We start from the raw sequence: 72,089 nt of genomic DNA, 5'->3' as shown, positions 1-72,089 counted from the left end.
AATCACTTTCACCGACGTGTGGGACAACCAGCATCAGGGTCCATCAACCATGCACTAAATTACTCCGTAGTAGAGTGCCCAACTGCATGGTAGACTACCCCGATCGAAGTGCTGCAGTAATTCCCAATGAGCCGTCAAATCACAAAACCCCCTCCTTTCCAGCAGTAAGTTTGACGGACGAGGCAACCATCATTTCACTCTTCTCTCTCAGCTTCCTCTCTTGAAGAAAACCCCCACTCGCTTCTCCCTCATCGTGTTCCTCATTTCTTCAAGAAAACCCTGACCTGCTTCTGCCATTGTTCTTCTCTCCCAAAGAAGGAAAGGTGAGCGCATCAATGGTGTTGATTCTGGCCAAGGCCCGGTCTTGCAACCCCGAGACTGATCCTATAACTCCCTCTCTGTTCTTCTTTTGGGTTTGTGATTATGGTTTCTTTTCTTTTATTTCTATTTGACAATTTCTTGATGGACGCTGGAGCACCGGCCAAAGTGATGTCTATGGCTCTGGCCAAAACCGTCGAGGCTCATGGTACGAAGAAGCGCAAGCACCCCGCCGACACTACCGCAGACAAGCTCAAAGCCATCGCCCTGTCCAAGCCCCCCTCTCCGGGATCCTTCATTAAGCAAGTCCAGGTAATATCTCTTCTTGATGATCTTTTTCTCGATCTTGATCGTGTTTTTTCATCTAACACGCAGTACTAGTACTAGTAGTACAACTTTCTGGGTGATCTTGCATGTGATTTTTGTCTGCCAAATGACAGTTCTAAATTCCTCTTTTGACCAAAACATGCGAGAGGTTGACACTGATTTCTTATAGATTACTTTCAACTACTTTATGAACATCAATGCTACCTTTGAAGCGGGTATATTTGCCTCAGTAACTTGTGTTATGGATATTGTAAGTAATCCCTCTGCTCTCATGCCTTTGAAGACATGTTCTAGTGTCTTTGTTCACTCATTTCTGTGCGTATATGTAGTCATATATGGAGTAAAATATCAAAAATCATCTTATATTTCTGAATGGAGGTAGTAATAAAATATTTGGTTTCTGTTTGAATTAGAACCAGGTCTGCGGTGGAGATGAAGTTCTCAAAGTCATGCCGTGTGAACTGGAAGACATGAGGATGAGTTCTACTGCTAAACTATCCAGCTGATGTGTCCTTGTCGCCACGTGTCCTGAACTAGTGTTTTCCTATAGCATTGTTGTCAGGCGTGTTCTCGAGGTTGTACTTGACCACAACAATTTCCTGGCTATGCCTTCGATTACGAAGGGTGTGGTTCTTGTAAAGCTTCCCAACAAATCTGATGTGGCATGTCTTCATCGTCATGTTTATGAGTGGAAAGACCACTCTATTAGGTCCTCCAAGGTTGACGAGATGGTGATGATGCAAGTAGACATCTCTCACGAAGTCCAAGGCCTAGTCAGTTATGCGGGGTTCATCCCGTAGGTCGGTGGCAAGAAATAGTCTGCAGAGTTTAATTAGTGCAACTTTGCTTGTCTATAGTAAGTACTATTGTTCAATACTTGATTTGTGTTCGTGAACCCTGTATTGTTTAGTACTACCGCTTTTGGTGTGTGGTGAGTCCTGAGAACAGTCTATGTTAATGTTTGTCCACTCCATTCAGTCTGTATATTTTGAAGTATCCAGATCATATTTTTTGTGAGGACGGTTTATCAATTATGGTTACACTCCAATATCTGTATGCATTGCAGGGTTCATCGCACCCACCAGGATTTCCAGTCCCATGGATGTTCGGTCCATATGATTTTTCTTGACCTTTGGATTGTCCTGCTTGTGGGAGTAGGCAGGGGCCCTGCATGCCACGCGTAGTTGGACGATCAATCTTCTGTTTAGTACTTCAACATAGTGATTTCCTGGTAAGGATTCACCGGTGTCACATCAAGTAAATCTTATTGATTTACTGTCTAAATCTTATTGATTTAGTGTCATGTTTTCTTTCTTTTGCTGCAATTTTACGATGCAGGTTTTGCCATGTGACATTCATCACAGAATAAACCATTTGGTTTGCTATACGATGGACATTTTTGCAGGTTTCACTTCTTATGTCGTGTCAGTAACGAAGGCACTGTCCATCACTTATATTACTGGAAAAAATTGGATCAGTCTGTTGTCTGAGTACAAGCTGAATCCCTATGATGAACTGCAGTTTGGTTTAACAAACACACCACAATTAGTCCTTCTCGCGTTTAAAAGAAATGAGGGAAAAGACTGGATCACGGTCACGGAGCCTACTCAAGTTAGAAAGCTGATCATAGCAAACCAGACACGATCGCCGCTGTCTTGCACATTGGTACCACCTTCAGCAACGGATCGAGCATCGGCAGTTGCTCTAGCACTGACAGCGGCAACAGCTCAGTCTGATGCAACTGAGGATTGGGCACCGACCGCATCGGCGGATCAGGCTGATCTACCGGAGGATCAGGCATCGACACCGGCACCAGCTCTACAAGGATCACCATCTCCAGCAGCAGTAGTGGCACTACCAGTCGCACGGGCACCAGCAAAGGCTTCGGCACCTGCACCAACACTTGCACTTGCATCTGCTCCGGCCTGTGCAGCGGCAACAGAACCAGCAGTTGCACCGGCAACAGACTGGGCTACAGTTCGCACTTCATATACCAAAGTCCTTACAAAAACCGACATGTCCACCTTCTTGGTAAGCATTGGCCGCCCAAGTGATTCGTTCTTTTTTCTTTCCATGTTGTTTCACATGATTCATTGTGTTGATCTAACTGTTTGTGTATGTCTTCTTATTTGCAAACAGAGAATTCCTAGAGCAACGAGGGAGTCGTTCAACAATCCGGGCGACCGTGGCCAAGTTTCTCTTACCATGCGCAGCCTTGGTGTGAATGAACCTACTCAATATACCGTAAGTATAAAGGATGGTCGCATGATGATTGATGCTAAAGGATGGTCAAGGTTTAAATCTAAATCATATCTTGTGGTAGGGGATGATGTCAAAATCGAACTTTCTCGGCAAGGAGAGCTGGTCCAAATCAACTTTGAAATTCTTTAGTAGCAGCACGCAACTACCGAACTGATCTATCCTCCGAGAGATTTTGATGTAATAATCTGGCATGGTGAAACAAGTGTCATGTGTGTATAAGTAGTACGATAGTATTATTTATCACATGGTATATCGTTGATAGAATTGCAACTCTGATTGCTGGTTAGGAACTGTTGTTCGATTTCATTCTAACAGATGTCGTGCTTTACTCAATTTTGTGTATTCGCCTTGCGACCGCATCTAAAACCAGCGTCGTACTAATTGCTTGCAATATGAAAAGCGCTGAGGTAGAACACATGGCCCCCCAAACATGCAGGCCCACCGGCCTGTGGCCCAAAGTCCAGAACCGTGAGCCTGCGTGAGTATTATATTCTCAGCTGAACCCCCATAATGCCCGTGCGTTCCACGTAACATCAAGATGCATTTGTATGAGTATTTTATCTTGTGAGAGAAAAGGATGAACAAGGGAAGGCCTTATTTGCAAATGTGGAGAGGTGTGTGGGTACCTTTTTGCAAAATTGCCATAGTTTCCTTCATATCCGTCAGATATAAATCGGGCGGCCTATATTGCAGGATGGCATGCACACCATCATCACCAACTCTTCTATGCTGTGTTCAAAAAACTCTGTTTTTATAATTATATATGTTATATATATATTCCCCTTGATTTTTCTTATGTATAAAGTTGTGATATAAAAGAATTTTGTATTTCTTTATAGAGGGAGTATCTCTGTGTCAAAAATATATTTATGTGTAACTAGTTACTCTTGTCTTTCTACTTCCTTTTGCTGATATGTGGAGCATCCGGCAATGGGGTCCACGTGCCATATGCACCAAATTAGAGTGCACAACTACACGGTAGACACACCCCGGTCGTAGCGCCGCAGTAATGCCCAATGAGCCGTCAAATCACAAAAAAACCCCACCTTTCCAGCTTTAGCAGTAAGCTGGACGCACGAAGCGGCAATATTTCACTGGGCCTGAATCCCCTTCTCCCTCGTCTGCTTGTTCAGAGAAAAACCCCGCTCGGCGATTGCATAGGGTTTTCTCATGGAGAACCTGGTACGAATTCTTCATCCATCCCCAATAAATCCAAGTCCCTTGGTCACGGGTAATCCTAGGATAGTAGCCGCAGTCGTTGATGCATTTTTCTTCCTACTGAATCTAGTGTGTTTCATTTGCAGTGCCCAAAGTGCGAGGACCCTACAGGTTTCTGCGCCTTCGGCAAGACGCCACACTTGTTCATTCTATCCTAACACAGGATTTTAAGACACGCACAGTATGTTCTTAGAATCCTCTTTTCTATCTGGGAGGGTGGGGTTTTTTGAACATATTGTCGACTAATTTGGAAATTTGTATTGCTATATTTGGATAAAAGGTACTAGTACCATGGTCAACACTGACGTGAAGCAGGAATTTATTTCTAGATTTGGATAGGGAATACTTTGTGTTCTTATATTATTTTTCCTGCAGTGCATTCCTTGCTCTGCCAGAACACGTGTACTCAAGATGCTCGGCCTTACTATAACTAAATACACCAGTTTAATGGTCACAGTGAAGACAAGCCATGGATATAAGTTCCGAGTTGGGTTCATGAACCAAGAAGATCGCTGCTTTTTTTATGGCCGAACTTGGATAAACTTTCTCAAGTGTTACGGACTGAAAGTTGGCGCATGAATGTTGATGGAAATAGCAGAACCTGGTCTCATCTTCACTGCGATATTCCACCCCGATGTCGTTCCAATTGTTCATCCATGTTACTTTTGTATCTGGTTTTTGCTTGTTGCCTCGATTACTTCTTAATCCACCTATTTTGTCTAACTAATCACAATTTAACTTTAGAAGTAGGAACGAATCTCTCATGAAAATGCTACTTCGAACTAATATTTTCTTATAATTGGTGGCACGTGTAGGTTTTTCAGAGTTAAGCAGGCTACTCGTTTGTTATTCTGTAAGAACTCGGCTATTACTGATGGCATTGAAGTTGACTGGGACGACATCCACAAGTTCCTACACTTTATTGATTGTCCTGAGGTCCTTGTGGGGCGTTTCAATGGTGGAAGGCCACGTGGGATATGTGTGCAACTGCTGCACTCGTTGAACAGGTCCAACTGTGTCGAGAAACTTATGGTACGAGCTGTTTTCTGTTATATATGTTGTTCATAAACTCTTGCTTATACACAGTTTTACAGCTATGATCTTCTTCAAACAGAAACTGCCCAGTTCTATTGATCCTATGCAGATGCTTGACCATGGTCGGGTCAGACTTGCGCTTGGTCACAACATGATGTTTATGCCGACCTACTCCATTCCCCTTGGAGGTGAAAAGATACTTATTCATGGGTGGTCTCAAATAATGAAGGCCCGTCCATCTTGGAGAATAGGACAGAAGATTATGTTCCTACTTTTTTATGGCTCTAAAGCGAATATACTGTTTATTAACCACATTGCGAGATGAAGCCGCTTTCAGAAGGTTGTGGATGCGCGGGGTGGCGCCTAGGCCTTGTCCTGGGGCTTGGTGGCCTCACCCTTGGTTAACTGTAGGCAAAGTAGCACTGTTCGAGGCGTGTTTTATACTATTGAACCAGTATAAGTATTCATACTGCTTTCAGCTATGGTTGTTAAGTGCCCCTACTGGTTTCAGTTAAGATTGTTAAGTACTCCTGCTGCTTTTACAGGCTGTTGTATTTCTTCAGTCCTGTCTTCCTCCAGCCGCCAAAACCAAATCAGCGCCGACGGGGCCGCCTGCTTCTGCCTCCCACGGCTGGCTGCGCCTCAGTGCACGCATCGCCAACCCACCATCTCCTAAATCGTTAACACGACATCCGAGGCCTCACCGTCGTCCTCCGCACGCTTTGGTGCGCTCACCACGGTGCCGCCCTCTTGCGTTGACAACATGGTCAACAAACAACAGGAATCGGTAGCGTGGAGAGGATGACAGTAGGGGCCCACCATGTCCATGGCCGAACGCAAGGAAGTTTCTCACTTTTTGTTATATATACTCCATTGTCAGCTTATGGAAAAAGAAAATGTTTCCTCCTAGTGGTTTCCTGACATCTGGGACCCATGACATTGTCAGCGTATATAGTCAATAGACAGGAGAACAGCACCACAAGATCGGCTGACAACTGGGATGTAGCTGCTTGAGTAGATTTTTTTTATTGTTGAGACGGAGCAGGGTTTCAACTGGGTTGTGGCCCGTCTAGCCCAGGCTTGTATTTTATGATCACCATATGACCAGCCCAACTATTTTTCTTTATGAAAATGAGCCCAGTTTATTTTTCTGAAGAATACCCAATCCAGGCCTACTTGTTTTTCTACACCCTGATGGGCTGCAACTCTTTCAAGACGCCTGCAAATCTTGAAAGTAATATGAAATGGGTTGTAAATATAAAAACAGATAACAAATTGGCAATTACTTTATAATTTCTGAATTTTTTCACATTTTCAGATTCCTATTTCACCGGGCTTTAACCTAATTTAAATATATCTTCAAAGTACTTTAAATGTGGCTCGACATTCGGTATTAAAAATAGTTTGGAACTCACAAAAATATGCGAAATTTCATTTAAATTTTTAACCCTGGCCATGGCCAATAAAAAAACGGACTGCAATAAATTGCATAAGAAGTTGCAATGAGCTATATATAAATTATTAAAAAAATAGGGAATGGTCTGACTTGTGGACCTATTAAATTGACGCGTATGGAAGATTTTTTTACTTATTATATACGTCAACAAACGATTCTAGCAGATCTTCTTGCTCCAGCCGCCAAATCCAGCGCCGGCAGGACCGCCTGCTCCTGCCTCCCATGGTCGGTTGTGCTGTCGTACAGGCCTCAAATCCCCCTACTACTCCCACCACTGGCTAGGCCATCCCTCTACTCACCCACACCCCTCCACTGTTGTGGCTTTGCCGCCTCCGGGTCATTCCCTTCCTGGGTCTTGCCGTCGTCCATCGCGCTGGTGTTCTCGGCACGGCGTGGCCAACATTGTCAACAAACGACAACATCGGAAGAGGGATGTACATGAAGAGGTTGACAGTTGGGCCCACATGGTCCATGGCCGCACGCAAGCAAGTACTTACCTCCTTATTACGCCAAAAAGAATGAATACTCCCACTGACAGCTCGGACCCACCAGCTATATCTTCGCATGCAAGGAAGTGCCTCCTTATTATGCACAAAAAAATGAATACTCCCCCTGCTAGCTGGGACCCACCATAGTGGGAGCCTGACTTGTGGGCCTACTAAGTTGACGCGTACGGAGGGCTTTGTCAACTTAGTCAACAAACGATTCTATCACCAGTGACCGTTGGATTGTTAACATCCAACGGTCGTCCTGCTTCTTCAACCTCTGATTTTCTTGCTCCAGCCGTCCAAACCACCGCGTGCTCTTGCCTCCCATGGCCGACTATGCTGCCGCGGAGGCCTCACCGCCCCTACTACTCCCATCCCTGGCCAGGCCCTGTGCCGACGGCAGCCTCACACTGAAGTCGAACCAGTGAACCCTCGTACTCCTCTCCGTGTGGGCATCCGCTGCCGCGTCTTCTCTGGCTCTGCATCGTCCCCTTCCTAGGCCTCGCCGTCATCCACCGCCCTAGTGCTCTCGGCACGGCATGGTCAACGTGGTCAAGGAATGACTTCCGTCAAAAGAGTACTGTACATGGAGAGGTTGACAGCTGGGTCCACGCCTGCAGCAAGGAAGTGCCTCCTTATTACGCGGAAAATAATGATTCCTCCACCTGTCAGCAGGGACCCACCAGATGGGCCACCGTATTTCATGAAAAAAATGTTTCCCCTGACTGCTGGGACCCACCAGCTATATCTTCGCACGCAAGGAAGTGTGTCCATATTACGGAAAAAAATAATTCTCCCCCTGACTGCTGGGACCCAACAGCTACATCTTCGCATGCAAGGAAGTGCCTGACATTCGGGACCCACCTGGTCGAAGCGTACGTAGCGTTGTCATTCTGGTCGCGAACGTGTACGTACATACAATTGGTCTATCTGCAGGTTGCAGCGATGAACCGTGACCGTGTAAGGAAGGGCACGTGTCGTAGTAGAGGCGCGCGTGTATCGTAGTAGAGGTGCGCACATAGCATGTACATGTACGTACAACGGCCAGGGTGCAAGAAAGTAAATACGGCCACGTACATACATACGGGCGGGGTCTCGAACACCTACTCGCGTATACGTACGGCCAGGGCTCGTGTACATGGCTGGGTCGGAAGGAGAAACTGCGTCGTCGTCGTGTTCATGGGGAGGCAACGGAATGCGTTGATACGTCTCCAACGTATCTATAATTTTTGATTGCTCCATGCTATATTATCTACTGTTTTGGGCAATATTGGGCTTTATTTTCCACTTTTATATTATTTTTGGGACTAACCTATTAACCGGAGGCCCAGCCCAGATTTGCTGTTTTATGCCTATTTCAGTGTTTCGAAGAAAAGGAATATCAAACGAAGTCGAAAACGGAACGAAATCAACTAGAGAAGTTATTTTTGGAAGGAAAGCAACCCAGGGAACTTGGAGTGCACGTCAGGGGAGACACGGGCTGCCCATGAGGGTGGGGGCGCGCCCACCCCCCTAGGGCGCGCCCCCCTGCCTCGTGGGGCCCCCGTGGCTCCTCCGACGTACTTCCTGCACCCATATATATCATCATACCCTAAAACTTCCAGAATGCACAATAGATCAGGAGTTCCGCCGCCAGAAGCCTCTGTAGCCACCGAAAACCAATCTAGACTCGTTCCGGCACCCTGCCGGAGGGGGCAATCCTTCTCCGGTGGCCATCTTCATCATCCCGGTGCCTTCCATGACGAGGAGGGAGTAGTTCTCCTTCGGGGCTGAGGGTATGTACCAGTAGCTATGTGTTTGATCTCTCTCTCTCGTGTTCTTGAGGTGATACGATCTTGATGTATCGCGAGCTTTGCTATTATGGTTGGACCTTATGTTTCTCCTCCCCCTCTACTCTCTTGTAATGAATTGAGTTTCCCCTTTGGAGTTATCTTATCGGATTGAGTCTTTAAAGATTTGAGAACACTTGATGTATGTCTTGCCGTGCGTATCTGTGGTGACAATGGGATATCACGTGATTCACTTGATGTATGTTTTTGTGGTCAACTTGCGGGTTCCGCCCATGAACCTATGCATAGGGGTTGGCACACGTTTTCGTCATGATTCTCCGGTAGAACTTTGGGGCACTCTTTGAGGTCCTTTGTGTTGGTTGAATAGATGAATCTGAGTTCGTGTGATGCATATCATATAATCATACCCACAGATACTTGAGGTGACATTGGAGTATCTAGGTTACATTAGGGTTTTGGTTGATTTGTGTCTTAAGGTGTTATTATAGTACGAACTCTAGGGTTGTTTGTGACATCTATAGCAATAGCCCAACGAATTGATTGGAAAGAATAACTTTGAGGTGGTTTCGTACCCTACCATAATCTCTTCGTTCGTTCTCCGCTATTAGTGACTTTGGAGTGACTCTTTGTTGCATGTTGAGGGATAGTTATGTGATCCAATTATGTTATTATTGTTGAGGGAATTTACACTAGTGAAAGTATGAACCCTAGGCCTTATTTCTTATCATTGCAATACCGTTTACGCTCACTTTTATCATTAGTTACCTTGCTGTTTTTATAATTTCAGATTACAAATACCTTTATCTATTATCCATATACCACTTGTTTCACCATCTCTTCGCCGAACTAGTGCACCTATACAATTTACCATTGTATTGGGTGTGTTGGGGACACAAGAGACTCTTTGTTATTTGGTTGCAGGGTTGCTTGAGAGAGACCATCTTCATCCTACGCCTCCTACGGATTGATAAACCTTAGGTCATCCACTTGAGGGAAATTTGCTACTGTCCTACAAACCTCTGCACTTGGAGGCCCAACAACGTCTACAAGAAGAAGGTGGTGTAGTAGACATCAAGCTCTTTTCTGGCGCCGTTGCTGGGGAGGTTAGCGCTTGAAGGTATATCTTTAGATCTTGCAATCGAATCTTTTAGTTTTTTGTTTTATCACTAGTTTAGTTTATAAAAGAAAACTACAAAAAAATGGAATTGAGTTTGTCTCATACGCTTCATCTTTTTAATATCTTTCGTGAGTATGATGGAAAGGATAATTGTGCTCAAATGCTAGAAGAAGAGATCTCTAAAAATTTTGGCACTAAATATTTGAATGATGAGCATGATTGCAATGTTGTTAGTACGAATTCTTTGAATATCCATGATGCTAATTATGATTGCACTAGTTATGATGAAAATGCCTCCTATAAACATGTCAATTTTTGTGGAGTAGACTGGGTTTGCAAGTACACACCAAATAGGGAAGATAGATATTGCAAGAGGCATAAGTACTTAGAAACCAAATTGTTGCAAGAAGAGATAGATGAATGTGCTGAAAATTTAAGATATCTTACCCATACTTGCGAACTTTGCAATGAACATGGTCATTTAAATATCAAATGCAAATTGTTCCATGGCCGTATCGTGTCCAAAAATTGTGATGACTTGATTTCCCTTGCACATCATACTGAACTTAGTTTGCTATTGGGTTATGAAGAAATGAAATGTATAACTGAGGGTATTCCAAAATTTAATCTCGATAAACTTCTTGGTTTTGATCTAGAGAAGATTTATATGTATTGTGTGGTGAATTGCATTGAAAATCCTTATATTGCCACTTACATAAAGAAAAGAAGACAAATAGAAGATGAAGAGAATACTAATGAAAGGGAAGAGACTTCCCAATACCCTCCTATTATTTCTTATGATGAATCAGGTAACGAGGAAGAGCCTCCTATTCAACCAATCTCATTAATAAGGAGCTCCAAAAAGAGGATTGAACCCACACATGATGTGGTGAAGAAGAAGAAAAGAAGAAGGAAGAGAGGTAAAAAGATATCTCTTCCAAATAATACTGCTCCTATTACTATTGTGCCTCATGAAAATATAATTGTGGAAGATAATGATACTTCTTATGATCTTGAAAATCTTTTTGGCACTTGCTTGGAAGAATATGATAATTGCTATACTATTGGTGTTATTCATACAATTAATGATGAGAGTGATTATGCTTATGATATGAAAAGGCCCAAGCTTGGGGATGCTATGTTTGATGAAGATGATGTTTTTGAGAATATATTTGCTGCAATTAATGTTTGTCCCAAGCTTGGGGATGCTATGTTTATTAATGATGATATTTTTAGTCTTCCAAATTTTGATATGCAAAGTTGTTATGATAAGAACAAAGTTGCTACTTATGATGATTATTGTGATGAAACTTATGCTATAAAGAGTAGTGATGATTATATTTATAAAACTTGTCATGATTATGAGTACCCTTTCTCTGAACATTACTCTTTTAATGTGGAAACAATTTATAGTATTCAAGTCTCTTATGATACTCCCACTATTTCGACTGAGAAGAAATTTGCTTATGTGGAGAGTAATAAAATTTCTATGCTTGTAGATCATGAAAAGAATGCTTTAGGTGCTGGTTATATTGTTGAATTCATTCATGATGCTACTGAAAATTATTATGAGGGAGGAACTTATGCTTGTAGGAATTGCAATAATATCAAGTTTCCTCTCTATGTGCTTAAAATTTTGAAGTTATGTTTGTTTTACCTTCCTATGCAAGTTGATTCTTGTTTCCATAAGTTGTTTGCTCACAAAATCCCTATGCATAGGAAGTGGGTTAGACTTAAATGTGCTAGTCATATTCTTCATGATGCTCTCTTTATGTTACGATTCTTATCTTTTATATGAGCATCATTGAAATCATCGTGCCTAGCTAGGGGCGTTAAACGATAGCGCTTGTTGGGAGGCAACCCAACTTTACTTTTGTTCCTTGCTTTTTGCTCCTGTTTAGTAATAAATAATTCATCTAGCCTCTGTTTAGATGTGGTTTTTAATTAGTGTTTGTGCCAAGTAGAACATTTGGGAAGACTTGGGGAGAGTCTTGTTGATCATGGTGTAAAAAACAGAAACTTTAGCGCTCACGAGAATTGCTGCCATTTTTATTTGGAGAGTTCTATTTAGTTAATTATTTTTGCATATGATTAATAGATAAATTCCTCAGGTCCAGAAATTTATTTGAGAATTTTATGAGTTCCATAATTATATGTTTGATCCAGATTATTACAGACTATTTTGTTTTTGACAGATTCTGTTTTCTATGTGTTGTTTACTTATTTTGATGAATCTATGGCTAGTAAAATAGTTTATGAACCATATAGAAGTTGGAATACAGTAGGTTTAACACCAATATAAATAAAGAATTAGTTAATTACAGTACATTGAAGTGGTGATTTAATTTCTTATACTAACGGAGCTTACGAGTTTTCTGTTAAGTTTTGTGTTGTGAAGTTTTCAAGTTTTGGGTAAGGATTCGATGGACTATGGAACAAGGAGTGGTAAGAGCCTAAGCTTGGGGATGCCCAAGGCACCCCAAGGTAATATTCAAGGATAGCCAAGAGCCTAAGCTTGGGGGATGTCCCGGAAGGCATCCCCTCTTTCGTCTTCGTTCATCGGTAACTTTACTTGGAGCTATATTTTTATTCGCCACATGATATGTGTTTTGCTTGGAGCGTCAATTTATTTTGCTTTTCTTGCTGTTTGAATAGAATACCAAGATCTGAAATTATTGAATGGGAGAGTCTTCACATAGTTGCACAATTATTCGACTACTCATTGATCTTCACTTATATCTTTCGGAGTAGTTTGTCATTTGCTCTAGTGCTTCACTTATATCTTTTAGAGCATGGTGGTAGTTTTATTTTGAAGAAATAGATGAACTCTCATGCTTCACTTATATTATTTTGAGAGTCTTAAATAGCATGGTAATTTGCTTAAAATCCTAATATGCTAGGTATTCAAGAATAATAAAATTCTCTTATGAGTGTGTTGAATACTATGAGAAGTTTGATACTTGATAATTGTTTTGAGATATGGAGATGGTGATATTAGAGTCATGCTAGTTGAGTAGTTGTGAATTTGAGAGATACTTGTGTTGAAGTTTGTGATTCCCGTAGCATGCACGTATGGTGAACCGTTATGTGATGAAGTCGGAGCATGATTTATTTATTGATTGTCTTCCTTATGAGTGGCGGTCGGGGACGAGCGATGGTCTTTTCCTACCAATCTATCCCCCTAGGAGCATGCACGTAGTACTTTGTTTAGATAACTAATAGATTTTTGCAATAAGTATGTGAGTTCTTTATGACTAATGTTGAGTCCATGGATTATACACACTCTCACCCTTCCACCATTGCTAGCCTCTCTAGTACCACGCAACTTTCGTCGGTACCATACACCCACCATATACCTTCCTCAAAACAGCCACCATACCTACATATTATGGCATTTCCATAGTCACTCCAAGATATATTGCCATGCAACTTTCCACCATTCCGTTCATCATGACACATTCATCATTGTCATATTGCTTAGCATGATCCTGTAGTTGACATAGTATTTGTGGCAAAGCCACTGTTCATGATTCTTTCATACTTGTCACTCTTGATTCATTGCATATCCCGGTACACCGCCGGAGGCATTCACATAGAGTCATACTTTGTTCTAGTATCGAGTTGTATCATTGAGTTGTAAATAAATAGAAGTGTGATGATCATTATTCAATAGAGCATTGTCCCAAAAAAGGAGAAAGGCCATAAAAAAGGCCAAATAAAAATAAAGGCCAAATAAAAAAAGAAAGGCCAAAAAAGGGGGACAATGCTGCTATCCTTTTACCACACTTGTGCTTTAAAGTAGCACCATGATCTTCATGATAGAGAGTCTCCTATGTTGTCACTTTCATATACTAGTGAGAATCTTTCATTATAGAACTTGGCTTGTATATTCCAATGATGGGCTTCCTCAAAATGCCCTAGGTCTTCATGAGCAAGCAACTTGGATGCACACCCACTTAGTTTATTTTTTGAGCTTTCATACACTTATAGCTCTAGTGCATCCATTGCATGGCAATCCCTACTCACTCACATTGATATCTATTGATGGGCATCTCCATAGCCCGTTGATACGCCTAGTCGATGTGAGACTATCTTCTCCCTTTTTGTCTTCTCCACAACCACCACTCTATTCCACCTGTAGTGCTATATCGATGGCTCACGCTCATGTATTGCGTGAAGATTGAAAAACTTTAAGAACATCAAAAGTATGAAACAATTGCTTGGCTTGTCATCGGGGTTGTGCATGATTTAAATATTTTGTGTGGTGAAGATGGAGCATAGCCAGACTATATGATTTTGTAGGGATAACTTTCTTTGGCCATGTTATTTTGAGAAGACATGATTGCTTAGTTAGTATGCTTGAAGTATTATTATTTCTATGTCAATATGAACTTTTGTCTTGAATCTTATGGATCTGAATATTCATATCACAAGTAAGAAGAATTACATTGAAATTATGCCAACTAGCATTCCACATCAAAAATTATCTTTTTATCATTTACCTACTCGAGGACGAGCAGGAATTAAGCTTGGGGATACTTGATACGTCTCCAATGTATCTATAATTTTTGATTGCTCCATGCTATTTATCTACTGTTTTGAGCAATATTGGGCTTTATTTTCCACTTTTATATTATTTTTGGGACTAACCTATTAACCGGAGGCCCAGCCCAGATTTGTTGTTTTATGCCTATTTCAGTGTTTCGAAGAAAAGGAATATCAAACGAAGTCAAAACGGAACGAAATCAACTGGAGAAGTTATTTTTGGAAGGAAAGCAACCCAGGGAACTTGGAGTGCACGTCAGGGGAGACACGGGCTGCCCACGAGGGTGGGGGGCGCGCCCACCCCCCTAGGGTGCGCCCCCCTGCCTCATGGGGCCCCCGTGGCTCCTCCGACGTACTTCCTGCACCCATATATATCGTCGTACCCTAAAACTTCCAGAACGCACAATAGATCGGGAGTTCCGCCGCCAGAAGCCTCCGTAGCCACTGAAACCAATCTAGACCCGTTCTGGCACCCTGCCGGAGGGGGCAATCCTTCTCCGGTGGCCATCTTCATCATCCCAGTGCCTTCCATGACAAGGAGGGAGTAGTTCTCCCTCGGGGATGAGGGTATGTACCAGTAGCTATGTGTTTGATCTCTCTCTCCCTCTCGTGTTCTTGAGGTGATATGATCTTGATGTATCGTGAGCTTTGCTATTATAGTTGGACCTTATGTTTCTCCTCCCCCTCTACTCTCTTGTAATGAATTGAGTTCCCCTTTGGAGTTATCTTATCGGATTGAGTCTTTAAAGATTTGAGAACACTTGATGTATGTCTTGTCGTGCGTATCTGTGGTGACAATGGGATATCACGTGATTCACTTGATGTATGTTTTGGTGATCAACTTGCGGGTTCCGCCCATGAACCTATGCATAGGGGTTGGCACACGTTTTCGCCATGATTCTCCGGTAGAACTTTGGGGCACTCTTTGAGGTCCTTTGTGTTGGTTGAATAGATGAATCTGAGTTTGTGTGATGCATATCGTATAATCATACCCACGGATACTTGAGGTGACATTGGAGTATCTAGGTGACATTAGGGTTTTGGTTGATTTGTGTCTTAAGGTGTTATTCTAGTACGAACTCTAGGGCTGTTTGTGACATCTATAGGAATAGCCCAACAGATTGATTGGAAAGAATAACTTTGAGGTGGTTTCGTACCCTACCATAATCTCTTCGTTCGTTCTCCGCTATTAGTGACTTTGGAGTGACTCTTTGTTGCATGTTGAGGGATAGTTATGTGATCCAATTATGCTATTATTGTTGAGGGAACTTACACTAGCGAAAGTATGAACCCTAGGCCTTATTTCCTATCATTGCAATACCGTTTACGCTCACTTTTATCATTAGTTACCTTGCTGTTTTTATAATTTCAGATTACAAATACCTTTATCTACTATCCATATACCACTTGTTTCACCATCTCTTCGCCGAACTAGTGCACCTATACAATTTACCGTTGTATTGGGTGTGTTGGGGACACAAGAGACTCTTTGTTATTTGGTTGCAGGGTTGCTTGAGAGAGACCATCTTCATCCTACGCCTCCTACGGATTGATAAACCTTAGGTCATCCACTTGAGGGAAATTTGCTGCTGTCCTACAAACCTCTCCACTTGGAGGCCCAACAACGTCTACAAGAAGAAGGTTGTGTAGTAGACATCATGCATCGTGTTCATTGGGAGGCAACGGAATGCGTGCTGTTCATCGGGAGCCAACCAGCTTGGATGAAACAGCCGATGGAAACGAGGCCTGACGTACCGCAGAACGGAGGAAACGGCCTTGTGTTCGACCGGCCACGGTCGAAACGGGATCCTATTCATCGGGAGGGGTCTGGCGTACCGTAAAATGGAGGAAACAGACTTCTCTTGTACCTCCTACGATGGAAACGGGGTCCTGTTGATCGGGAGGGGTGTGGCGTACCGCAAAACGAAGGAAACGGACTTGTGTTGGAGTGCTACGGTCGAAATGGGGATCCTGTTCATCAGAAAGGGTGTGGCGTACCGCAAAACGAGACTCCACAGGATATGTCGGATTTCGGGTTCCGGCAAAACCCTTGAGGTTCAAACTCTGGGGTGCGCACGAAGATCCCCCCCCCTAGCTCACGCTCTCACCACGATCTCAAAGCTCGGCGCGTCGAACTCGCAGAACAAGGGACACAGGGTTTATACTGGTTCGGGCCACCGTTGTGGTGTAATACCCTACTCCAGTGTGGTGTGGTGGATTGCCTCTTGGGATGAGGATGAACAAGTACAAGGGAAGAACAGCCTCCTGAGGAGAGGTATCCTTGAGCTCGGTAAGCTTGTGTGGTCGAGGATGGAATGGGTCCAGTTCCAGATCCGATGCCTCCCTACGGTGGTGGCTAGTCTTATTTGTAGAGGCCCTGGTCCTCTTCCCAAATGTAGGCGGGAAGGGATCCCACAACGGCCAAATTTGAAGGGAGACAACTAGTACAAGTTATCCTGAGAAAAGGTGGTCTTCGCCTGCCAAAGGCTCTGGCGGTGACGCCGTCCTGGGCTCCACGGTGACCTCCGTCCTGCTGGTCTTGGTCTTGTTGCACCGATATGGAAACCTTTGCCTGATGCCTCGGGACTCCTCGCATGCGCTTGCCTTCTTAGCACCAAAGAGGAAACGAGGACACTGTGCGCGCTGGCACCCGCCTGGCCTTGGTCGTCATGGCTTACGTCACAGGGACCTCGCGAGGTGCCCCTCACCTTGATCTCTCTGCCCCTCGTGAGCCAACCTGGTGAGGCCGCCCCCGAGGAGGTCTTGCGTCGTCCGCCTCGTGAGGCTTGGCCCCTCGTGAGGGTCTTGAGTGTTCGCCGATGCAGATGGGCCGTACAGGGCCGCTGGTGGAGCCACGCCGCGGTCCGCAGGCAGGCAAGTCTAGGGACCCCCATTCCCAGGACGCCGACAGTAGCCCCCAGGCCCAAGGCACGCTCGGACTTGGCTTTGAGGGGAAGCGAAGGGGCCAGTGCGGAGTGCCGTGGGCCCCAACAGCCTGCGGCCTCGGTTGACGCGTGGCGATTGTTGGGACATGGGCGTCTCTGCTTCCCCATGCTGCCTCGGCAACTGCCCGACTTGACGAGTCCCTGTTGCATGCAGAAAAAAGGTCATTATTACCTTAGATCATGGAGGCCGGCGGTTGGCCTCCTCCTGGCTATAAATGGGAAGGGGGGCGGAGCCCCCATCACCCATCTTTTCCTTCGCTCCTCCTGCTTCTTCTTCTTCCTCCTCCTTGCTTCGCTGCTGCGCCGCGTCACCTATGGCGCCAATACGGAGGTTCTCAGCCGAAGAAAAGGGAAAAGCCCCCCGCGACGAGCCGGGGCCGCTTCAGCCGAAGAAGAGGCTGGCCCGACGCTGTGATGTAGCCGTGAGGCCAGAGGTGTCAAGGCCTTGGCACGAACGGCCTTCCCCGGGCTATCCGATGTCTTTGTACGCCCAGGAAGAGGGCTCCGAAGGAGGTAGTAGGGACCGATGCCCCCGCACCACGGCCGCGGTGGCCGTGTAGTGGCGGCATGCGCTGCCGCCCCGCGAACCCACGCTGAGGGCTCCTCACGCGAATTCGTGGTGTGGGCGGCGATGCCACCGAGCACGTGGATCCAGTTCTCGCTGTTCTTCACCGAGGTGATGCCATCGAGGGGGTCGCTGGAGCTGTGGTTGCAGCACGCTGGGTGCAACACCCCAGCAACGGGGGCGGAGGTTGAGGTCATCTCCCCTGGCAAGGTCTTCATGACCCATGGATGGGGTGAGGTCGCCCACGTCTGCCGCACGGAGGGCGCCCTCGCCATCCACTTCGAGTACGACGGCGCCTCCACGATGTTCTTCAAGGTCTTCGACGAGGAAGGCCGCCGCTTGGAGTGCTGTCCTAAAGGGGGCGCCAGGACGTTGCGGCGGTAGGCGCTCAGCCCGCCCTCGGACCTGCTGACAGCTCCTCCAGCAATAGTGGTGACTCCTGGTGGTCCAGCGACTCTCCCGAGCATGACAAGACTCCGGAGACAAGCGACGACAACTACGTGCATGCAAGATCCCATCGTGCCCAGAGCGCTACCGCGGCACCCGACCACCGCCGCCGCTGATCTGGATGAGGTTGGTGCCGGCCTCCCATGGCCCACTATTGATGATGGTGTCGGCAGCGTTGGCGCGTGTAGATAGGGCTCCTAGAACTTCCTTCTTTTGTTCCCTGTGAGGCATCAAGATGGACCCCGTGGAGGGCGTGTAAAGGGTCTGTAATGCCTTTTGTTGATATCGTCCTTATTATGAAGATTTAGGAATGCATGTCCTACTTCGGCTCGGTCTCCCCTTTCCAACTTCACGGTAGCTTGGTGCTCTACGCCGACAGGTCCCGGTCCCTAGGCAGGCTGCAGCCGTCGCTGGTATGCCAGGTCGCGATGTCGTGGTCAAGGCCAGGAGGTGAGCGGCCCGAGGTCCAGTTAGAGCTCCTGAGGCGCGATGCTCAAGAGGTCCCCTTTAGCGTGCAAGCAGCTACCTAAAGGTGGGAAAGGGAGGTGACGTCACTGCAGCAAGGCTGCAAGAGGTGGGAATCTTATGCCGTAGCGCTCGGCAGACCCGGGTGCAAAACTTATCTTGGCAGTCCAGAGTTGATTCCTTGTGCAGCACCAGGCTTGCGCGTCGATGGCCATAACGTAGCCAGGTTAGGCCCGTGCGAGTCTCCCCCTCTTTCCCACGCTCTTCCGTGTGCTCTACATCCTTGGGTCCCGGCCCTCGAGCGAGCTCAGGCGCCGCTGGTATGCCAGGTCGCGATGCCGTGGTCAAGGCCAGGGGTGACGGCTGGAGAGCCAGTAAGAGCTCCTGAGTCGCGATGCTCAGGAACCCCCCTTTAATGCACAAGCGAATCGCATGGGAAAAGAGGGAGCCCGCGGTACCGCCTGCTGTCGCCCTCGGGAGGTTCCTGCAGGTTAGCGCGAAGAAGGGTACAAATCGCAACCACGATTTCTGGTCTGCCACTGGTCGTTCCGCAAGAAGATGAAGGCACTGAGGGTCTGGTGAGGTGACGTGTGCGGGCGTGCCGTGAGCCAGAGCTCGACCGCTCCGATTTGTCAACATTGCAGGGGCAGACCCGAGCACAAGCGTCGTGCCAACATGGGTAGCCCCCATTGCAGGATGAGCGAGGGGCCGATGGGCGACGCAGGCGGCCGCGGCGAGTGACAATCAAGCAAGGGATGACTATAAATAAATCATGCATGGTAACCAGCTAGCTTAGATAGATGCGAGAACGATACATGCCACTGGGACGGACCCGAGCGGCCTGGGGATGATGCAGCCCGAGGGGCGCCCCCAGTAGGGTAAGCTAAAGATGCAAGAGGATACATGCCGCAGGGACAGGCCATGCGACCTGGGAATAATGCAGCCTGAGGGGCGCTCCCAGCTTAATAAGCTTTGGAAAGTGTCACCTGGTTTCGTTGCCGAAGGAGTGTTGGGGTAGCTGAAGGCGCACGCTGAAGAAGTCGCTCCTCACGAGCCGCCAAGACCCTGAGCCTCGGGAGGCTCTGGGGGCTCAGGTGGCTCCTTGAGGACCGTCTCCATCTCCGCCAGGACCGCGTGATGCCTGGCCTCCTGGGTTGCCAGGATGCTTTGTAGGTTGTGCTGGAAGGCGGCTGCCATGCTCGGCAGGCCAAACGGCATGCAAACATAGCTGTGAGGTGGACCCTCGCACCGGCCAGCACGCGAAGGCCAGAAGCGCTCCTGAGATGCGGCCCTGTTGAGCCCTGGGATGTCGATGCAGACACGCAGCTCACCACCCTCACCTAGATGGGGAGCTGCACCAGGTGGGCGGCGGTCGTCGCGCATGGCCCTTGCTTCTTGAAGCTCCTGGGTGGCCTTGACGATGAACTCCTGAGCGTCGGGCTCTCCTCGCCTGGTGCCCTCCTGAGGGAAACGTGCCACGAAGAACACCTCCATGTGGTGCCCGAGCGCCTCCCTCGTGATGTTGGCCAGGTCTGAGGCCCTCCAGAAGAGAGCCCCCGAGCCTTGCCCGAGGAGGGCGCCAGGCGCGCCTTCCTATGCGAGGGAGGGAGGTGCCCCAGGTGCGGGCGCTGATCCTAAGGCGGTGCCGCTAGAGACACCGCCCCTCTAAGGCCCTATGTGGAGTAGCTGCTTCTTCTTCTTGGGGACGGCCTCAGGAGGATACTGCGTGCCCTCGCTATTAGGGTCTTCGATTGTTGCGGCTTGGAAGGCGCGCTCGAGGAAGCACACCACATCTCTTTCTTCGTAGGGGACTGTCATGATTCCGCCGCTTCCTGGCATCCTGAGGACGTTGTAGCCATGGTGGGTCACTGCCATGAACTTGGCTAATGTTGGGTACCCGAGGATGGCATTGTACGGCAGACGGATGTGGGCGACGTCGAAGTCGACGAGCTCGGTGTGGTAGTTGTCGCGCTGGCCGAAGGTGACAGGGAGACGAACTTGCCCTATCGGGGTGGTGCAACCATCGGTCACTCCTGAGAAGGGCTTAGTAGGCTGCAGTTGATCATAGGGTACTTGAAGGCTGTCGAACGTCTCGACGGACAGGATATTGAGCCCCGCGCCGCCGTCGATGAGGGTCTTGGTGACTTGGACATTGTTGATGACGGGTGAACAGAGCATCGGAAGGACGCCGGCGGTCGCCGCGCATTTGAGCTGGTCCGCCGAGCTGAAGGTGATGGCGTACTTGGACCACCTGAGCGGACGCGTGGCCTCGAGCCTGGGGAGGGCTGCATTCACCTCGCGAGAGAGCTGCTTGAAGATGCGCTGGGAAGCCAGGGCCTGAGCACTGCCCAAGATGCAAGCAACGACGCGTGGCTCCTAGAAGCCCCCAACCCCCTCGTCCTGATGGTGGTCATCGTTCCTTCTTGGTGGTGGCGGCAGCAGAGGGAGGCCAGGATTGCCCCGAGGACGGTCCTCGCGAGGCTGGTCGCGCCAGGCGCCCTCACGAGGCTGCTCCTGCCAGTGGTCCTCACGAGGTCGGTCGCGCCACTCCTGACGGGGGTCGCGGTCATCCAGCATCCTCCACCTCGTCCTCCTCCTCGGCCATAGCCCTGGTCGTTGCGCTCGGGGCGTCGACCAAAGCGTACATCTCGGATGGCCCTGAGCTCTTGACAATCATTGGTGTTGTGGCTTTCTACATTGTGGAAGGCGCAGAACGGATGACTGCTCTTGGATGACTCGGGGTGGTCCCGGCCGCGCTTCGTGTCCGGCTCCACCGCGAGTACGACTACTCCCTTGCGCTTCACGTCCTTGACCTTGGCTTTCTTCTCTTCTGGGTCAGCAACAGGGAGCTCGAGGAGGGAGAGGCGCCCCTCCTAAGCTCTTGCACACTTGGTTTCTATGTTGAACAACTCCAGAGTCGTGCATAGCTCCTCGTGGATGGCGAGCTCCTCCTTCATCTTTACGTCGCGAACGCCATCGGAAAACGCTGAGATGATGGCCTCGTCTGTCACCTTGGGGATCTTGAGGCGAACGTTGTTGAAGCGCTGGATGTACTTCTGTAGGGTCTCTCCTGGTTGTTGCTTGATACGGCGCAGGTCACCCGCGGTCGGAGGGCGGTCGCGAGTGCCCTGGAAGTTGGCGATGAAGCGGTTGCACATCTCACCCCAGGAGGAGATTGATCCCGCGGGCAGGTTCAGGAGCCACGAGCAGGCGCCATCCTTGAGAGCCATGGGAAACCAGTTCGCCATGACCTTTTCGTCGTCGTTGGCTGCCTCGATGCTCAGTATGTAGAGTTGCAGGAACTCCGCGGGGTCGGGGTGCCATCGTAGCGCGAAGGTAGATCCGGCTTGAACTTGCCTGGCCAAACGACGGTGCGCAGCTCGGGAGTGAAGGCACAGCAGCCTGCTGTGACCACCGGGGCCCTCTGCAGAGGCGGAGCCTGCCCTTGATGTCCGCGCACCGCCGCCGCAGGCGGCACGCGGTCTTGCCGTGGTGGCGTCGAGAGCACTGGAGCGTTTTCTTGCGGCCGAGGGACCTCCTGACAGCTTCCTTCTTCGTGCGTGGGCACACGACATGGCGGATCACACCGCGGGACCGCGTGTCTTGGGGCGAGGACACTGTCTTGACACGGAGGAGGCGGTGGCGCTCCATGAGCCGCGCGTCTCGGCGCAAGGGCGCCATCTTGATGCTGAGGCGCTCCGTGAGCTACGTCACCCGCGGCTGGGGGTGGGCGAGGCAGTGAGAGGGATGGTGCAGGAGAGCCCCCAGCGGCGCTAACGAGCTCGGCGATGCGGTCTAATCAGTCCTCATAGAGGTCATCGACCGGGCGGTAGCGCGGGAGCTCGCGTGCCATGAGCAGCGCGGCCTGCGCGTCCGTGGGCGCGCGACAAGCGTGAGACGATGAGCCGGCCGGAGTCAGCGACGTGGTGGCGGTGCGGCCATCCCGCTGCACGGAGGGGTGCAGTGATGATGCTTACTGCTCGTTTGCTGCCGGGCCGGTAGCGGCGTTGGCAACAGGAGATGGAGAACGATGGGGAGGCTCGCCGACAGGGGCCGTCTGAGCGACACGGGCGGCGAGGGCGGCCCGGCACTCGGCGCGGGCTCGACGCGCGTCTGCCATGGATGCGGTGGAGCGGTGGAATGTGGATCAACGGAAGGAAAGCTTCAGCGCACCCCTACCTTGTGCGTCAAATGTTGGATTTCAGGTTCCGGCAAAACCCTTGAGGTTCGAACTCTGGGGTGCGCACGAAGATCTCTCCCCCTAGCTCACGCTCTCACCACGATCTCAAAGCTCGGCACGTCGAACTCGCAGAACAAGGGACACAGGGTTTATACTAGTTCGGGCCACCGATGTGGTGTAATACCCTACTCCAGTGTGGTGTGGTGGATTGCCTCTTGGGCTGAGGATGAACAAATACAAGGGAAGAATAGCCTCCTGAGGAGAGGTGTCCTCGAGCTCGGTAAGCTTGTGTGGTCGAGGATGGAATGGGTCCAGTTCCAGATCCGATGCCTACCTACGATGGTGGCTAGTCCTATTTATAGAGGCCCTGGTCCTCTTCCCAAATGTAGGCAGGAAGGGATCCCACAACGGCCAAATTTAAAAGGAGACAACTAGTACAAGTTATCCTGACAACAGGTGGTCTTTGTCTGCCAAAGGCTCTGGTGGTGACGCCGTCCTGGGCTCCACGATGACCTCCGTCCTGCTGGTCTTGGTCTTGTTGCATCGATATGGAAACCTTTGTCTGATGCCTCGGGACTCCTCGCCTGCGCTTGCCTCCTTAGCATCAAAGAGGAAACCAGGACACTGCGCGCTGGCACCCGCCTGGCCTTGATTGTCATGGCTTACGTCACAGGGACCTCGCGAGCTACCCCTCGCCTTGATCTCTCCGCCCCTCGTGAGCCATCTTGGTGAGGCCGCCCCTGAGGAGGTCTTGCGTCGTCCGCCTCGCGAGGGTCTTGAGTGTTCGCTGATGCAGATGGGTCATACAGGGCCGCTGGTGGAGCCACGCCGCGAGCCGCAGGTAGGCAAGTCTGGGGACCCCCGTTCCCTGGACGCCAACAAGATACTATTCATGTCCACCATCGACTGCCTCCATGGGCTACTGTTCATCCACCGTCGACCTCCTCCAGCCTCCACCTGTGACTGTTCATCCACGAGCTCCTGTTCATCGAGCCTCCACCGCGTGCTCCTCCACCGGCTATTGTTCAACCAACCCTCTCCACGGGTTCCTGTTCAACCACCCCTCCATGGGCTACTATTGATCCAGCCCTCCACCGGCTACTGTTCAACCAGTCTTCCACGGGGTCCTGTTCATCCAGCCCGCCATGGGGTCATGTTCATCCACCCCCAACCGGCTCGATGGGGGTCCTGTTCATCCAACGGCAACACCATGGGGTCCTGTTCATCCACCCCCATCGGGAACTGTTCATCCAAACCCCCCAACAACGCTCACTGTTCATCAAGAGGCAGCATCGATCGGCTTCAGTTAGCAGCAGTAGCGAAGGAATCACTCGGGTTCAGTTAACAACAAGGGATCGATCGATCGCTCGGGTTCAGTAACGCGTAGCCTGCAGTGCAATCGCTCGGGTTCAGTTAGAGCCCAACGCCTCTCTCAGGTTTAGTTAGAGCGCAATGCCTCTCGCACACGCGTGCACGTACGAGAGAAACGCGCATCGCTCGGCCCCCGACCACCCACCATAACCGGGGACCCCCCCCCCCCCCCCCAAACCGGGGGCCCCCCCCCCCCCCGATATTTTCCTCGCCCTCACTTCTACCACGGTTTTTTCCGTCATGGACGACCCAAAGAATGTCATGCAGCTGCGTCTCCGGCCCGCCCAGGACGAAAAGCCCATTTTGTCACGATTTTTTGCCATAGAAGTAGGACCCCACCACATCTATGATGATACCAGGTTTTGTCACAATTATCATCATAGAAGTATCATAAGCATGACAGAAAAAAATTTCGTTCGGCCCAAAATGTCACGGATGTGTCTTTTTTGTAGTGATGGTAACTACAAACTCTGCAGCCTTCTCTTTTTATTGCCCATAATGAGTTGTTAGACAACTGTGTCTGGATCTTTTTCATTCGCAGTGGTTCCCGAAGCAGTTTACTCAAGATTACCTCGCAAAGTACATGATTGGTGGACACGCAATGAAGGTTAAAATATTTCATCCAGACTACAATGAGCATCGAGAAGTCCTTATGAAGACAGTGAAGGATGGATAGGTAGCCATAACAAGGGGTTGGCCTAGAGTCGTGCGTGCATTATGCATGGAGGAGGGCACAATATGGGCATTCCACTTCACCTTCTCCAGCAACCAGAATGTCTTTCGCCTCTCTCTTTACAATCTTCAGTACAACTGTGGTTCATCATTCTTTACTTGGTGCTTTTGTAGTTCTTCGGTGTATATACTTGTGCCTCGAATTATGCATTCGTGGTTGAACCTATATTTGTAATAAACATGTTTAGATATGAAATAAGTGATTGCCTACTTTCAAATTCAAAATCTGTGATTTTTAAATTATGGATTAAATTAGGGATTATAGTGCACACGATTTGCGAAAGCGAAACGTCTGCGATAGACGTGGAGATCAGACATGTTTCTCGGATCCACTACATGTGCAATCAATCTCTACTGCACACACGATCAGCCAAGAAAAAACATTTGCGATTAACAACAGCATCGCACGCAGTTACTTTTTATTAAATGTTTGCGGAAGTCACCTTATCACACACGCTTGGCAATTATGGACTGTTTATGATGTTGAGCGCTTCGCAAATGTTTGGTCTTAGAAGAATGCGTGCGATAGGTCTTCATCCAACGCGGGTACGACGGATGAATCGTGTGGGATGTATTCAAGCTTGGCATACAATTCTATAGGGACAACTGCATGCGCTCTTACATCGAATCGCATACAGTCGAGGAAAAGTAAATGTGTGTGATTGTCTGCTTATCATACACGTTCTATAATTGTGAACTGTTTGTGATGGGCCGCGCATCGTAAACATAGCACCACACAATACCGACCGCGATGGCAATGCAAGCACAAACGAGTTGCAAGGATGAAGCGTTTGGAATATTCGAGATATCATAAACAGTTTTATAGGGACAACTGTATCCATCAAGGCTCCCTATCCCCGATGGTTTCTGGGTCGTGTGGGAAGGACCCCCCTATCGCACACACTCACTTGGCGACGGTTCAAAATTCCATCGCGAAAAGGGGTTAAAAACCGTTTGTATAGCACCTCATTGTACTAGTGTAGCATGAGAAGTTTTATGATGATATATTGATGTTACGATAATGACTATGATGCTCTCATGTTTGTATTTTGTTTTTATCGACACCTCTATCTCTAAACATGTGGTCATGATTACCGATACCGGATTTTGCTTGAGGACAAGCGAGGTCTAACCTTGGGGGAGTTGATACGTCCATTTTGCATCATGTTTTCTTATCAGTATTTATTGCATTTATGGACTATTATTTCACTTTATGATACCATTCTTATGTCTTTTCTCTCTTATTTTGCAAGATTCACATGAAGAGGGAGATTGCTGACAGCTGGAATTCTAGACTGGTAAGGGCAATATTGGAGACACCTATTGTGCACAACTCCAAATGACCTGAAAATTGACAGAGATTTATTTTGGAATATATATATATATAATACTAGAGAAAGAAATATCAAAAGGGACCAACTAGGCAGCGACAAGCCTAGGGGGCATGCCCCCCAAGCTTGTGGTGCCCCTGGCAGGCCTTTGGGGCCCATCTTCTCCTATATGGTGTCATTTGACCTAGAAAAAAAATCAGAAGAAGGGTTTCAGGATGAAGCACCGCCGTCTCGAGGCGGAACCTGGGCAGGAGCACTTTTGCTCTCCGGCGGAGCGATTCCACCGAAAAAACTTCCATTCGGGAGGGGGAAATCAAAGCCATTGTCATCACCAACGATCCTCTCATTGTGGGAGGACCAATCTTCGTCAACATCTTCACTAGCACCATCTCATCTCAAACCCTAGTTCATCTCTTGTATTCAATCTTTGTCTCAAAACCTCAGATTGGTACCTGTGAGTTGCTAGTAGTGCTGATTACATCTTGTAGTTGATGCTAGTTGGTTTATTTGGTGGAAGATTAAATGCTCAGATCCTTAATGATATTCAATACCCCTCCGATCTTGAACATTAATATGATTTGTGCGTAGTTACTTTTATTCTTGAGGACATGGCAGAAGTCCAGTTATAAGTAATCATGTGAATTTGGTATTTGTTCGATATTTTGATGATATGTATGTTGTGATTCCCTTAGTGGTGTTATGTGAACATCAACTACATGACACTTCACCATATTTGGGCCTAAGGGAATGCATTGTGGAGTAGTAGTTATATGATGTGTTGCTAGAGTGACAGAAGCTTAAACCCTAGTTTATGCGCTATCCTGTAAGGGGCTGATTTGGATCCATATATTTCATGCTATGGTTAGATTTATCTTAATTCTTCCTTCGTAGTTGCGGATGCTTGCGAGAGGGGTTAATCATAAGTAGGAGGTTAGTTCAAGTAAGAACAACACCTAAGCATCAGTCCACCCACATATCAGATTATCAAAGTAACAAACGTGAATCAAACAAACATGATGAAAGTGACTAGATGAATTCCCATGTGTCCTCAAGAACACTTTACTTGCTATATGAGAAAGTTCTGGCCTGTCCTTTGCTATAAAAAGGATTGGGCTACCTTGCTGCACCTTTATTACTATTGCTACCTGTTGCTCGTTACAAATTACCTTGCTATCAAACTATCTGTTACCGACAATTTTAGTGCTTGCAGAAAATACCTTGCTGAAAACCGCTTGTCATTTCCTTCTGCTCCTCGTTGGGTTCGACACTCTTACTTATCGAAAGGACTATGATTGACCCCCTATACTTGTGGGCCATCAATACTTCGGTGGTTCCTATGACTCAGGAGAGAATAAAATGAAGCTACCAAAAGACTACGTCTTCGCGCTCCATTGTCTTCAAGCGAAAATCTTCGTGTACCATTATCTTCAATGTCTCCATACATTTTTAGGGGTCATCTTTGATGGGTAAACTGAATCCATAGGGACTTATACCTGTGTTCTCCTATGAATCTCACAAACACATTAGTCCCACAACCAAGTTTGTCGTCAATACTCCCAAATCAACAAGGGGTGGCACTAGATGCACTTACATATAGTGGCTGGGGGCGGGGGTCTAGGGTTACAAGTTAGTCGATTACACACAAAAGGGAACGTGTTGTAAACAACCTCTAATGTCTTGGAGTATACGTCAAGTCTTCAGGAGCCTTCCTTTCACACGCCATGGGCCCCTTGACGTAGCCCACTGGTGAACCGATATGGAGGTCCATGACCCAGTCCATCTGGCCGGGAGACAACGTGGTGAGTGACCCACAATCCGGAACACCGTTAGTAGCCCCTGAACCAGTCTTCAAATCATAGACGCTCCTCGGATCTTTCGAGTTGTTCTTCATTCTTTGGTCTTCAGTCTCGAAAATTGGTTCAATGAATCCTTATGTATCCGATGTTTGGTTCGTATTCGAGATGTTTCAGGTCCACCTCGGTTTACGGCAAGCTCTTCGTTACTTCCTTGTTGCTCCGAATGTCGGAAATCTTTTCGCACAACACCCCCTTAGTTGTGAAGTATTCCCATGTTTGGTAGGGTAATGATGGTTGGGGCTGAGGCCGACATCGCTGCCCCATCCCGTCCATCAACCTACATGGCTGCAAAGACGTCTCTGCCGCGCCGGTCAGTGCTAAGTGCAAACGTGGGTCAGGACTCACCATCGCCCATCCCATCAAAAAGGCGACCGTGCGTTTCTACAAATACAAATTTTAACTATTGCCAACTCAATTCTCGCGCATGACGCACATGAAAAAAGCAGATTTAATGCACCATGGCTCGGCTATGCCACCGTCGCTTCACAAATCTCCCTCGCATATAAAGGATACGAGGGTCACAAGCGAAGAGTTACACGTCATTCCTTGTCGTGATCTTCTTCCTCGTGCTCTGCCTCTTCGCCCCAACCTCCGCCGTGCTCCCATGCGCTTTCCTGCTTCCACTAATTGCCGACGGTCTCCCACAGAAAAGATCCAGGGGTGTGGGTTATGCCCCTGCCTCGTCCTCATGTGGGACCATCACTGTTGAGGGAGAGTGGAATCACTACACAATGTCTCAAGGCCAACTGGACTGTCTCTCTAATGCCAGGCATCTACCCCATCGGAGCTCGCGTATGCACGTCCGGGGCCGGTCATCGTTGACCAGGATACCTTCCAAGAACCCACCCCAACCCCTAGAAGAAGGAGCGGGTATGCTTTTGTCCCCTTTTCTTATTAGAGGTTTGGGATCTCCAATTCACCCCTTCTTGCGGGGGACTCTTGCATTTTTACTGCCTCCAATTGCGTCATTTATCCCCAATTCAATCCTTTACATAGTGTGTTTCATCACCCTATATGAGGCCTTCCTCGGATGCTCGCCGCACTTCGGCTTGTGGCATACATACTTTCGTTTTCAATCGGGTTCGAGGGACGACATATTGTCAGATTGCGGGGGTTCCATCTGTCGGTTTCCCGGATCAAGGTACCATGACGGTTTCCCGAGGAAACCACCAATGATGGAGCACATGCACTCTACCAAACAACTGTACATGGGTTGAAAAAGGAATATATGAGATGATGCACACCACCAAACACACCATGAGAAATACTTCCTCCGCCTGCCTTATTAGCTCTCTTATTTTGGGCAAAACTTTGACCATAAATTTAATTAATAAACTAAGAAATATATATCACAAAAAAATACTGCAAGGAACTTGTTTCGAGGTATCTTTTTGTAGCATGTACTTTATATTATGTTTGTTGTATGGATGATCAGAATTTGATTCCAAACATAAGGGGTCTACCAGACTAAGGCATAGCCTAGTGGTGGGAAGGGGCTGATGCCTTCCCACCCACCCAGGTTCAAGGCACGGTACTTGCAATTTGGGTTTGTTGCACCAATTGTACTGTAGGGGATTTCTTTATAGTCTTTCTATCAAAATAAATAAATAAAGGGTCTACTAAACCCGGAGGAAGTAAGCACTTAGAGCCTCTTCAACAAGTTTAAAAGAAACTTCTTCTAAAAATACTTTTACGAGGTGTCTATATAATTCAGGGGAGGTTTACGTGAGGTGCTTTAGCAAGTCCTGTAAAAACTTTTTTTGAAAGTGTTCTTTTAGCAGTGGCGCGACGATGGCGAACAATGGGTGACAACGGCAAGCGGGTGGGTGGGCGACGTGACGATGATGGTCGTCGTCGTCGCCTGTGATGGCAGACTCCGCCGGCGGCGCACTGATGTGGCATTTCTACATAAAGGGGCCATCCTTCCCACGATGAGAGGGGAAGTTGAGCTGATTATACGGGTCACTACAAAATTTATAGCGTTTAACGAAACTGGTTAGACATTTTTTTGGGCCCAACTTTCACCCGTATGCCGCTTCCCTGCTGCTCATTTCCGTATACCGCTCCCATCTCACGCGACCCCCTTAAACCCCAGAAGCCTCCATCCGCGGCGCCCCCAACGAAAACCCTAGCCCGCCATGGCCCTCGCGCTCCGCCTCCGTCGGGCCCTCGCCGCCGCCTCCACCTCCGCGTCCCTCCTCCGTCCGACCGCCTCCGCCGCGGCATCCCCCCATCGGCCCCCCCTCCTCGCCCCCTTCGTCGCGCCGCTGCCGCTCCCGCGCCTGTTCCTACCCGGGGGCGCCGCCGGCTTCCGGTCGACGGCGGCGGCAGCGGCACGGGGTAACTACGGCGGTGGGGCGGACGACGCCAAAATCGACCCCGACGAGATCCTCTTCGAGGGGTGCGACTACAACCACTGGCTCATCACAATGGAGTTCCCCGACCCCAAGCCCTCCCGCGAGGAGATGATCGAGACCTACCTGCAGACCCTCGCCAAGGTCGTCGGAAGGTATAACGAAGTCCCCCTTATTTCGTTTCTTGTCAGAAATCTGTGAATCGGTCAGGAAATGGACCTGTCTTCATGTCGAATTAGTCTTATTTCGTTTCTCGTTAGAAATGTGTGAATCGGTCAGGAATCGGACTCATCTCGTGTCGAAGTAGTCTCAGAGGATGAGTCTGATTGCTTTCCTTTCTTGTGTCTTGTGTATGGTTGGAGTGATTGAAGGCTGCGTGTGTGTGGTATTCATTTGGTTCGGATATATGGCGTGCTGTTAGTTTGATTGTCGTTCCATATTAATATTTTTATTAACAAAGGTTTACGATAATAATCTGTAGTTGCAATTGCTGGAATCATTGAGCTGCTTGTTGCTTTTTCAGGTGAGTGGGTGATAGCTTTGAGGGCGGGTGTCATGTTTATTTTGGTGGCTATGGATCTGAATTATGTCAACAGAATTTGATTCTTGCGATAATGTGCCTTGTTCTACTTATGGCGACTAATAACGTTTTAAAATTTTATATGCTCGATAGCTCCAGTGATTTAGTCATGAATGATGCAATTTTTTTGTGTGTCATCAACATTTTTTGACTTGAATAAACAAGAATTATGGAACGGAGGGGGTAGTTTGATACACCTATGTCAAGTAACATTGTTCTGTTTGGAGCATTTTTGTATGTGTGGTGATTTGAAGTATTCAAGATATTCTAAATTCACTGCTATTTATCATTTCCTGAGTGTAAAGACATGCATTTTCCATAATCCAACCATACATTTAATCCTGCCTTTTCTAGTTAGGGCTCTCCACTAAACTAGACGTGGGCCACTAGGCAGAAATATCAGAAGTAGCACCTCGAGATTGACCTGAAAACTAATATCGTTTGCGCTGTCAGCTTTGTTGCTTTCTTCTGTATGAAATTAGAATAGTAATTAACTGGTTATAAAGGGAAATATAGAATAATTTGATTTTGGAGAATGGCAATGGTAATTTTTCATAACGTTTTGGTAATATATAACTTAAGTCATTATGGGGTCTACATCTAGTATTTTGAATGTACTTTTCAGTTCAAAGATCCCATTATCTGTTATAGTTTCTGCAGTATGTTCTTATTCATCGAATTTGATGCTCACTGCTAGCTATGGACAGGGGTGCGTGGAAGCTTGCTATCCATGTGCCAGAGCCATGAGTTGGTTGCGAGATCTTATGGGTTTCACCTCTAGCCTACCCCAACTTGTTTGGGACTAAAGGCTTTGTTGTTGTTGTTGTTAGCGAATGGTCTGTTTCTACACCAATGAATACTGCTAGCGAATGGTTCCCTATATTTGATGGTTCTGTTTCCGCTCTTAAAAGGTTAAGTCGTTGCTCTTGCCTAGAATTTGTGAAGCTGTTGCTTATCAAATTGATGGCTCTGAAATTATCTAGTGAAGGCATGCCCTTATTTATGATGCTAATGTTTCTTCCGACTGATGTGTAAGCAATGTAATATCATTTGCAACATTTAGCTGAGCTCTTAGCTTCTTGTAGTTATGAGGAGGCTAAGAAGAGGATGTATGCTCTTAGTACAACAACATATGTTGGTTTTCAAGCTGTAATGACTGAGGAAATGTCAGAAAAGTTTCGCGGTGAGATGATGTGATATATAGACTTATATTCTGTTTGAAATGTTTGTTATTCTATAAATTTAAGTACCTTCTTTTTTTGCATTTTGATCAGGATTGCCTGGAGTTGTTTTTATCTTGCCTGATTCATATTTATACCCAGAGACAAAGGAGTATGGAGGTTTGTTGTATTCTTGTTCATCAATTACTGTTTAGTAACTTCCTATGCCCCCAATCTAATCTGTATGTGTGAATTGGTTTCATCAGGAGACAAATATGAGAATGGTGTCATAACTCCAAGACCACCACCTGTTCAGTATAGCAAACCGTCAAGGAATGATAGAAACCGCAACTATCGTGGGAATTACGAAAACAGTCCTCCACCGCAAGGTAATTACCAGAACAGTCCTCCACCTCACGGAAATTACCAGAACAGGTCGCCACCACAAGGAAACTTCCAAGGGTCCCGCCCACAGCAAGAAGTAAGAGGCTACGCTCCACAGCAGAATTACACACAAGCTGGACAAGATGGTAGAGGTTATGGGAGGAATGATTCCGCCGACCGTCCAGGTTACAATGCACCTGGTGGGTACCAAGGGCGTGTAAATGAAGCCGGTCAAGGTTTCCAAGATCCACAAGAGCGCAGGAGTTTCTCGCAAGGACAGGAAGGAGATCTCAGGCCTGGTGGCCCTTCAGCACCTGGAAATTATGGTCAACCGCCTGCACCTGGAAATTACGGTCAACCGCCTGCACCTGGAAATTATGGTCAACCGTCTGCACCTGGATCCTATGGGAAGCCATTTGGACCTCCAGCTTATGGGCAACCGTCTGGATCGAGATATGCTGGAGGTAACCAAGGGGGTCCTGGTTATGGTGGAGACAACAGACAGGGTGCAGCGCCTGCATATGGAGGAGATAACTTACAAGGGGTTTCCGATCAGTATCCTAGCCCAGGTGAAGGACAACAAGGGAACTGGCAGGTATAAAAGCATTTGTCATATGATTTTTACTGGCACTATGGACAAGTATCGGATTAAAGTTGATCAATGTTGATATCTTTTGTCCATAAAGCTTAAATCGCATAATTATGGTGCGACCTAGTACTTCGATCAAACCTATGAATATTACTTTTATCACGCCTGTAGTGCTTGCCCACTGAGAGGTTGAAGTTTGTATGTTGACTGTTAGATTTCAGTTTCCACATGTCTCCTAAGTGGATTAAATTTTTGTTCTTAAATGCTCACCCACATCTGTTTGGTAAACCATTAGAGCAATGAACCTCCTAAGTTGTTAAATATAAGTGCAAGCATATATTATCATTATTCAATCATTTATAAGGAAATCCTGACGCATACATCAAACCCAAGCTATGACAATCTTATTCTGTTCCAATTTCTCCGCACACTCATTTGGCAGCAGCGGTCCCTGAGGAATATGCCTATGAAAAATTGTATCTGTAGTCTTGCTATAATACTGTTAATCTGTGGCTAATCACTGATGCCTCTTCATTTTGGTGTCGTGCAGGGTAGGCAGTAAGGATCTGATGAGAAGTAGCTTCACGAAGAACAAGGCATTAGTTGCTCTACTTGAAATGTAGAAATTTCCACCTGTAAAATAAACAACCGAACTACTTTATTGCCTCCTGTTGCCTGCATTGACATCGTAGACTTATAAATCGATGTGCGTTACTATTTCTTGTAGCCATATATTTGACTTTTTGAAAGGTTTGTGAAGTCTGGAGCGGTCTGTGCTTTTGATGGATGTTTCATGCTTTAGTTGTCGTCGAACTTGTGATGTAGTCCTGCAACTTATGATATAAGCAGTAGAATTATTGCATTTGATGGCCCGTACAAGTGCACTATACACGTACAAGTTGATGCCTGAAATTGCAGCCTCAAGCAATATTCCTTAATCATTTGCTGCGGTGATCTGACCATTTCACCTGTGTTGGGAAATGATCGTTGGTATCATGCAGTAAGCATATACTGCCTGTGATTGTTACTCTTGACTCTTGGATGCTCATTGACATTCGCTAGACTTACTTTTCGAGAGGTACCGTTTAGATGCTTTGATCGATCTTGACATTGGGCATCTCAATCCCTGAGGATGAGATTTCAAAAGAATTTTGTGGGTCAACTTTCAGGATCTATAGAATAAAATCTACTTTTCAATGGAATAATATTGCGATATGGACATAATGGGGAAGTGCAGTAAAATATATGTTCTTTTTATAAATATACCTATGAACACACATATGCACACCCTATCCATATGACTACACCTAAGAGATCGAACCCTACCAAGAGACCAAACATACGAAGTTTGAGATTGTCAAAGTCACCACAAATACCTTGTAGCCGACGAAAATGTCATTTCCCATTGAACAAACATTGCATAACAAATCTTGGAAAATGCAAATTAACCATCTGAACTCATCCCCTCCAGGCTCTGCTGGTCAGTCTGTGGAATCACCTTCCCTGTATCTGCTACCCTGGCGGCGGCAAGGGAAATCCTGGTTCCTTGGCTTCATTTACTCTCTCTGTTCTATAATATAAAAGCGTTTATATTATGGGCTGATGACATCGCTTCATTTTTGAGTTGGTTTTTCGAGCTCTGAGCCTCTTCGAGTTCGTCGTGGAAGATGACTAGCTTGACGTCGCTTCTATGTAGATTCCTGTCGTTTCCTTGTAGTAGCAAGGTTAATGTTCCTCATCGTACATAAGCGATAGCGAGATCTGGTGCCAGGCGCTTCTGATCAATTAAAGGGTTCGACATGCGACTGCGGCTCAAGGACATTGGTCCTTAGGGGCATGTTCATGAAGACTGCCTGACTGCCATCGATAAGGTCAGGCCAACTCCAATAGGAGAGCATCGGCAGAGGTGCGTCGGCGGCTCGTTTTGACGACGATAGTGGTCGTTTGGTGGTAGACACCTCAATGTATTTTTTTTTATGTTTGGTATATGTTTTGTTCCTCTGGTGAACTTTTATAATGGACGGTGCACATACATCACTCGGTTAAAAATAAAAACCTCATGTAGAGTTCCGATAATCCAAAATCCTCACTCAAATAAATACAATTGATTTTCACTCGGCTACAAATACAATTTGGACTGATCCCAATTGTGCGACTCAGCTTAAATGTGGCAAGCCGCAAGCAACACCTGCCCTGACCTCCTCCCATGTCCACACTATAAATGCCAGCTTGTCTGAGCCAGCAGGGACGCATGCCACACAGACCCCCAAGGAGACCCACCATCAAACATACATACATGAGAGAAGGAATTGCATATCAAGTGTGAAGAAAAAGAAGAAGAAGAAGAGGTGAAGCCTTGCATGGAGATGGAGAGCCTCCCTTCATCTGATAGCCAAGAATGACTTGCCTATGCAATGCCTCTGCTAACTGATCCATCTCACCATCGGCTGGGAAGCCCCTGTGATGGATGCAGTTTGTGTGGTTGCATGGGTGGGTCTTCTTGGCTAACCAGAGGGGCTCTCATCCACCATGCCAGGCCATCCCTCTTCAAGAAACAAAAATGAAAAATCTCTCTGAAGCCACTGGATTCGATCTCCTTTGCAGGTCGAGTTCAATTCGGCAATGCGATAATCGTCTACGCGTCCCGATCTCACCTTCTGAATCCTTCTTTCTTTAGGTGAGAATCAAATGCTGTTTCTTCAGGTGGGCAACTCTTGGATTCAGAATTCAGTCACCATTGTGTGGTTATTGGGGAGACTCCCTTTGGTAAGTTACCAAAGCAAGATGTGTTCAAAAAAAAAAGTTACCAAGCAAGATTAGTACCAGGCTTTGCTGTGTCCAAGCCCCAGGTAGATGGGGACAATTTCCCTGCTTATTATTTCTGATGTTCTGCTGCCACCAGGTGCATGCAGGGTTTGCCAGGTATAGTAGTACGTGCGACAGCCGTCACCGGATCCAAGAATTGGACAAGCTTCTTTCTGCCAGACCGAACGGACACGAGGAGTTTGTGCGGCGCCACACGTGTGACATGAAGTACAGCACACACACGGACGTGGCCCCGTCCCGACGTGTGCCCTCGCCGTGAGCACGTTGCACAGAGGGAGGGTTTCGTCTCCATCTGTCCAAGTGTCATGTTCCACGCTGCGAATTAAGATTTGTTTACGGGCGACGTAGAAACAAAGCTGAAAAATGCAAACAAGAATCCGGATCTTTCTAGGGCGTGTTTTTTTTTTACGGATAGGGCGTGTTTGGTTTCCCATACGGAGGTCGATAGACTGGCTGCATATAGAGAAAAAAATTCGCTAACGGTGTTTGGTTATTTGGCTCGCATCAATTCCGTGTATTGCACAATGTTTAAAGCACTCTAGGATCATGCTGAGGAGAAATTCCCACATTATCGGTTTTCATTCATGCAAACTCGCACGGATCACGAGGTGAGAAAAATTCTCTTCTTTTCCGTGTCAGACCATATACTCCTCTCACAGCGTATATGGGAAGCCGCCGCTACTAAATGTGTGAGCCTGTATGCTGCAAAACCCCACCAACCACCATACAGGTAACCAATCAACATGTATACGTCGTTTTTTGCAATATTTTTCTTCAACTAGGCCCTGCTTAGCCTGTATCGTTTTCCTCATACAGCCTCATCATATGGTTGCAGGCAACCAAACACGTCCCTAGTGTACAAAATTCTAGCCAGCAGGGATCGCTTGCCTTTGCCGCGCCACTTTATTGTCCATAGGGTATTTTTTCTGGATGAGGGCATTTCTAAAGCTGGACCGCAAATATGTTCCGGCATTCGTCCGCGGACAAGGGGTCAGCCCGCGGACACTGATGCGGGAGCAGAACATCCAAAGCTGCTTGCATACATTTCATCAACTGTTTGAACTAACCATATGAAATTCATGCAAAGACGACATATTTCATCAAGTTCGGATATAATTTACATAACGGATGATTTTTTGATTGTTTTACTAAAAACTATAAATACCAGACGACTATCTCGTACGCGTGGCCGCTTTGTCCTGCCGCACCACCATCGTCGTCTGTGTCCTCGTCGTCCCTTCAGTGACGCAATGTTGCTTGAGGCCGCGACAGCCTTGTCCGGTGGCTGCCTGCCGCTCGCGTAGGAGCGGCTCCGCCTCCTATTGCATGGTGCGGAGAGCCGCCTTGGCCACTGTCGGCGGAGCCCTGGCGGCGGCGTTGCCCCTGCCGGCGTTGGCGGAGCAATCGCTAAGCGATCACTCCTTGCCGCCCTCCCGTTCGGTCAAATCGCGGGCATCAATGCCGACCGTTGCATGCTGTGGGCCGATATGAATGCGGAGTGGCAAGCGGCGCCGACGTCCGATGGAAAGCACGGGAGAGGCGGGTAGGATTTTTTATGGGGCAAGGCGGTCAGACGCGGGCGTGGCAGCGGTCCGGACGCCCGCAACCCCCGTAGTTTGTCTCCGGTTTGCGGGAAAAAACACGTCCGGATCGCTGGACGGACCGACAGGACCAACATTGGGTGGTACAACACATCCGGATGCGCGGTTCGAACGTATGCGGGTGGTTTGAGGGTCGGCGTTGGAGATGCCTTAATCTTATGTTTTGGACCGCAGCCGGCGAACATTCTCTAGGAGGGGTTGGTATTTACGAACATTTGAGGTGATAAGTTTAGACTGTGTACTGCAATAAGTTTGGCCCGACTCCACTGAGGGAGGGGGTGATGGCGATGGAGCGCCTTTGTCTCGCTTCAGTGCTTGTAGTCGTCGTTAGGTGGTCTACGGATATGGATGTAATTTTTATTATTTTTATGTTCTTTGTACTGCGATGCTATGATGAATATATCGGTAATTTTCTCGCAAAAAAGAAGTATGAGGTTGGCAGTTTCTTCATAAACGCATGCCATTTGCTGTAAAAAAGGCAGGATTTACCCTCTCTTCCCAACTAAATTTGCAAAAAAAAAGAGCATTCCCTTGCCATTCCCTCCCAGCTGACGTTTGTCAGATGTAACATTATCGTATGCTTCTAAGTTTTTCTAAACGCAACACCTTCTCTTGAAATATTTTTAATAAGCAAGTAACCAAATACTCCCATGATTCCATGATGTAGTGCATATATCAAAAATTCAAACCTCACAAATTTTGATCAAATTTATGGAGAAAAATATTTACATCTAGAATGCCAAATACATATCATTAGTTCATCACAAGACGTAGTTTCATATTATATATATATATATATATATATATATATATGGTATTGTGTATATAAATAGTTTTATGTATAAAATGATCAAAGTTTGACTTCTAAGAAAATCTATATGCACAGTGATTCTATATTTCTGAAGACCAATACATGCCACACATAAGGAGTATCTATATAAGGATCATCCACCAAAAAATCGTCAACGTTTCCAATATAGTTGGTTCAAGCAGTTTGATTGGCTCGAGTTTCCACCTTACACAATGCACATAAGCCAATTAGGAAGTGCGGCTCAGATACGTTTACTGTCTTGGGCTTTGATAGGTGGAAGAAAGTGAATAATGGAAAAGAGTGTGCTTTTTTAACTCATATGGGCAAAGATGTCGATTCAGCCCATAACTTCTCAGTTCGCTATTATAAGAAATTTAAAATCAACATGACTCGTATCAATAAGGTGTTTGTGAAAGCATCCACAAAAATGATTGCAGAGGCTTAGGCTCAAAGTTACAATTGATTCCATTCGGTAAACAATTTTTTTTCATCTTCTTGTTAGAAGGGAGAGAGAGGTTGATGGAATAGTTTTTTGTATTGCTTAAGCCTTGTGGGCATATATATATATGAGTACATGATCTACGTGGAGTACAAGGCAAGCTAGAATATTTTCTAGTCTAACCTATGTTTCTTAATACAATCACGTTACTCAACATCCCCCTGCAGTCACAACGGTAGCAACACAGACGGTGAGAATGAAGAAGAATCCGAAGGCAAGCCGACGGACACCCCCCACAGTCGTAACGGTCGACGCATCACGGAGTCGTGGCTGGAGTGGAAACCAACGAGGTTGCTCAAGCAGGCGGTAGCCCTTTGTGCCGTTTGTCGATGTAGCCGAGAGGGTGGGTGGTGGAGCCGTGGTCGAGGTAGCCGTGCGAAGAATGCCGTGGTCGATGTCGAGTCAGGGTAGCCGGTGTCGAGGAAGTCGCCGTGGAGTCGCGGGCGCAAGGGGGCGCCGAGTTAGCATGGGCGCAGTGGTGCCGAAGTAGTGGTGCACCGGGGAGAAGATGTTGTTGATGATGCGTCGCAGCGGGTTTGCCAAGCTCAGGGACACATCGTGGACGAAGACACGCACCGGTGTTGCCAGCACCGGGAATGCGTAGATGGACGAATACGAAGTTGACGAAGCGCCGACCAGGCTTGCCAGGCCCGGGGACACGTCGTGGATGAAGCCACGCATCGGTGTTGCCAGCACCGGGCATGCGAAGACTGGGACCTGCACGAGCTGTACGCCATGTCGAAGAAGTCAGAGAGGCCAGCAGAGAAGGACTCGACGACGGTTGCGGCGCCAATCAGCGTGAGGCCAATGTCGCCCGCTGTTGATGGAGTAGATGAAGCGGTCAGGGTAGATGACGGCGACACTGGCGACGGGCTGGTGCTGGACAAAGACGAAGGGGGTGGACGGGCGGATGCGGCAGCTACGGGGGTAGCGGCGGCGGCAGCCGAAGAAGAGCAGCGGCGGCGGCCTGACGGCAGCGGCGGCCAGGTTAGAAGCGCAGCGGCGATGCTCGAAGTAGGCGAAGAACCCTCACAGTGTGACGAAGACCAGCACGGACGGTGGCGTTCCCACGCCAAGGAACACGGCGCGGCATACCACGGGAGGTCGACGCACGGTGATGGTGGAGCTAACCGCGGGCCACGGCGCTACGGCCCGAAGGGGCGACGCAGCAGCGGCAGGCGGGTCGGGGCGACGGCGGGGACCGCGCGTCGCGACGCTGCGGCCCGAAGGGGCGACGCAACGGCGGCGCGCGAGTCGGTGCAACCGCGGGGACGACCTCGGGGTGGCGGTGGGGACCGCATATCGCGGCACTACGGCTTGAAGGGGCGACGCAGCGGCGACACACAAGTCGATGCAGCCGCGAGAAGAACCACGGGGCGGCGGCACTGCAGCCCGACGGGGAGACACAGCGGCAGCCCGATGCTCGATCGATGGAGAGGCCCGCTGAACTCGGGGATGATCTTCACGGACCCGCGGAGGCGCGCATAGCCGACGGGCCAGGTCGGTCGCGCGGCGTAGATAAGGCGGATCGCGGCGGCGAGCGGGTGATCAAGCCGATCGCACGCGAGGTCGGGAACGCCGCTCGGTGGAGGCGTGGTGGCGGCGGAGTCCGAGATGAAGCCGACGACAACGGACGCCGTGGGACGTCGCGAACGAGCTTATCAACACCGGCACCCGGGCTGTCAAAGCAGCGCCGGCGCCCGGGCAGCGAGGCCCGAGCGACCAACGGAGTAGCAGCGTCCGAGTTGAGGCAGCCGACAAGCCTGACGTAGCCGTCCCGACGCAGCCGAGAACGAGGTCGGCGAGGTAGCCGTTGGGCCGCTGTGCAGACGCGGCGGAGGCGGGTGCCGTGGATCGATGGACGGGCCGACGCGCGAGTGACGGCCATGATTGGCCGTCGCATGGCGCGAGCCCGCCAGATCGGGGCGATGCATGTGTCCTGGTCGGAGCAGGGCGGTGACAGCCGGCGCAGGGCAACGGGCGGACCGACGCGCGAACGGCGACCGGCCCGGACGGGCTGCCACGGCGCGCGTGGCCGCCGGGTCGGAGGAGAGGCCGACTAGTCACGCCGGGGTCGGAGTAGAGACGCACAGGGGTCGACGGCGGCGGCGGGCAACGCAAACCAATCAAGATTAGATAGAAAAACCAAAAAGAAAAATGTCGATCAAAACGACCGGCGAGAGAGCCAAAAAACCTGGAGCAAGGCTCGAGAAAAGATTCTCTAGGGCAGCCGGCCAACACGGCCGGCGGACGAACCCTAGGTACCGGCGGCGCGGCCCCTGTCGGCGGTCATGGAGGCCGACCGCCCCGGGGGCGGCGCGCGGGTGCGGAAGCGGCGGCGGCTAGGGTTTAGGATCGACTTGCGATAGATACCATGTTAGAAGGGAGAGAGAGGATTGATGGAATAGTTTTTTGTATTGCTTGAGCCTCGTGGGCATATATATAGGAGTACATGATCTACTTGCAGTACAAAGCAAGCCAGAATATTTCCTAGTCTAACCTATATTTCCTAATACAATCACGTTACTCAACACTTCTGTCACAATAATTAAAATATTTGTTATGTTGTAGCATCTAACAAGAATTTTTCTGTGATATGATACAGGTGGTTATCATTTCAGGCTTGTCCTTTTAGAGGCCATGATGACTTTGCAAGATCCATTAACCAGGGTAATCCCCTTGAACTAGTTAAACTTTTGGCTTCTTATAACAAGGAGGTGAAAAATGTTTTTTTGTTGGCAAATGCTCCTGGAAAGTCAAACTAAACCTCTCATTCTGTTCAACAAGAAAATCTTAGTATACTTTCTGGGAAGGTGCAAAGAATAATTACAGAAGAAATTGTTGCTAGTAAATTTTGTATAATGGTTGACCAAGGCCGTGATCAATCCAAAAGGAGCAAGTGGCATTGGTCATCTCGTTGCCTAATACTGAAGGGTTCATACAGGAGCATTTCTTTGATGTCAATCATGTCAATGACACTCTTGCATTGACTCTCAAGGAGAAAATTTGCACCGTCCTAGCAGATAATAATTTAAATGTGCAAGGTACCAAAGGTCAGGCTATGGCGGGGCCATCATCATGCGAGGAGAGTGGGATGGATTGGAGACTTTACATTTTTAAGGAGTGTCCTTATGCATATTACATTTATTTTATGGCACAACAACTTCAATATTGGCTCTTGTTGCAGCATCACGGGAGGTACATGAAGTGCATTTTTTTTAACATGCTAATTTCATCATAAAATACCATTAGTGCATCACCTAAACACAATGATGAGTTACTAGCAAATTAAGCCACTGAGGTTGCATCTGAAATTGAGCTGGGGGAGTTTGATATGGGTAAAGAGGCAAACCGGATAGACCAGGAGACACTAGATGGAGTTCCCACTTCGAGTCAATTCAGAGCTTGGGAAGACGTTTGCTGCTACAGTTATAGTCCTACGAAATATAGCAACCAATCATTCGGTCACACAATATTTCCGTGGAGATGCTGGAGCCTGGAGGCGCCATAAGGATAATCGTCTCATTTGATTATGTATTCATTTTGCACCTTATGGAGAAGATTATGAAAATCACAGATGTCTTGTGCCAAACACTCTTGAACACTCAGGTGCTACTCGCTGATCTAAGAGAAGAAGGTTTGGAACCTCTTATAGAGGAGGTTAAGTCCTTTTGTATGAAGAACAAACTGGAAGGTCAGGGAAGCACTGAACAAGGGTTCATGGATCTCCAAAATAAAGATGACTACCAACTTCACTATGGCTCACATCCACCAATTTGTGGAGCTTCATATGCTCGTTTCAGATTTCCACCTAGAGGAGCATGCGGAGGACGGGACCTCTTGGAAGCACACTACGGATGGTCAATACTCAGCGGCATCTGCTTGCTCGGCACAATTCTTCGGAACCTTCTACTCTCCTATGGATCACACAGTGTGGAAAGCCTGGGCACCGCTCAAGGTGAAGTTCTTCGCGTGGCTTGCCATCCAGGATCAGATGGACTGCTGATCGCTTAGCACGCCGGGGATGGACGAATTGCCATCTTGGCCCCCTCTGCAAACGGGAGCCTGACTCTGGGCCACACCTCTTGTCAAGTGTCATTTCACCTTTCGCCTTTGGAATTTGGTCAACGGGCGGCTAAACCTCGACAACCTTGACACTTTGGTATGGCACCTTCAGGACTCCATTAAGTATTGGTGGGTGAGCCAATCGAGTTTGAGCACTCCCAACAGGAAAGCCATGGCATCCCTCATCACAGTCATTGGATAGACCATTTGGAATGAGAGTAATGCCCGCATTTTCCGCAACAAGAGCGTGCCACCCCCAATTCTGCTAAACAACATCAAGAGTGAAGCCCTCACCTAGGTCATCGCCAAGGCTAAGAAACTGGGTACTATAATGCCGGGAGAGTAACACCACTTTTTACTTACCGGCCTAGTGTAAAAACTTTATTCTTTCTTAATTAATATATGAGGTAAATCCTTTGCCTTGGTTTTTGGAAAAGTTGAGATCCCCAATATGAGTTGCAAGTATGTCCCTTTTGCTCTATGTAGTAGAATAATGTTAGTCACAATTGCTTTACTTTAACACATATATCGTATTGTAATTCGTAGGTATGTTGATGCGACCAAGTCTCAAAATAAACACGATAACATCACGGTGCTTCACTACTAGAAAGCAGATGAAAGATCGTGGATGTCGCCTATAGGGGGGGGTGAATAGGCGCTTTAAAATAATTATGGTTTAGGCTTGAACAAATGCGAAATAAACCTAGCGGTTAATTTGCCAAGCACAAAACCTAAAACAACTAGGCTCACCTATGTGCACCAACAACTTATGCTAAGAAAGATAAGCAACTATGTGATAGCAAGATATATGACAAGAAACAATATGGCTATCACAAATTAAAGTGTATAAGTAAAGGGCTCGGGTAAGAGATAACCGAGGCACAAGGAGACGATGATGTATCCCGAAGTTCACACCCTTGCGGATGCTAATCTCCGTTTGGAGCGGTGTGGAGGCACAATGCTCCCCAAGAAGCCACTAGGGCCACCGTAATCTCCTCACGCTCTCGCACAATGCAAGATGCCGTCATTCCACTAAGGGACCCTTGAGGGCGGTCACCGAACCCGTACAAATGGCAACCCTTGGGGGCAGTCACCGAACCCGTACACTTTGGCAACCCTTGGGGGCGGTCACCGGTACCCGTCAAATTGCTCGGGGCGATCTCCACAACCTAATTGGAGACCCCGACTCTTGCCCGGAGCTTTGCACCACAATGATTGAGCTCCGAACACCAACAACCGTCTAGGGCGCCCAAGCACCCAAAAGGAACAAGCTCAAGGGTACCAAGCACCCAAGAGTAATAAGCTTCTCAACTTGTAACTTCCACGTATCACGTGGAGAACTCAAACCGATGCACCAAATGCAATGGCAAGGGCACACGGAGTGCCCAAGTCCTTCTCTCTCAAATCCCACCGAAACAACTAATTCTAGGGAGGAAAATGAGAGGAAGAACAAGAAAGAGAACACAAAGAACTCCAAAATCTAAATCCAAGGGGTTCCCCTCACATAGAGGAGAAAGTGATTGGTGGAAATGTGGATCTAGATCTCCTCTCTCTTTTCCCTCAAAAACTAGCAAGAATCCATGGAGGGATTGAGAGTTGGCAAGCTCAAAGAAGGTCAACAATGGGGGAAGAATATGAGCTCAAAGGATAAGGTTCATTGGGGAAGAAGACCCCCTTTTATAGGAGGGGGAAAATCCAACCGTTATGTGCTCAGCCCGCACACGAGCGGTACTACCGCTCCATGAGCGGTACTACCGCTCAGGCGGAAGAAACAGGGGAAAAGAGCAACAAAACATGAACCTTGGGGCGGTAGTACCGCAGGAGACAGCGGTACTACCGCTGGGTTAAGCGGTACTACCGCTCCCTTCGGCGGTACTGCCGCGCAGAGCGAAGGGTAAAGGGAAAGAGGGAACCGGGCGGTACTACCGCGGAGGAAGGGCGGTACTGCCGCTAAGGAGCGGTACTGCCGCACTACTGCCGCAGCGAGGTACCGCACAATCCGACACAGAAAAAGACCCCTCGAATCAACGCGGTAGGGACCTGGTAAGCCAGCGGTAGTACTGCTGCAGAGTCACCGCCGGTACTACCGCTGCGGAGCGGTACTGCCGCTTGTGACCCCTCAGCGGTACTACCGCTGGGGAGCGGTACTGCCGCTTGTGACCCCTCAGCGGTACTACCACTGGGTACCACGGTACTACCGCTAGGACCCTGACAAAACCACACTCAAGAAAACCAGAACTACCATAACTTCTGCATATGAGCTCCGAATTGAGCAAACTCAAGCTTGTTGGAAACAAGACGACGAGTAGCATCAAAACAGCAAAATGATAGAAGATGCAGTGGAGATATGCCTAACAAAAAGAGGAGTGAAACAACTGAGAAGAATCGGCAAAACCTCCAACATCGAAAACATCATAGAAGATGCATGCGAACTCCGTTTTCGATGAACTCAAGCTTGTCATCAAGATGACCATAAGCTCTAAGACTCATAAAGAGAACCAAACAAGAACCAAGAAAAATGATGCAAGGATGCAATGGTTTGAGCTCTCTACGAACGATAGGATCAAGCTACTCATCGAGAGCCCCCCTTGATAGTACGGCAATCGATCCTATAACCCGGTCTCCCAACTACCATCATGAGACCGGTAAAATAGAAAACCTATCAAGGGCAAACCTTTGCCTTGCACATGGTCCACTTGAGTTAGATGATGACAAACTTGACTCCCTCAAGTTGGACCACCTTTCTTGATTGTGTTGACTCGATGAATACTAGTTGATTGCTCCCCATACTCCACTATGGGTGAGCCACTCTTCCGCACATCTTCACAAGTCCATTATCACCACAAAGGACGGCAAGCTTCAAGCATTTGATCTCTTCGTGATGCTCCACTTGAACTTGCACACCGCAACCTAACCCCACAAAGAACTCTCACGAAGACCATGGGTTAGTACACAAAGCGTAATTGACAACTATTACCATACCATGGGGTCACTTGATCCCTCTCGGTACATCTTCTGCGCTTTGTGAGTTGATCAACTTGATTCACTCTTGACTTAGTCTTGATCAACCTTGAACCTTTCCAATTCTCTTTATTTGGATGATGTCTTGAAGGTAGACATGAATGATCACACAATCTTCTTCTTCAAGACATGCTTACAATAAGCTCAACTCTCACATGACCAATCTTTGGATAATTCCTTGAATACACCTTGGTCGACACAAACTCTCCTTAAAAACAACACATGCACTCCAAGAAAAGCCTATGGACAAAACCTTCAAATATAACTCAAGGAAACCATTAGTCCATAGAGATTGTCATCAATTACCAAAACCAAACATGGGGACACCGCATGTTCTTTCAGCAGATGTGTTCAGTGTGGCAATAGATCGGCAGTTGGTTGGGCTAAATGACTGTTTTAGCGTTCAGACTACAGGGCTTATGACACTCTCTGCACCCTTGGATCCAAGGCATGAGTCATTTGACATGTCAACGATTCGTAGGCTTGTGTAAAAATTCTATCCAACAGCTTTTTCTAGTCAGGAGGAGGCTCACCTGGAGTCACAACTTACACACTATCGATTAGATGTCTGCAACCATCCACAACTGAATTCTTTGTCATCACTTGCTGATTTGACAATTGGATTACATAAAACATGAAAGGCTTATGCGTATCCAATCTTTCATAGATTACTGCGGTTTGTCATCACTCTTTCGGTGTCAATTGTAACTATAGAGCGAGCTTTTCCAGCAGTGAACCTTATCAAGACGTGTCTTTGAAATAAAATAGACGACAATTTTCATTAACATTACATGGTTGTATACATTGAGAAGGAAATAAATGCAAAGTTCAACATTGAATTGATCATGTCAGACGTCAGCTAGGAAGTGTTTATCAAGGAGTGTCCAAGGAAAAAAAGACTAGTAAATGTTTATATGGCATTTTTTTCACGTCAATGCCTAAAAGTACTGAAATTTCACAATTTTTCTTTTTTTGTGAGAAAACATTCAATCTATTCATCTTTAATCATGTCAGTACACCAAACACCATAAAAAAATAAATTACATTCAGATTCATAGACCACCTAGTGATGACTACAAGTACTAAAGCGAGCCAAAGACACACCGTTGTCATCGTCCCTCCCTCACAGGAGCTGGACAAAACTTGTTGTAGTAGACAATCGAAAAGTCGTCGTGATGAGGCCCCATAGGACCGGCGCACCAGAACAACAACCTCCGCTGATGAAGAGTAGCATAGACCGAAAGAATTCAACATGAAGACACACACAAAATTAGACGAACGCCGAACAGATCCGAGTAGATCCACCAAAGGCAGATCCGCTGGAGACACACTTCCACACGCCCACCGAAGATACTAGATGCACCAACAAAGCGGGGACTAGGCGAGGAGAACCTTATTCCATCTTCAGGGAGTCGCGCCGTCTCGCCATCCTGAGCAGGACACAAACCCTAACAAAACTTGAAAACACATTAAAAAACGAAGCCTGACACAGTAAGGGCCAGGATCCACCGCGTCCCATGGTCCTAAGGCCACCGGAGGTAAGCCGGACCGACAGCAGCGCCGACGGAAGGCGGAGGAACCCTAATTTTGTAGGGGAGGAGCTCCTATGTTCTCCGCTCATAGTTTTTAATGGGGTTTCCAAAACTAGTGGTTTCAGCTACTCCAAAAAAACTCGTATAAAGTGCAATGCCACGATGAAATAGATTTGATGTTAACTCTGTGTGTGTCCTGCAAAATTCAATTGCAGCGTGCAATTTGTTCTCGAAGAAGTCCAGCATTAATCGTTTATTTGATTCAAATTCGAATAAACGCGGCGGACCATCGACACAACAAATGTAACAGGGGAACAATGTGGCACGCAAGCAAACAAGGGCGCTGCCTTTTATTATTATAGAAAAAGCCATCATGACTATCTTTATTACAATCAAATAATAGATACATCGTCTGCGAGCTTGCTGACCAAAACGTCAGGTGGCTCGTGCAACCAAAAAGAAAAGATCTTATTACAATAACTATGATTCGCTAGCACATGAGCTGCTTTTTTTTCCACGAATACGCAAGCTGCGTATCTTTGTATTGATAGAAGAAGGAGTACAAGCATGGGGTTACAACGCTAACGAGTCCATGTACGCACTAGGCATGGTGTACAAGCGAAGGAGCACAACAGAAAGGGGATGCTCAGCCCCACTACCTAAACTAGAGGCTAAGCGCCGGGGAGAATGTGTTGTAGTCCGGTGGCGCCCGCCTTTGCCCACAGGCGTGCCTCGTCCTTGACGGTCTCAGAGGTGAAGGTGATTGATGGTGTCGCTCCGTCAAATATGCAGGCGTTGCGGTGTTTCCAAATCCACCAAGCAGAAAGGATGACGAGGGAGGATAGACCCTTGCGCATAGGACTCGACGCGAGGTCGAGAGAGGATTGCCACCACAGCTGAAAAGGCGTGTCCGGGGCAGGGAGGCCGATGGGCACACGTGCCCAACCGAGGATCTCGTGCCAAACTTGGCGAGAGAAAGAGCATCCGACAAGTAGATGATGCATGGTCTCCTCCTCCTGGTCGCACAGGACGCAGGCACCGTCATGGGGCAGTCCGCGGCGAGCGAGGCGCTCCGCGATCCAGCAGCGGTCTTGCATGGCTAGCCATAGAAAAAACTTGACTCGTAGGGGGGCCCAAGGACGCCAGGTGAGCCGCCAGAAGGGGTCTTCACAAGCTCCAATGAATAAAGCTTTGTAGCAGGAACTCGCAGTGTAAGTAGCGGAGGAAGTCCACCGCCAACGCAGCTTGTCTGGCTCGCTGGTGAGAAGAGTGTGCCGCAGCAGGCGCCAAAGCTCGACGTACTGCACCATGGCTGCCGGCCCAAGCGCCCCTCTGATGTCCCGCACCCAAGAGCGCTGAAGTAGGCCGTCACGTACACAACGTTCCTTCTGAAGACGCCTGGGGACGAGAGCGAGAACAAGGGGAGCGATCTCGGCCACAGACCTGCCGTCGACCCAGTGGTCGGTCCAAAACCTGCAAGCATCTCCAGAACCTAGCTGCCACGTCGTGGAGGCTCTGAAAATAGCACTTGCGTCCGCGTCATGGGGGATATGGAGGTGGCTCCAGGGACGAGAGGCGTCAGTACGCTGCAGCCAAAGCCAGCGAACACGGAAAGAAATGCCTGTACGTTGAATGTCACGGATGCCTAGGCCACCCAGAGAGATGGGTCGGCAGACGCCTGCCAGTTGACGAGGCACTGGCCACCATTGGCCTTATCAGATCCTGCCCAAAGAAATCCTCGGATGATCCGGTTCACGTTCTTGATGGCAGTGGTGTTGAAGGCGATGGCGGTGAGAAAGTAAGTAGGAATGGCACTGAGGACATGGCGCACAAGGGATAGGCGATCTCCCTTAGAGAGCATGGATGCTCGCCATGTGGAGAGCTTGCGTCCAAGCTTGTCGATGATCGGCTGCAAACTCGCGGAAGAAGCCTTGCGAACAGAGAGGGGCAGCCCGAGGTAGGGGATAGGGAAGTGAGCAAAGGGTCACTGCATCTCCGCGGCGATCGTAGCAATGTGGTCGCCGGTGCATTGGATCGGAGTGGCCGAACACATGAGCTGCTTGATTAGCAGACCGATAACAATGTTTATAGATGACCTTTCCCTATAGCCGTAGCCGTATCCACATACTCCGCAAAAATTGCTGCCTATAAGAATAGTGTTCGTCAACGTACTGTAAAATGGAAACTTCTCTATCAATCAGATGAGGCACAAGTCCATCCACTTGACCGTTTTCCTTGACCCTGTCTATAAAAATGGTCAACATATCAACCAACTATATTAAAAAGGAGAGAAGACATCAAATCCCCTTGCGTCAATCCCTTGTGAGGAGAGGAGACAGTAATCCAAGTGGTACGCGGCGCCTTTTTTTTTTTGGAGGAATCTAGTTAAACGCGGCATCGGAATTTCTAACTAAACGCGGTATGGAAATCTAGTTGCTGGCCCTCGATCCGGCGTCCATACTCATATACTACCGCAAGGGGCTTCCGCTTGTTTTTGCTCTCTTCGGTTAATAATATATCGCAGAGGAAAGTTGTTACAGGCTATTAACCTAGGTCGTTGGCACCCGAAAAACTCGCGTCCGGCGCCGTCGCCATCGTCGTCGCCCGATGGCCAAGGAAGGAGACGAGCCGCCGGACTTGGAGAGGGGGTCCAGGCCCGGGTCCGTAGTCATCGTCGTCGTTGCGCCACCAGCAAACTTCGGCGCCCGGCCAAGGTCCTCCGCTGCCTCCGGCGGAGAAGACGACGACGACGATCGCAAGATGCCGAACTACGTACGTCCACACACACACGCATAGATAGACGACAGATATCTACTCGGAAACGTGTGGCTCACATAGGTGTTCCATCCGCTGCAGGTTTGGGTGCCTCTGCAGCTGCTGCTGACGGCGGTCGCGTGCTGCCCGCTGCTGGCGCTGGTTATGACGCGGACGGACTGGGTGGAGAAGGTCGTCTTCTCCGCCGTTCTGCTGCCCACCGTCGTCGGCGTCTTCTTCTTCCTGCGCGCCGTGTGCAAGAGGCCGCGCATGGCCGTCGTTGCCAGCATGATCAAGAGATAGAGCCCTGGTCGGCTCGCTTCAGCATCTGACGTCCACATACATGAGCACTAACCACATCCACACGACACACATCGTATGCTTTGAAGTGTTATATAAGAGAGACCTATACACGTGGTGTGTACTAGGTGTATGATTTGATGTTTAGGGGTCCAACTCATGCGCGTGTGGTCGTGCTTGTGTGTTTGTTAATAGATGTGTTAGTGCCACTGTCAGTCTTATATGTGTATACTTTTTTTCCTTTTTTTTGTGGTGTTATAAGCTTCAGAGTGAAGATTACTTCAACCAAAACAAAAGGAGGATATGTTGAAATCATTATTACTGCAAGAATGTGTCTAGACCGCCTATCGACTTCAGCATCGTAATTGGCCTAATTGCGGCATGTGCCACTTATTGAAGCGCGAACCGGATTCTGCGGTTCACCTCATGTTAAAATGTCGTTTTGTGGTTCGGATCTGAAATATTAGCAGCGACTGGCTTTGTATGTATTACCCTCTCCGGCATCTGGACAGTTGTCAATCCGCTCCCAGAATATATCTATATACATCCGGTTTAAAAAAAAGTTAGAACATCTTATATTTGTGAACGCGGGAGTAGGTTTGGACTAAAAACCCATCCATTCCAGACACAGATTTGAGTTGTACTGGGTATGGCTTGTTGGTTTCATGGAGGTTTTGAGAAGCTTGGATAATTCTAACCGGCCCTCTATGAACAGTAAATTCAAAACAAATGCAAAAGAAATAAAAAAATCTGAAACTTTGGGACATTGAACATCATGAAACTTTTGATGATCCTGAAAAGTTTTAGCTAAAAATAACATTCGAAGAGCACTCCAATAAAAAACAAAATCATTGTTCAAAGTTTATGTACATTTTTTAGCAGTGATTTTGTTTTTTTGGTGAGGGCTCCACAAAGGTTATTTGTCGCTAAAACTTTGCAGGAACATCAAATCTTTGATCCTTGAAAGTTTCAGATTTTTTTGATTTTTTTCAATTTTATATGAATTTACTATTCATGAGGGTGTAGGGGCACCCGGGAGCTGTTAGACATTTCTCTTTGAAACATACTAAAATGAACGGAGTTGCAGCTTTTGAACGGATGCAAGTTAAACATCTCCTCAAGCACACGTCAAAAAATTGAACTGTGCATAGGTTTGGAACATAATAATATGCACTGTGGCCCTTTGTTGACGGATGCATGGCACAACAATTACCCAGCAACATTGCATGTCTGACTATTATGCTTTCATGTTTTCAACGATGTATGAACATTTATTGCCGCAACTACACAATCAAGCTAGAGCTCAACCCTGTCCTAGGTTCCAGCTGAAGACATGAACTTCTTGTTGCAATCTAGGAGGCAAAATTTAACGTCTGATCAAAGAAATGATAAAGCGACTCTCATCATACTTATGAACTTATCCTATCAGAGGCATGTGGAAAGAACAGTGCCACATAGTCTTCAAAGGGTTGTGACGCTCATTTGTGACCTTGGTTATCTACTCACCCTGAAGCAGTAAAATGGATGCAAGCCAGAGCCTGTGATCTCTGGAGGGCCTTAGCGTTTGATCATCCCACCATTCCCCTTGAACTAAAATAAACACGCAGAAATTTCCTTTTTAGAGCTCGAGAAAAACACATTTTTCTTTATACTGTTCTCCCTCAAAATTGAGCGTTGGTAGGCCGAAAATTCCCCACTTCGTCAACATGAGAAAACCAACATCTTTTCCTGGCCGAGCACTCGATCTCGTAACGATCTAACAGTACACAAATCCGCAACCCATGCGACACCGGGCATGAAGCACCAAGGTGGTAGAGGCAAACAATGAAACTAGAGTGGGGAGTGCTTACCCCGACATAGTTGATGAGCTTGGCAATGTCGCGCTTGGGGTCTGGGGCCGCATCCGCCTCCACACGTTCCGCCGCCATCCCGTCTCGGCCGGGATCCACTGCTATCGCACTGCCTAGGGTTCCGCAGGGCTGTGAGGTGCGGAAAATGCCGGCGGCTATGTGACGCCCTCGGTTCAATCGTACACTAATCATACACGTAAATGTGTACGATCAAGATCAAGGACTCACGGGAAGATATCACAACACAACCTAGACACAAATTGAAATAATACAAGCTTTATATTACAAGCCAGGGACCTTGAGGGCTCGAATACATAAGTTCGAATACACAAGAGTCAGCGGAAGTAACAATATCTGAGTACAGACATAAGTTAGACAAGTTTTGCCTTAAAAAGGCTAGCACAAAAGCAACATTGATCGAAAAGGCAAGGCCTCCTGCCTGGGAGCCTCCTAACTACTCCAGGTCGTCAGCGGCCATCACGTAGTAGTAGGCACCCTCGGGGTAGTAATAGTCATCAGTGGTGTCGTCTGACTCCTGGGAGCCGTCATCTGGTCGCAACAATTGGGTATATGGGAAAAAGAGGTAGCAAAGCAACTGTGAGTACTCATCCAAAGTACTCGCAAGACTTACATCAGATCTAAACTAAGTATGCATCTATATCAAAGAAAATGGGCTGTATCTATGGACTAAACTGCAGAATGCCAGAAGAGAAGGGGAAAGCCTAGCCTATCGAAGACTAGCATCTTCAAGCATCTTCGAGCATCTTGCAGCATATAGAAGAGTACAGATCAACATAATATAAAGCAGTAGTAGTGTTATCAACCTCGGCCAGAGATCCTTTCTCGACTCCCTGCGAGAAAGCAATCCTAGAGCCATACTATCCAGTTATCACCTTAAGTATCCAGTTCTAGTTGTATCGATCGGGATACAATTCCAAGTGTCCGTTACCGTTGGACAGGCTATCGATAAATGTTTTCTTTCCTGCAAGGGTGCACCAACTTACCCACCATGCTCGATTAACTCCGGCCGGACACACTTTCCTGGGTCATGCCCGGCCTCGGCCAAACAATAGGCCGCAACCCGACCTAGGCTTAATAGAGAGGTCAAGCACGCCGGACTAAACCTATGCCCCAGGGGTCTTGGGCCATCGCCCCGGGAACTCCTGCACGTTGCGTGGGCGCCCGGTGAGTAGACCTAGCTACCTCTTTAAAAAGGCAGGAGCTTACCAGTCCAACCCGGCATGCGCCGCTCAGTCGCTGACGTCTAATAAGTTTCGGCTGATGTATACGACGCATAACGCCTATACAATGCCCACATGATGGTTAGTGCTATCAGGCCAGAGGCCCCTTGGATCAAATATCCAAACCGTTAGTGCGTTGGTAGTGCGGTCGCGAACAGAGACTCACGAAAGATATGACCCCGTCGCCCCGTCTCGAGTACTTGCGGCAAGGGCTAAGAATGCTCGGCCACGCCTCGTAAGTATCTCGCGGGCACCTTCCAGGTCAACCCGACTCCACATCACTCGTGGGTACTGATAACCCACAAGTATAGGGGATCACAACAATTTTCGAGGATAGAGTATTCAACCCAAATTTATTGATTCGACACAAGGGGAGCCAAAGAATATTCTCAAGTATTAGCAGCTGAGTTGTCAATTCAACCACACCTGAAAACTTAATATCTGCAGCAAAGTGTTTAGTAGCAAAGTAACATAATAGTAGTGGTAACGGTGGTAAAAGGTAATGGTAGCAAAAGTAATATTTTTGGTGTTTTGTAGTGATGATAACAATAGCAACAAAAAAGTAACAAAAGCGAAGAACAATATATGGAAAACTCATAGGCAATGGATCGGTGATGAAGAATTATGCCGGATGTGGTTCATCATGTAACAGTCATAACATAGGGTGACACAGAACTAGCTCCAATTCATTAATGTAATGTAGGCATGTATTCTGAATATAGTCATACATGCTTATGGAAAAGAACTTGCATGACATCTTTTGTCCTACCCTCCCGTGGCAGCGGGGTCCTATTGGAAACTAAGGGATATTAAGGCCTCCTTTTAATAGAGTACCGGACCAAAGCATTAACACATAGTGAATACATGAACTCCTCAAACTACGGTCATCACCGGGAGTGGTCCCGATTATTGTCACTTCGGGGTTGCCGGATCATAACACATAGTAGGTGACTATAGACTTGCAAGATAGGATCAAGAACTCTCATATATTGATAAAAACATAATAGGTTCAGATCTGAAATCATGGCACTCGGGCCCTAGTGACAAGCATTAAGCATAGCAAAGTCATAGCAACATCAATTTCAGAACATAGTGGATACTAGGGATCAAACCCTAACAAAACTAACTCGATTACATGATAAATCTCATCCAACCCATCACCGTCCAGCAAGCCTACGTTGGAATTACTCACGCACGGCGATGCGCATCATGAAATTGGTGATGGAGGATGGTTGATGATGACTATGGCGACGGATTCCCCTCTCCGGAGCCCCGAACGGACTCCAGATCAGCCCTCCCGAGAGAGTTTAGGGCTTGGCGGCGGCTCCGTATCGTAAAACGCGATGAATCCTTCTCCCTGGTTTTTTTCTCCCCGAAAGTGAATATATGGAGTCAAGGTTGAGGTCAGTGGAGCGTCAGGGGGCCCACGAGGCAGGGGGCGCGCCTAGGGGGTAGAGCGCGCCCCCACCCTCGTGGACAGGTGGAGCCCCCCTGACGTGGATCTTCCTTCTAGTATTTTTTATATATTCCAAAATAATTCTCCGTTGATTTTCAGGTCATTCCGAGAACTTTTATTTCTGCACAAAAATAACACCATGGCAATTCTACTGAAACAGCATCAGTCCAGGTTAGTTCCATTCAAATCATGTAAGTTAGAGTCCAAAACAAGGGAAAAGTGTTTGGAAAAGTAGATACGACGGAGACGTATCAACTCCCCCAAGCTTAAACCTTTGCTTGTCCTCAAGCAATTCAGTTGATAAACTAAAAGTGATAAAGAAAAACTTTTACAAACTCTGTTTGCTCTTGTTGTTGTAAATATGTAAATCCAGCATTCAAGTTTTCAGCAAAGATTATGAACTAACCATATTCACAATAATATTTAGGTCTCATGTTTACTCATATCAATGACATAATCAACTAGCGAGCAATAACAATAAATCTCGGATGACAACACTTTCTCAAAACAATCATGATATGATATAACAGGATGGTATCTCGCTAGCCCTTTCTGAGACCGCAAAACATAAATACGGAGCACCTTTAAAGATCAAGGACTGACTAGACATTATAATTCATGGTAAAAGAGATCCAGTCAAGTCATACTCAATGTAAACTAACAGTAATGAATGCAAATGACATCGGTGCTCTTCAGCTGGTGCTTTTTAATAAGAGGGTGATGACTCAACATAAAAGTAAATAGATAGGACCTTCGCAGAGGGAAGCAAGGATTTGTAGAGGTGCTAGAGCTTGGTTTTGAAATAGATATGAATAATATTTTGAGCGGTATACTTTCATTGTCAACATAACAACCGAGAGATGGCGATATCTTCCATGCTACACACATTATAGGCGGTTCCCAAACAGAATGGTAAAGTTTATACTTCCCCTCCACCAACAAGCATCAATCCATGGCTTGGTTGAAACAACGAGTGCATCCAACTAACAACAGTCCCGGGGGAGTTTTGTTTGCAATTATTTTGATTTGATTTGCATAAAGCATGGGACTGGGCATCCTGGTGACCAGCCATTTTTTCATGAGTGAGGAGCGGAGTCCACTCCTATTGAGAATAACCCGCCTAACATGGAAGATACGGACAACCCTAGTTGATACATGAGCTATTCGAGCATACAAAACATAATGTTTATTTGAAGGTTTAGAGTTTGGCACATACAAATTTACTTGGAACGGCAGGTAGATACCGTATATAGGTAGGTATGGTGGACTCATATGGAATAACTTTGGGTTTATGGAATTGGATGCACAAGCAGTATTGCCGCTTAGTACAGGTGAAGGCTAGCAAAAGACTGGGAAGCGACCAGCTAGAGAGCGACAACAGTCATGAACATGCATTAGAATTAATCAACACCTAATGCAAGCATGAGTAGGATATAATGCACCATGAACATAAATATCGTAGAGGCTATGTTGATTTTGTTTCAACTACATGCGTAAACATGTGTCAAGTCAAGCCACTCGAATCGTTTAAAAGAGGATACCACCCTATCATACCACATCACAACCATTTTAATTGCATGTTGGCATGCAAGATAAACCATTATAAACTCCTAGCTAATTAAGCATGGCATAAGCAACTATAATCTCTAATTGTCATTGCAAACAAGTTTATTCATAATAGGCTGAATCATGAACGGTGAACTAATCATATTTACAAAAACAAGAGAGGTCGAGTTCATACCAGCTTTTCTCATCTCAATAAGTTCATCATATAATCATCATTATTGCCTTTCACTTGCATGACCGAATAGTGTGGATGATAATAATAATAGTGCACGTGCATTGGACTAAGCTGGAATCTGCAAGTATTCAATTCAAGAGAGAAGGCAAGGTAATATGGGCTCTTTGTTAGATCAACAATAATGCATATAAGAGCCACTCAACATTTTCATTACGGTCTTCTCCTATCGACCCCCAAAGAACAAGAAAGAAATAAAACTATTTACACAAGAAAGCTCCCAACAAGCAAAAGAAGAACGAGAAATCTTTTTGGGGTTTCTTTTTAATTACTACTACAAGCATGGAAAGTAAACTAATTAAAATCTACAACTAAATTTTTCTATTTTTCTTAAGGTTTATCAAACACACAAGAAGAAAGCTTAAAACAGAAAATAAACTAGCATAGATAGTACAATGAAAAAGTATGAGCACCGACAACTAGCAATGAGTGTGTGAACATGAATATAATGTCAGTGAGAAATACGTACTCCCCCAAGCTCAGGCTTTTGGCCTAAGTTGGTCTATGGCCACGGCTGGCCTGGTGGATATCCAAAGTTATAGTTGGGGTTGTACTGAGATGCAACAGCTATTGCCTCATGAGTTGCCGCTTGGAGACGGGCCGTCTCCATCCTCCTCTTATACTCGTCCGCCTCTTCCCTGGTTATAACATATCTCCCTTTTGCCTGAGAGTCAAAGAGAGCAGGAGCAGGGAGAGCGACGTGATAGGTGCATCATCTGTCAAAGATTAGTCTGTACTAGAGGAACTAATCATTCCTCTCAACCAACTGATGACGAACCATGGCCTCATAATCTAAATAAACAGGAGGCAACTCAATATCATACCCACGTATGGGTATATCAAGAAAATTATCTAGACAGGTTGCATAAATTCCACCAAAGAAATCTCCATGAATACGATTATTATGCAACCTACGTGCAATGATAGCCCCCAAGTTGTACTGTTTATCTCCTAAAACAGTGCTTCTGAGAACGCTAAGATCAGGCACACACATGTGACATGCTTCATCTTTACCATTACTGCATCTACCTATGAAGAGAGCAAAATAATGCATAGCAGGAAAATGAATGCTCCCTATGGTAGCTTATGTTATGTCTCTAGATTCCCCCATAGTTATACTAGCAAGAAAATCTCTAAATTCAGATTTGCGAGGTTCATTAGGACTACCCCATTGTGGAAGTTTGCAAGCAGTGTTAAAATCCTCTAAATCCATAGTATAAGAATTTTCATAAAGATCAAACAGGACAGTTTGAGAACTGCGTGATGATGAAAATTCAAACCTCCTCACAAAGGAATCAGTGAGATAGTGGTATTGGCGGCACTTATCTGCCTCGAAGCTCTCAAGATCGGCATTATGCACATATGCGTTAAATTCTTCCTTGATTCCTGCTCGGTCCATAAAGTCCTCTGACGGCCATTCACAAGCCCGCACCTGAGCTTCCCTTGGTGGTTCATCATCGGCATCGCGTATTGCGAGCATGGGTCCTTGCTTCCTTGAAGGACCACCTTGGTACATTTTCCTAAACATATTTCTTCCTCTGAAAAACTTCTGAAATTTTAGTAACTTCAAAATAAAAGTGAACCAAACTCAACTAAATTGATAGCAACTACTCCCACAAGTGCCTAGAGGATATATCATGCATTAAAACTACTTTTAACCATATAAGTTTGACATGCAAGCTCAAGAACAGGGTCACCTAAGCAGAAAAATATGAAATTAATAAAGCACTAGAACAAAAACTAATTGGACCATTGGAGGAGTCACATACCAAGGAACAATCCCCCAAAGCAGTTTTTTGAATGGACCTTTGAGCAAGGAGATCGAAAATGGCAGCAAAATGAGCTTGGACTCGGGTTTGAGCTGGTTGGTGATTTTTGTGGGAGGAAGAAGGGGTGTGTGGTAGATGGAATAAGTGGAGGGGAGCCACCGTGGGCCCATGAGGCAGGGGGCGCGCCTAGGGGGTGGGGCGCGCCCTGGACCCTCATGGCCAGGTGCTTGCTCCCCCTGCTGTGTTCTCAGTGCCAGATATTCTCAAATATTCCAGAAAAAATCATATTTAATTTTCAGGGCATTTGGAGAACTTTTATTTTTGGGGTATTTTTTATTGCATTGACAATTCAAAAAACAGATAGAATATACTATTTTTTCTTTATTTCAACTAAATAACAAAAAGTAAAAAGAGGGTACAGAGAGTCGTGTTTTCTAAATTCATCCATCTCATTCTCATCAAAAGGAATCCACTAAAAAGGTTGATTAGGTCTTGTTAACAAACTCATTCTGAGTAACATGGAACCGGAGAATTTTCGAATAACACTAGGTTACCTCAACGGGGATATGCACATCCCCAAAAATAAGAATATCATATTTCTTCTTGACAGTAGGAAGAGGAAATTCAAAACCTCCAAAAATAATCGATGGAATTTTTCCAATAGAGTTTATACTATGAACTTGAGGTTGTTCCCTCTGAAAGTGTACTGTATGCTCATTGCCATTAACATGAAAAGTGACATTGCCTTTGGTGCAATCAATAATAGACCCTACAGTATTCAAAAAGGGTGTTCCAAGAATAATAGACATACTATCGTCCTCAGAAATATCAAGAATAACAAAGTCCGTTAAAATAGTAACGTTTGCAACCACAACAGGCACATCCTCACAAATACCGACAGGTATAGCAGTTGATTTATCAGCCATTTGCAAAGATATTTCAGTAGGTGTCAACTTATGCAAATCAAGTCTACGATATAAAGAGAGAGGCATAACACTAACACCGGCTCCAAGATCACATAAAGCAGTTTTAACATAGTTTCTTTTAATGGAGCATGGTATAGTTGGTACTCCTGGATCTCCAAGTTTCTTAGGTATTCCACCCTTAAAAGTATAATTAGCAAGCATGGTGGAAATTCCAGCTTCCAGTATCTTTCTTTTATTTTTAACAATTTCTTTCATATATTTAGCATAAGGATTCATTTTGAGCATATCAGTCAAACGCATACGCAAGAAGATAGGTCTAATCATTTCAGCAAAGCACTCAAAATCCTCATCATCCTTTTTCTTGGATGGTTTAGGAGGAAAAGGCATGGATTTCTGAACCCATGATTCTCTTTCTTTACCGTGCTTCCTAGCAACAAAGTCTCTCTTATCATAACGTTGATTCTTTGATTGTGGGTTATCAAGATCAACAACAGGTTCAATCTCTACATCATTATTATTACTAGGTTGAGCATCAACATGAACATCATCATTAACATTATCACTAGGTTCATGTTCATTACCAGATTGCGTTTCAGCATTAGAAATAGAAATATCATTGGGATTCTCAGGTGTGTCAACAGCAGGTTCACTAGAAGCATGCAAAGTCCTATCATTTTTATTTTTCTTCCTTTTAGAAGGACTAGGTGCCTCAATATTATTTCTCTGAGAATCTTTCTCAATTCTCTTAGGATGGCCCTCGAGATACAAAGGTTCCTGAGTCATTTTACCACCTCTATGTTGGAAATATGCCCTAGAGGCAATAATAAAATGGTTATTATTATATTTCTTTGTTCATGACAATTGTCTATTGTTCATGCTATAATTGTGTTATCCGGAAATCGTAATACATGTGTGAATACATAGACCACAACACGTCCCTAGTGAGCCTCTAGTTGACTAGCTCGTTGATCAAAAGATAGTCATGGTTTCCTGACTATGGACATTGGATGTCATTGATAACGGGATCACATCATTAGGAGAATGATGTGATGGACAAGACCCAATCCTAAGCATAGCTCAAAGATCGTGTAGTTCGTTTGCTGTAGCTTTTCTGAATGTCAAGTATCATTTCCTTAGACCATGAGATTGTGCAACTCCCGGATACCGTAGGAGTGCCTTGGGTTTGCCAAACGTCACAACGTAACTGGGTGACTATAAAGGTACATTACAGGTATCTCCGAAAGCGTCTGTTGGGTTGGCATGAACCGAGACTGGGATTTGTCACTCCGTATGATGGAGAGGTATCTCTGGGCCCACTCGGTAATGCATCATCATAATGAGCTCAATGTGATCAAGTGGTTGATCACGGGATCATGCATTACGACATGAGTAAAGAGACTTGCCGGTAACGAGATTGAACGAGGTATTGGGATACCGACGATCGAGTCTCGGGCAAGTAACGTACCGATTGACAAGGGGAATTGTATATGGATTGATTGAATCCTCGACATCGTGGTTCATCCGATGAGATCATCGAGGAGCATGTGGGAGCCAACATGGGCATCCAGATCCTGCTGTTGGTTATTGACCAGAGAGTCGTCTCGGTCATGTCTGCATGTCTCCTGAACCCGTAGGGCCTACACACTTAAGGTTCGGTGACGCTAGGGTTGTTAGGAAGACTTGTATGTGATTACCGAATGTTGTTCGGAGTCCCAGATGAGATCTCGTATGTCACGAGGAGTTCCGGAATGGTCCGGAGGTGAAGATTTATATGTAGGAAGTTGTCATACGGTCACCGGAAAGGTTCGGGGGCATATCAGTATTGTACCGGGGCCACCGGAGGGGTTTCGGGGGTCCACCGGGAGGGGCCACCTCTCTCGGAGGGCCTAATGGGCTGTAGAGGAAAGGGAACCAGCCCTACATGGGCTGGCCGCATCCCCCCCTTGGGCCCATGCGCCTAGGGTTGGGGGGGAAACCCTAAAGGGGGCGCCCCCCTTGCTTGGGGGGGGGGGGCAAGCCCCCTCCCCTTGTCCGCCCCCCCCCTCTAGATCTCATCTAGAGGGGGCCGCCCCCCTTCCTCCTTCCCCTATAAATAGAGGGGCAAGGGGAGGGCTGCACATGACATCCAAGGCGCAGCCCCTCCCCTCCCCAACACCTCTCCTCCTCCGTAAGAGCTTGGCGAAGCCCTGCCGGAGTACTGCAGCTTCACCACCACCACACCGTCGTGCTGCTGTTGGAGCCCTCTTCCTCAACCTCTCCCTCCTCCTTGCTGGATCAAGGCGCGGGAGACGTCCTCGCTCCATACGTGTGTTGAACGCGGAGGTGCCGTCCGTTCGGCGCTAGGATCTTCGGTGATTTGGATCACGACGAGTACGACTCCATCAACCCCATTCTCTTGAATGCTTCCGCTCATGATCTACAAGGGTATGTAGATGCACTCCTCTCTCCCTCGTTGCTAGATGACTCCATAGATAGATCTTGGTGATGCGTAGAAAATTTTAAAATTCTGCTACGTTCCCCAACAGTGGTATCAGAGCTAGGTCTATGCGTAGTTTCTATGCACGAGTAGAACACAAAGTAGTTATGGGCGTCGATATTGTCAATTTGCTTACCGTTACTAGTCTTATCTTGATTCGGCGGCATCGTGGGATGAAGCGGCCCGGACCGACCTTACACGTACGCTTATGTGAGACTGGTTCCACCGACTGACATGCACTAGTTGCATAAGGTGGCTAGTGGGTGTCTGTCTCTCCCACTTTAGTCGGATCGGATTCGATGAACAGGGTCCTTATGAAGGGTAAATAGAAATTGGCAATTCACGTTGTGGTTTTGGCGTAGGTAAGAAACGTTCTTGCTAGAATCCTATAGCAGCCACATAAAAACTTGCAACAACAATTAGAGGACGTCTAACTTGTTTTTGCAGCAAGTGTTTTGTGATGTGATATGGCCAAAGGATGTGATGAATGATATATGTGATGTATGAGATGATCATGTTCTTGTAATAGGAATCACGACTTGCATGTCGATGAGTATGACAACCGGCAGGAGCCATAGGAGTTGTCTTTATTTATTTATGACCTGCGTGTCAACATAAACGTCATGTAATTACTTTACTTTATTGCTAAAGTGTTAGCCATAGTAGTAGAAGTAATAGATGACGAGACAACTTCAAGAAGACACGATGATGGAGATCATGGTGTCATGCCGGTGACAACGATGATCATGAAGCCCCAAAGATGGAGATCAAAAGGAGCAAATGATATTGGCCATATCATGTCACTATTTGATTGCATGTGATGTTTATCATGTTCTGCATCTTATTTGCTGAGAACGACGGTAGCTTAAATAAGATGATCCCTCGAAATAATTTCAAGAAAGTGCTCCCCCTAACTGTGCACCGTTGCGAAGGTTCGTTGTTTCGAAGCACCACGTGATGATCGGGTGTGATAGATTCTAACGTTCGAATACAACGGGTGTAAGCCAGATTTACACACGCAATACACTTAGGTTGACTTGACGAGCCTAGCATGTACAGACATGGCCTCGAAACACAGAAGACTGAAAGGTCGAGCATGAGTCGTATAGAAGATACGATCAACATGAAGATGTTCACCGATGTTGACTAGTCCGTCTCACGTGATGATCGGACACGGCCTAGTTAACTCGGATCATGTTATACTTAGATGACTAGAGGGATGTCTATCTGAGTGGGAGTTCATTGAATAATTTGATTAGATGAACTTAATTATCATGAACTTAGTCTAAAATCTTTACAATATGTCTTGTAGATCAAATGTCCCACGTTGTCCTCAACTTCAACGCGTTCCTAGAGAAAACCAAGCTGAAAGACGATGTCAGCAACTATACGGACTGGGTCCGGAACCTAAGGATCATCCTCATAGCTGCCAAGAAAGATTATGTCCTAGAAGCACCACTAGGTGACGCACCTGTCCCACAGAACCAAGACGTTATGAATGCTTGGCAGTCACGTGCTGATGATTACTCCCTCGTTCAGTGCGGCATGCTTTACAGCTTAGAACCAGGGCTCCAAAAGCGTTTTGAGAGACACGGAGCATATGAGATGTTCGAAGAGCTAAAAATGGTTTTTCAAGCTCATGCCCGGGTTGAGAGATATGAAGTCTCCGACAAGTTCTTCAGCTGTAAGATGGAGGAAAATAGTTCTGTCAGTGAGCACATACTCAAAATGTCTGGGTTGCATAACCACTTGACTCAGCTGGGAGTTAATCTCCCAGATGACACGGTCATTGACAGAATCCTTCAGTCGCTTCCACCGAGCTACAAGAGCTTTGTGATGAACTTCAATATGCAGGGGATGGAAAAGACCATTCCTGAGGTATATTCAATGCTGAAATCAGGAGAGGTGGAAGTCAAAAAGGAACATCAACTGTTGATGGTGAATAAAACCACTAAGTTCAAGAAAGGCAAGGGTAAGAAGAACTTCAAGAAGGACGGCAAGGGAGTTGCCGCGCCCGATAAGCAAGCTGCCGGGAAGAAGCCAAAGAATGGACCCAAGCCTGAGACTGAGTGTTTTTATTGCAAGGGAAGTAGTCACTGGAAGCGGAACTGCCCCAAATACTTAGCGGACAAGAAGGCCGACAACACTAAAGATATATGTGATATACATGTAATTGATGTGTACCTTACCAGTACTCGTAGTAGCTCCTGGGTATTTGATACCGGTGCGGTTGCTCACATTTGTAACTCAAAGCAGGAGCTGCGGAATAAGCGGAGACTGGCGAAGGACGAGGTGACGATGCGCGTCGGGAATGGTTCCAAGGTCGATGTGATCGCCGTCGGCATGCTACCTCTACATTTACCTACGGGATTAGTTTTAAACCTCAATAATTGTTATTTAGTGCCAGCTTTGAGCATGAACATTGTATCAAGATCTCGTTTAATTCGAGATGGCTACTCATTTAAATCCGAGAATAATGGTTGTTCTATTTATATGAGAGATATGTTTTATGGTCATGCTCCGATGGTGAATGGTTTATTCTTAATGAATCTCGAGCGTAATGCTACACATATTCATAGTGTGAATACCAAAAGATGTAAGGTTGATAATGATAGTCCCACATACTTGTGGCACTGCCGCCTTGGTCACATAGGTGTCAAATGCATGAAGAAGCTCCATGCAGATGGGCTTTTGGAGTCTCTTGATTACGAATCATTTGACACGTGCGAACCATGCCTCATGGGTAAAATGACCAAGACTCCATTCTCAGGAACAATGGAGCGAGCAACCAACTTATTGGAAATCATACATACTGATGTGTGCGGTCCAATGAGTGTTGAGGCTCGCGGTGGCTATCGTTATGTTCTCACCCTCACTGATGACTTGAGTAGATATGGGTATGTCTACTTAATGAAACACAAGTCTGAGACCTTTGAAAAGTTCAAGGAATTTCAGAGTGAGGTTGAGAATCAACGTGACAGAAAAATCAAGTTCTTGCGATCAGATCGTGGGAGCGAATACTTGAGTCACGAATTTGGCACACACTTAAGAAAATGTGGAAAAGTTTCACAACTCACGCCGCCTGGAACACCTCAGCGTAATGGTGTGTCCGAACATCATAATCGCACTCTATTAGATATGGTGCGATCTATGATGTCTCTTACCGATTTACCGCTGTCATTTTGGGGCTATGCTTTAGAGACTGCCGCATTCACTTTAAATAGGGCTCCGTCGAAATCCGTTGAGACGACACCGTATGAATTATGGTTTGGGAAGAAACCTAAGCTGTCATTTCTAAAAGTTTGGGGATGCGATGCTTATGTCAAGAAACTTCAACCGGAAAAGCTCGAACCCAAGTCGGAAAAATGCGTCTTCATAGGATACCCTAAAGAAACTGTTGGGTATACCTTCTACCTCAGATCCGAAGGCAAGATCTTTGTTGCCAAGAATGGGTCCTTTCTAGAGAAAGAGTTTCTCTCGAAAGAAATAAGTGGGAGGAAAGTAGAACTTGATGAAGTATTACCTCTTGAACCAGTAAGTGGCGTAGCTCAAGAAAATGTTCCTGAGGTGCCTGCACCGACTAGAGAGGAAGTTAATGATGATGATCATGAAACTTCATATCAAGTTACTACTGAACTTCGTAGGTCCACGAGGACACGTTCCGCACCAGAGTGGTACGACAACCCTGTCTTGGAAATCATGTTGTTAGACAACGGTGAACCTTCGAACTATGAAGAAGCGATGGCGGGCCCGGATTCTGACAAATGGCTGGAAGCCATGAAATCCGAGATAGGATCCATGTATGAAAACGAAGTATGGACTTTGACTGACTTGCCCGATGATCGGCGAGCCATAGAAAATAAATGGATCTTTAAGAAGAAGACAGACGCGGATGGTAATGTGACCATCTATAAAGCTCGGCTTGTCGCTAAGGGTTATCGACAAGTTCAAGGGGTTGACTACGATGAGACTTTCTCACCCGTAGCGAAGCTGAAGTCCGTCCGAATCATGTTAGCAATTGCCGCATTCTATGATTATGAGATATGGCAAATGGACGTCAAAACGTCATTCCTGAATGGTTTCCTTAAGGAAGAATTGTATATGATGCAGCCGGAAGGTTTTGTCGATCCTAAGAATGCTGACAAGGTGTGCAAGCTCCAACGCTCGATTTATGGGCTGGTGCAAGCATCTCGGAGTTGGAACATTCGTTTTGATGAGATGATCAAAGCGTTTGGGTTTATGCATACTTATGGAGAAGCCTGCATTTACAAGAAAGTGAGTGGGAGCTCTGTAGCATTTCTCATATTGTATGTGGATGACATGCTGTTGATGGGAAATGATATAGAATTCTTGGAAAGCATAAAGGCCTACTTGAACAAGTGTTTTTCAATGAAGGACCTTGGAGAAGCTGCTTATATATTAGGCATCAAGATCTATAGAGATAGATCGAGAGGCCTCATTGGTCTTTCACAGAGTACGTACCTTGACAAGATATTGCAGAAGTTCAAAATGGATCAGTCAAAGAAGGGGTTCTTGCCTGTATTGCAAGGTACGAGATTGAGCACGGCTCAATGCCCGACCATGGCAGAAGATAGAGAAAAGATGAGTGTCGTCCCCTATGCCTCGGCCATAGGGTCTATCATGTATGCTATGCTGTGTACCAGACCTGATGTAAACCTTGCCGTAAGTTTGGTAGGAAGGTACCAAAGTAATCCCGGCATGGAACACTGGACATCGGTCAAGAATATCCTGAAGTACCTGAAAAGGACTAAGGACATGTTTCTCGTGTATGGAGGTGACGAAGAGCTCGTCGTAAAGGGTTACATCGATGCTATCTTCGACACAGATCTAGATGACTCTAAGTCACAAACCGGATACTTGTATATTTTGAATGGTGGGGCAGTAAGCTGGTGCAGTTGCAAGCAAAGCATTGTGGTGAGATCTACATGTGAAGCGGAGTACATGGCAGCCTCGGAGGCAGCACAAGAAGCAGTCTAGGTGAAGGATTTCATTACCGACCTAGGAGTCATACCCAATGCGTCGGGCCCGATGACTCTCTTCTGTGACAACACTGGAGCTATTGCCCTTGCCAAGGAGCCCAGGTTTCATAGGAAGACCAGGCATATCAAGCGTCGCTTCAACTCCATTCGTGAAAGTGTTCAAAATGGAGAGATAGAGATTTGTAAAGTACATAGGGACCTGAATGTGGCGGATCCGTTGACTAAACCTCTCCCTAGAGCAAAACATGATCAACACCAAAACTGCTTGGTGTTCGATTCATCACAATGTAACTAGACTATTGACTCTAGTGCAAGTGGGAGACTATTGGAAATATGCCCTAGAGGCAATAATAAAATGGTTATTATTATATTTCTTTGTTCATGATAATTGTCTATTGTTCATGCTATAATTGTGTTATCCGGAAATTGTAATACATGTGTGAATACATAGACCACAACACGTCCATAGTGAGCCTCTAGTTGACTAGCTCGTTGATCAAAAGATAGTCATGGTTTCCTGACTATGGACATTGGATGTCATTGATAACGGGATCACATCATGAGGAGAATGATGTGATGGACAAGACCCAATCCTAGGCATAGCTCAAAGATCGTGTAGTTCATTTGCTGTAGCTTTTCTGAATGTCAAGTATCATTTCCTTAGACCATGAGATTGTGCAACTCCCAGATACCGTAGGAGTGCCTTGGGTTTGCCAAACGTCACAATGTAACTGGGTGACTATAAAGGTACATTACAGGTATCTCCAAAAGCGTCTGTTGGGTTGGCATGAATCGAGAGTGGGATTTGTCACTCCGTATGACGGAGAGGTATCTCTGGGCCCACTCAGTAATGCATCATCATAATGAGCTCAATGTGATCAAGTGGTTGATCATGGGATCATGCATTACGGCACGAGTAAAGAGACTTGCCGGTAACGAGATTGAACGAGGTATTGGGATACCAACGATTGAGTCTCGGGCAAGTAACGTACCGATTGACAAAGGGAATTGTATACGGATTGATTGAATCCTCGACATCGTGGTTCATCCGATGAGATCATCGAGGAGCATGTGGGAGCCAACATGGGTATCAAGATCCCGCTGTTGGTTATTGACCGGAGAGTCATCTCGGTCATGTCTGCATGTCTCCCAAACCCGTAGGGTCTACACACTTAAGGTTCGGTGACACTAGGGTTGTTAGGAAGACTTGTATGTGATTACCGAATGTTGTTCGGAGTCCCGGATGAGATCCCGGATGTCACGAGGAGTTCCGGAATGGTCCGGAGGTGAAGATTTATATGTAGGAAGTTGTCATACGGTCACCGGAAAGGTTCGGGGGCATATCAGTATTGTACCGGGGCCACCGGAGGGGTTCCGGGGGTCCACCGGGAGGGGCCACCTCTCTCAGAGGGCCTAATGGGCTGTAGAGGAAAGGGAACCAGCCCTACATGGGCTGGCCGCATCCCCCCCTTGGGCCCATGCGCCTAGGGTTGGGGGGGAACCCTAAAGGGGGTGCCCCCCTTGCTTGGGGGGTAAGCCCCCTCCCCTTGGCCGCCGCCCCCACCTCTAGATCTCATCTAGAGGGGCCGGCCCCCTTCCTCCTTCCCATATAAATAGAGGGGCAAGGGGAGGGCTGCACATGACATCCAAGGCGCAGCCCCTCCCCTCCCCAACACATCTCCTCCTCCGTAAGAGCTTGGCGAAGCCCTGCCGGAGTACTGCAGCTTCACCACCACCACGCCGTCGTTCTGCTGTTGGAGCCCTCTTCCTTAATCTCTCCCTCATCCTTGCTAGATCAAGGCGCGGGAGACGTCCTCGCTCCATACATGTGTTGAACACGGAGGTGCCGTCCGTTCGGCGCTAGGATCTTTGGTGATTTGGATCACGACGAGTACGACTCCATCAACCCCGTTCTCTTGAACGCTTCCGCTCATGATCTACAAGGGTATGTAGATGCACTCCTCTCTCCCTTGTTGCTAGATGACTCCATAGATAGATCTTGGTGATGCGTAGAAAATTTTAAAATTCTGCTACGTTCCCCAACACTCTAGTCATAAGTCTAACAGCATTATCATTTTTCTTACTATTTAATTCATTGAGCAAATCATTCCGAGCTTTAAGTACTTGTTCTACTTGAGTGGTAACCATAGAAGCATGTTTACTAATAAGTTTAGGTTCACCTTTAACATTAGCCATATAATCACCCAAGTGTTCAAGCATATCAGCATTATGTTTCAATTGTCTACCAACATAAGCATTGAAGTTTTCTTGTTTAACCATAAAGTCATCAAACTCATCCAAGCATGGGCTAGCAAACTTAGTAAATGGGATTTCAACTTTATCATATCTATAGAGAGAATTTACCTTTACTACCTGTGTCGGGTTATCAAGACCATGTATTTCTTCAACAAGCGGCAAATTAAGACCATGTATTTCTTCAATAGGAGGTAAATTCTTAACATGTTCAGCTTTAATACCTTTTTCTTTCATAGATTTCTTTGCCTCTTGCATATCTTCAGGACTGAGAAATAGAATACCCCTTTTCTTCGGAGTTGGCTCAGGAGTTGGTTCAGGAATTGGATCAGGAAGTGTCCAATTATTTTCATTATTCAACATATTATTCAATAGAATTTCAGCTCCATCTGGTGTTCTTTCCCTGAAAACACAACCAGCACAACTATCTAGGTGGTCTCTGGAAGTATCGGTTAGTCCATTATAAAAGATATCAAGTATTTCATTTTTCTTAAGAGGATGATCAGGCAAAGCATTATGTAATTAGAGAAGCCTCCCCCAAGCTTGTGGGAGACTCTCTTCTTCAATTTGCACAAAATTATATATTTCCCTTAAAGCAGCTTGTTTCTTATGAGCGGGGAAATATTTAGCAGAGAAAGTAATAAATCATATCCTGGGGACTACACACACAACCAGGATCAAGAGAATTAAACCATATCTTAGCATGACCCTTTAATGAGAACGAAAATATCTTAAGGATATAATAGTAGCGAGTTTTCTCATCATTAGTGAACAGGGTGGCTATATCATTTAATTTAGTAAGATGTGCCACAACAGTTTCAGATTCATAGCCATAGAAAGGATCAGATTCAACTAAAGTAATTATCTCAGGATCAACAGAGAAATCATAATCCTTATCAGTAACAAAGATAGGTGAAGTAGCACAAGCAGGATTAAGATCACTCCTATCATTGAAAGCAAGAAAATCTCTAGCAGTTTCTTCATCCATAACATAGCCCTCAGGCACAACAGGTAATTCATATCTAGGGGGAGAATCTTCATCATCACTTTCATCAATATTATCAGTTTCAATAATTTCATTCTCTCTAGCCCTAGCAAATTTTTCATCAAGAAATTCACCAAGTGGCACAGTAGTATCAAGCATAGAAGTAGTTTCATCATAAGTATCATGCATAGCATAAGTGGCATCATCAATAACATGCGACATATCAGAATTAATAGCAGAAGCAGGTTTAGGTGTCGCAAGCTTACTCAAAACAGAAGGTGAATCAAGTGCAGAGCTAGATGGCAGTGAAGGAAATATGCCCTAGAGGCAATAATAAAGTTATTATTTATTTCCTTATATCATGATAAATGTTTATTATTCATGCTAGAATTGTATTAACCGGAAACATAATACATGTGTGAATACATAGACAAACAGAGTGTCACTAGTATGCCTCTACTAGACTAGCTCGTTAATCAAAGATGGTTATGTTTCCTAACCATAGACAAAGGAGTTGTTATTTGATTAACGAGGTCACATCATTAGTTGAATGATCTGATTGACATGACCCATTCCATTAGCTTAGCACCCGATCGTTTAGTATGCTGCTATTGCTTTCTTCATGACTTATACATGTTCCTATAACTATGAGATTATGCAACTCCCGTTTACCGGAGGAACACTTTGGGTACTACCAAACGTCACAACGTAACTGGGTGATTATAAAGGAGTATTACAGGTGTCTCCAATGGTACATGTTGGGTTGGCGTATTTCGAGATTAGGTTTTGTCACTCCAATTGTCGGAGAGGTATCTCTGGGCCCTCTCGGTAATGCACATCACATAAGCCTTGCAAGCATTGCAACTAATGAGTTAGTTGCGAGATGATGTATTACAGAACGAGTAAAGAGACTTGCCGGTAACGAGATTGAACTAGGTATTGGATACCGACGATCGAATCTCGGGCAAGTAACATACCGATGACAAAGGGAACAACGTATGTTGTTATGCGGTCTGACCGATAAAGATCTTCGTAGAATATGTAGGAGCCAATATGGGCATCCAGATCCCGCTATTGGTTGTTGACCGGAGACGTGTCTCGGTCATGTCTACATCGTTCTCGAACCCGTAGGGTCCGCACGCTTAAGGTTACGATGACAGTGATATTATGAGTTTATGCATTTTGATGTACCGAAGGTTGTTCGGAGTCCCGGATGTGATCACGGACATGACGAGGAGTCTCGAAATGGTCGAGACGTAAAGATTGATATATTGGAAGCCTATATTTGGATGTCGGAAGTGTTCCGGGTGAAATCGGGATTTTACCGGAGTACCGGGAGGTTACCGGAACCCCCCGGGAATTATATGGGCCTTAGTGGGCCTTAGTGGAAAGGTGAAAGGGCTGCCCATAA

At 46.7% G+C, this 72,089-nt stretch overlaps 2 protein-coding genes and 1 long non-coding RNA gene across 4 annotated transcripts; all 3 read left to right on the top strand.

Moving 5' to 3' along the window:
* Positions 1-30,499: 30,499 nt before the first annotated feature.
* Positions 30,500-34,302, top strand: LOC125550864 (multiple organellar RNA editing factor 1, mitochondrial-like). The gene is made up of 5 exons (XM_048713975.1): positions 30,500-30,957; positions 32,468-32,565; positions 32,657-32,722; positions 32,809-33,521; positions 34,066-34,302. Exons 1-5 carry the CDS (start codon positions 30,587-30,589, stop codon positions 34,075-34,077), a joined length of 1,260 nt encoding a protein of 419 aa, XP_048569932.1. The 5' UTR covers positions 30,500-30,586; the 3' UTR covers positions 34,078-34,302.
* Positions 34,303-35,778: 1,476 nt separating this feature from the next.
* On the top strand, positions 35,779-36,888 carry LOC125550863. Its single transcript, XR_007301969.1, has 2 exons — positions 35,779-36,281; positions 36,418-36,888. It is a non-coding gene; the product is annotated as an uncharacterized LOC125550863 (long non-coding RNA).
* A 13,273-nt stretch (positions 36,889-50,161) lies between these two features.
* Positions 50,162-51,387, top strand: LOC125553623. 2 transcript variants are annotated; one of them, XM_048717381.1, is made up of 3 exons: positions 50,162-50,289; positions 50,411-50,642; positions 50,727-51,387. In XM_048717381.1, the coding sequence occupies exons 2-3, from the start codon at positions 50,478-50,480 to the stop codon at positions 50,925-50,927; spliced, it is 366 nt and encodes a 121-aa protein (XP_048573338.1). In that variant the 5' UTR covers positions 50,162-50,289; positions 50,411-50,477; the 3' UTR covers positions 50,928-51,387. The 2 variants fall into 2 exon arrangements, with proteins under 2 accessions (XP_048573338.1, XP_048573337.1); XM_048717380.1 differs by lacking the exon at positions 50,162-50,289 and having other exon boundaries at positions 50,300-50,642.
* The last annotated feature ends 20,702 nt before the right edge of the window (positions 51,388-72,089 follow it).

The sequence above is a fragment of the Triticum urartu genome, chromosome 4 (assembly GCF_003073215.2).
Source record: "Triticum urartu cultivar G1812 chromosome 4, Tu2.1, whole genome shotgun sequence".
NCBI classification, from domain to species: domain Eukaryota; kingdom Viridiplantae; phylum Streptophyta; class Magnoliopsida; order Poales; family Poaceae; genus Triticum; species Triticum urartu.
Note: the sequence above shows the minus strand (reverse complement) of the source record. Positions and strands in the feature narration are given on the sequence as shown.

Excerpts from the sequence above, each read along its gene's own strand:
- LOC125550864 (XM_048713975.1), top strand. The coding sequence starts at position 30,587 with ATGGCCCTCGCGCTCCGCCTCCGTCGGGCCCTCGCCGCCGCCTCCACC. Across the intron at positions 32,566-32,656 it reads AATGTCAGAAAAGTTTCGCG|GATTGCCTGGAGTTGTTTTT; the intron begins GTGAGATGATGT and ends CATTTTGATCAG. Across the intron at positions 32,723-32,808 it reads AGAGACAAAGGAGTATGGAG|GAGACAAATATGAGAATGGT; the intron begins GTTTGTTGTATT and ends TGGTTTCATCAG.
- LOC125553623 (XM_048717381.1), top strand. The coding sequence starts at position 50,478 with ATGGCCAAGGAAGGAGACGAGCCGCCGGACTTGGAGAGGGGGTCCAGG. Across the intron at positions 50,643-50,726 it reads ATCGCAAGATGCCGAACTAC|GTTTGGGTGCCTCTGCAGCT; the intron begins GTACGTCCACAC and ends CATCCGCTGCAG.